The 72,089-nt window shown below is 39.1% G+C and overlaps 1 protein-coding gene across 4 annotated transcripts; it reads left to right on the top strand.

The window, feature by feature from the left end:
- The first annotated feature begins 33,952 nt into the window (after window positions 1-33,952).
- MYSM1 (Myb like, SWIRM and MPN domains 1) lies at window positions 33,953-70,461 on the top strand. 4 transcript variants are annotated; one of them, XM_024571047.3, is made up of 20 exons: window positions 33,953-34,037; window positions 39,376-39,451; window positions 41,217-41,287; window positions 43,185-43,262; window positions 43,352-43,375; window positions 45,020-45,098; window positions 48,248-48,346; window positions 48,861-49,633; window positions 53,000-53,130; window positions 54,267-54,370; window positions 55,818-55,895; window positions 56,753-56,841; window positions 59,403-59,457; window positions 59,801-59,851; window positions 60,532-60,606; window positions 61,217-61,405; window positions 62,119-62,251; window positions 64,070-64,175; window positions 64,356-64,410; window positions 65,433-70,461. In XM_024571047.3, the coding sequence occupies exons 1-20, from the start codon at window positions 33,973-33,975 to the stop codon at window positions 65,598-65,600; spliced, it is 2,499 nt and encodes an 832-aa protein (XP_024426815.2). In that variant the 5' UTR covers window positions 33,953-33,972; the 3' UTR covers window positions 65,601-70,461. The 4 variants fall into 4 exon arrangements, with proteins under 4 accessions (XP_024426815.2, XP_045060157.2, XP_024426814.2 ...); XM_045204222.2 differs by having other exon boundaries at window positions 64,353-64,410; window positions 65,528-70,461; XM_024571046.3 differs by having other exon boundaries at window positions 64,353-64,410.
- The last annotated feature ends 1,628 nt before the right edge of the window (window positions 70,462-72,089 follow it).

The following is a 72,089-nucleotide window of genomic DNA, read 5'->3' as shown; positions in this document are numbered from 1 at the left end:
TGGCACCTGAGCTGGATCTTGACAGATGAATGGGAATTTGTTAGGTAAGGAAGGGAGTAAAAAAATCTCCAGGCATAAAAAAACATAGAGCAAAAGCAAAAAATAAAAGGGGAGGTGGACTGAAAACAGATTCTGAGGAACTTTTATGTTATGGGTAGGAGTTTGTTTTTTTGTATCCAAGGCATCGGGGAGCCATGGAATAATTTTAAACCATGTTAATAGCATGATCATATTCGCACTTATAAAAAATCCTGATGGCTGTAGCATGGAAAAATGGACTGGAGAGGGGTGGATATTTGAGAAGAGACAAGCTAATGCAGTAAGCAAGCATCAGATAAAGGATGAGAGCCTGGACCAGGACCGTAGTCATGGAGATGGAGAGAAGGAAATGGTTTTGAAATAAACGCAGAAAGTGGAAAGGATGGCTGATCGAATGGGGGAAGGGTGTGCAGGAAAGGCCAATTCTCAGTATTCTGGCTAGAATGTCACTGGGTCATCTGCTTGTTGGGGTTGGAAATAAGAGAGTCAGAATAGGTTTGAGGAAGGACAGAGATGGCTTTGGGACATCTAGGTGGAGATGCCCTGTGTGACTTGGCTGTAATTCTCAAGTTCAGGGAAGCGGGAGAAAGAGACATAGAACAGAAGACCTGTGGTGATTGGGCCATGGCAGTATACAAGAAGAGCCAGGAAGACCATGGAGATAGAGAAAGGAGAGGGCTCACCAGCTAAGTGACTGTCATCCCCTTGTCCACAGGAAGAAAATGAGAGTGCCCCCTTCACTGGGTTGCTAGGAGCATTCAGAGAGGAGATGTACACGGAAGTGTCTTGTGCACAGCAGACACTAAAAATATTTGCAGAAGCAGAGAAAAGGGATAGATGCTAAGAAACCTGATCTTATACAAAGTTCAGAGAACAAATCAGCAGCTGCTTTGCACTTCATGAACATCACAATAGTATCTCTGTGCTTGTGTTCTTAGATATCTGTCTGTCCTTGCTGCTTGGACTATAAGGAGATGGGACCTAGATCTCAGGGATGTTTGTATTTCCTATTTCCCTAAGTGCTCATAAACAACTCACACATTACAGGTACCCACTAAATATATAAATGTGGCTGATTGATTGTCTGATGGGGGCAGGAGGATGAGAAGGACTCCAAGCTGGATATAGTCCCAATCATCCCAGCACTTTTCTCTAACTGGCAAACCCCTCACTCTCTCTGGGTCCTGTCCTTCCCCCACCACACAGACGTGATGGATGTCCTGTCTCTTTTTGAGAGTGGTGGTCCAAAGATTAATGAAGTCAAAATCCCTTGGAGATACTTGAGTAAGAAATGGGCCGTATTGTTGTCTTGTTTTAATTAATTTGAAAATTCTCCTATATTGTTCAAATGGCAACTGACTCATCAAAAGTGGGTGTTTGGAAGTGATAAATGGAAAGTCTGAGGATTTTCTCATTAATTAATTTGGCTGTAAAAATAAGCACTGGCCCACATTCACACTGAAATAAAAACAGACCAAAAGGTAACCAAGAAGCCAGGCTCGTGTGCTATGGTAAGAAATTCTGCCCTGAGGCACAGAAACGCTTTTGGCAGTCAAGCAATAATGTCACGTGTGTAATATATGATTTTCCGTATTCTTCAGATTTTCTGCAGTGTGCACGTGCTATTTCATAATACAAACTTAATTTTAGAAAAACAATAAAATAAAATAGTTATTCTATATAACACATAGAAAAATGATAGCACATGCAATAAGTATAAGAAGAGTAAAATAAATTCTATATTTATTTTTCTTCTTATTTATATTTTGAGACTTTTTAATTAATACTCCATAGTCTTTCCTGTCCCTTTATTCTGTTCCCAAGTAAACAAGGGATCTTTACCTGTAAGCACAGAAACGGCATCTGGTTAATATATACTAGACAGGAATTTTGGGGGAGAGTATGGGGATTGCAATTCCCAGAAGGAAAGCCAGGAACCAGGCTTAGAAGGACCGGGAGCGGAATCAAGCTGCACAGGGGATTGCAGGGGCCCCTGTGACAGCCAGGGGCTCCAGGGGCTCACATGACCAATGAGGAAAGGAGGGTCTGGTTGGCCCGTGAGCGCTGTGTTTCTGTCCGGGTGAGAGGAGCATGGGGGCCTGCTAGCTGTCCTAGTCAGACTGCTGCCAAAGGGTCTTAGTCATCACCCCCGAGAGTTTTAATCCTGGTCCCACAGGAGATAGAATGGATGTGGGACAAACGAAAACAACAGAGGGCCGCTACCTTAGGTAATAGATTTCCTCCCCGCAATTTGCTTTAGGTACCATTTACATACAAGCAATAGTGTTTGAGGCTGACCGCAGTTCCTTTGCTGAACAGCTCTGGTTGTTAGAGAATCTTTCTGTAGTGTTGATTCTACTTTTGGTTCCCTATGTTGAAAAAAGGATCAGCATGGTGGTGGAACTGGAAGCTGTACAGTTTGAGGATCAACTGAGAAAGTTGGGGGAGGGAGTAGATTGGAGATGAGAAGAAAAAGACCCAGTGGTGACATGAGGTGCTGTTACCATACTTCCAGAGCATTGTCTGCCATGTAACAAAAGAATGAGAGTCATTCTCCCTTTCACTGGATATTACCTTTAGAACCAGTGGGTACAAGTTCAAGGGAGGCAAATGTCATCTCAACAAATGGTGGGACTTTTTAAGAATTAGATCTGCCCCATGGTGGAAAGTAAGAAGCCCCCTCTCTCAAGAGGTAGGCAAGAAGGAATTCCAGCCTACCTCTCTGGAATTGGGTTTTAAGACCTCCAAAGATTCTTTGAACCCCAAGCATCGATGATCCCCTGATCCTTTGTTACTTGCAAACCTGATAAATGTCCTGCTGAGAGGTTCCTCACCTTTCACAGCTACTCTGTCATGTCTACGCCTGAGGCTCAGCTTCTCCTTTTCACTTGGTTTGCTTGCAAACCTGTGTTTGTAGAAGAATCCCACATGCAGGGTAATGTTGGGATTTCCTCAGCTGAACACGGAGAGCAGGGAAGGGGAGAAAAGGCACAAGCAGTAGATTAGGAGTAAAAATTCTTGGGTTTAAACCCCAGCTGTGGCCCTGGCTGGTGTGGCTCCATTGAGTGCTGGACTTGAACCAAAGGGTTGCTCGTTCAATTCCCAGTCAGGGCACATGCCTGGGTTGCTGGCCAGGCCCCCAGTAGGGGGAGGGCAAAAGGCACCCATACATTGATGTTTCTGTCCCTCTATTTCTTTCTCCCTTCCTCTCTCTCTATAAATAAATAAATTAAACTACATTAACATAAAATAAACACTAGCTGTGCCAATTTTCCATTGTGGGTTCTTAGTTGCGTCCATGGATTTTGTGATTCTCATTGTATTCATATGTAAGAAGTGGATAATGATAACAACAGTAATAACCTGCTATACAGAGCTAATTAAAAAACATGTAACTCCTAGTTTTTACAGAGTTCTAACATTGGGCTAGATTATTTACATGCGTTATTTAATTTAATCTTCCCAACCATCCCATGGTATAGATTCAATTACTCCCATTTCACGGATGAGAAAACTGAGGGTAGCAAGTTTAAAGCATTTGCCTAAACATTGGAGCTAAGGTTGAAACCAACAGGTCTAGTTCCACGGGCTGAGCACTTCACAATGCCAGACCACAGTCGTCAGAATTACATGAGCTACCACATATCACTGTACTTAGCAGAGGGTCCAGAGCACGATAGGGACTCAGTAAAGGGAAGTTTTCTACTGGTCACCCTTGCGACTTAATATTCTGAAAACTCCAGTTAGCCAAAACTTATCTTTAAGTGTTGTGCCCTGCGCTGCCCCATCTTTAGGCCACGAGATAGTGGCAGCAATTCCAAGCGTCACGTGAACAAGCTGCCGTAGAATGTCCATCTTCTTCTTTTTTTGACTTTGCAATATTTTAATGATAACTTCCTTATTTTAAAAGAAAAATGTTAACAGAAAATACCTAATAACGTCTCCCATCCAGAGGTAACTAAAAGTTTTGAAGCAAACCCTCCAGCATTTCTACATCCATTGGCCCATCCCTTTGAGGTCTCTTCTTCAAGTCACCCTCCCCCTGCTGGACATAACATTGTCTCTCTTTTCTTTTTGAGGGTTTTTTAAATATTTTTTTCAATTGCAGTTAATATACAATGTATTAGTTTAAGGTGTACAACAAAGTGATTAGACACTTACATAGCTGATGAGTGATCACCCCGGTAAGTCTCGTACCCACCTGCACCACACAGAGCTACTACGACGTCGTTGACTGGATTCCCTCCCATCCTGTGACACATGGCACCACTCTTCATGCTCTTTCCCAGGAGCAAGAAAACTTCCTAGAAGCCTCCTCTCACATCTTATTTAACCAAGTTGGGGCCGCAGCCACCTTCCTAAACCAATTAAAAGGAGGCTGAATAATCCTTGGGCTAAGTGGGCCCGCCCCTGGAGCTGCTCAGCTTCCAAAATCAGCCTTTTGTGTGGAAAAAAAATAGGAGGTAATAGATGCTGGTAGGCTACCAACTGTCTCCCCTACACCCTGTAATCCCGGTAAGAAAACTAAGGCTTCTAGGGGACTGAGCACTTGGTCCAGAATCCAAGGACAGGGGTGGGCTATAGGAAGGGAAGTGCACAGGGAGGGTGGCTCTCAGGTAAGGAAGAAGCTCAGGACTGTGGCAAGGCAGGGAGAAAACTTGGGACAGTGTTTCTCACCTGCGCTGTGCACTGGAGTGACACGGGTCACTTTAAACTGCACTGATGACTGGATCCTACCCCTAGAGATTCCGATTCACTTGGTCTGGGAGGCAGCCTGGGCATCCAGATTTATAAAACCACCCCAGGACACTTCAATGTGCAGCCAAGGTGGAACTGGTGATTGAGGGACAGAGCTATTGGAACACGGAGGCGTTGAGGGCAGAGGCACAGAGTGTGCACTGGCTGACCAAGGCCCTGCCTCTTTGCTTTCTGCTCCGTACGGTCCAGCCTGTCCTGAGGGCTGCCCACCACCCAGGCTTGGCTGTGCCCTCAGCGTCTAGTGGCAGCCAGTATCAGTCAGTCACAGATGCCTTACTCAGAATTTTCATGGATAATGTTCACACAACCCCCACGAAGGAATAGTGATTCCTTTTCACAGATTAGGAAATGAAGCCCCAGCAGTTTTAAGGAGCTAAGTCTCTCTGACTCCATGATCTCTAAGCCCTGTCCATCTGCAGAAGGAATCAGGAGTCTGAGGAGGACCAGGACTCTCATCTCCGTGTCTGCCCTCCTGGCATCTTACTCTGTCTGGGACCTCCTCCCAGCCCCTTGCACCTGCTGGGGAACATCAGCCTCCTGAGAGAGGGGAGGAAAGGGCGGAAACTTCGTGACTAAGTCATATGGCAGAAGTCAGGACCAATTTTCATTTTTGAGAAACCCTATAACCCTGTGAGTCGAGAGGTCTGGAATCCAGCCTGGTCTCTGAGCCCCACTTGGGGTGTGACCTTGCGCAAGCCCCTTCCTACTTCCTGGGCTCTGTTTTCCTCATCGGTAACATGAAGAAGTTGAACCCAAATCTGCAGGTCACTAACTCAAGTACTTTGGGGTCTAGATAGACGACAGACACCAGTTGGGCAGGCTGGATGGGGACTGTGAGGAAGCAGCCAGCACACACCCCATCCAAAAGGGCCGGAATGTATTGAACTCCAGCCACCTGTCACCGTGGACCCCTGTGGGTTTAGCGCTGTGAGATATTCTTATTTGTTTTTAAAGAAATGCTAAGAAAGCTTTATTCTGTGTGCAGCTTCCTGTCTAGTCTAATGTTAGTCTCATAGTAACAATAACAATTATTCAAGGAAAAAAACATAAATGTGGACTAAATTTGGCCTACAGGCTGATCCTTCGTGACCTGTGGGTTAAGGTCTATAAGGCTCTAACTGTCCCATTCTGTGATTTCTAAATGAGGGGACCCGACCCAATACTGCGGAACACATAAACCGGCATTTCTGCACTAACTGAAAATCCTCTTTGGGAAGTAAATACAAGCCGCACATTTCCTATTATTAATTCCTAGTTCTGTGGTATGTATTTACTTCTGGGATCCTTGGGAAATTGTAACCCCTCCAAAATCTGACGACCCTAAAGGAAAGAGGACCGCCTGCTTTATAGAGAAACAGTGCCCTCTGCTGGAAGAGTAAGGTAGAACGATGCCTTTGGCGCTGAGATCGTTTAATACTCAGAAAAAGTGGATTTGTTTGTTTTCACTGGAAATAGATTTAATGAAGAATAATAAATAAAATCTAAATGCATACTTATGGATGATTTGATGTATATGAGGCATAAACTGGGCTTTCAAGTATCCATTTGGGAGTAATTACTCTTAATCTACAAAAAAAAACCCCTCCAGGATTAAAGAAAGGAAGAAAACATTTGTTACATCAACTGACAGCAATCTGGAATGCACAGACAAGGAAAGGAAATTGAAGTCTAGGTCTCCAGACTGTGTTCTGGAAAATCAGAGCTTTTATAATAATGTATTGCAAATTTATAGGTTTTAATAGTTACTTTCACTGCACCCTTTTCATAAGTCCTCTCACTAACTCTGCAGGGCAGGCATTATTATTACCTCCATTTAATACAGAAAGAAAATGAAGCACAGAGAGTCTGAGTGACCAGCTTGAGACTCCTTGGCAATCAACTGATAGAGACAAGATTAGGCAAGTTTCTTAGTCTCTCTAAGCCTCAGTTTCTCTATTTGTAAAACATGGATAAAGATAATATCCATGTTTGCAACGAGGATTAAATGCAAATATATGTGTGAGGTGCATAACACAACGGTTGGTCTGGAGCGAGGGTGGTACCCACCATTAGCTACTACCTCTGCAATGACCAGAGCCCAGGTCTTGTAACTCCTAGGCCTGTACCTTTTCCACTACATTGTACGGTATCTTGAAGGGTCAAAATGGGGGCTGTGGTGCTGCTGGAATATACAACCGTGGCTCCAAGCCCTAAAAATGTGGCCCAGATCTTCTTTTAACATAAGTGGCTTTGTCAACAGCTATTAAGATCTTGAGTTACATCGTAAAGACTGATTACTCTAAATGAAGGAAATTACGGTTGCTGTGGATTGTGCACCACTCATGCCATCTTAGGCTGTTGGATAGATAGATTCCCGAGCTCTGTGTTTGAATAGGAACACTTCCATGTTGGATGGTATCCAAAAGAAGGTGTTGAGGGGTCCAGGAACCACATCAGAGAGGACTTGTTGAAGGAACTGGGGATATCTGGTCTGGAGAAGATAGGACTCAAAGAGCACATTCATTCATTGGCTCATTCACTTCTTCATTCATTCTATAGCACTTACTGACTGCTTGATCTGTGTCATGTGCTGAAGATACCGCCAGGAGCAAAACAGATGTAATCTCTGGTCTCATGAACTCAAACCTAGAGAGGATGCATATGGTCAAAGAGCAGTGGAGAGTATCATGTGGAGAACTAGCCTTGTTCTGGGTGAATCCATACAGCAGTCCAAGGCTAACTAATAGGTTTGGGCAGAACTCTTCAACTGGCTGCAGAGGGTTATGCTGGCTCAAATGTGTAAACTTCTTACTGTTAGGCTCATATGAGTCTAGAAGGCTATTGAAAGGTTTTAGAATGGATTCGAGATGGGGTTGGGTTGGGGCAGGGTTTGGCCTGAGTTCCCTTCGAACCTCTGGCCCCATGGACTTACTGACATTGCCCAGGCTGCTCTGGGAGGGCCCTCGGAAACTGCCACTTCTCCTGCCCTCTGCAGTTGGTTGAAAAACAAGTGCTTATAGTCCCTCGGTCTTTGGCTTCCTTTCCTGATCCTCTGCCTTCTTGATGTTTCAGTGATACTGTGGTCCTTCCTCTCCGGGTCAGAGAATTCTTCTCAACAGTGGGGATCAGTAGCAAAAATCTTTAGTACAGGACATATTTTAAAAAAACTCATTACAAAACAAATTCATTTTCATTGTAGCTAATTCTGAAGCAAAATATGAGCAATAAGAGTGAAGGAAAAAATAATCACCCAAAGCTAAATGTATTTGTTTCCATTTTTCCTTCTGTTTTGGATCTTATTTTATTTTTTTTAAGTATATATGATCACATCAAATCCTGCTTTTTCATTTAAGATTATTCTAAAGAAATCTTTATTTTAAATTATTATAAACTCTTCATTACAATCATGTATTGAATATCGTAAATTATTATTATGATATCATGCTAAGTAAATACACCAACACTTACTTATCATTCTCCTATGATTGGCCATTTCCAATTCTTGATCCTGTTTTGGTGCTGTGGTGGAAGTCCATACAGGATGCGGCTTTGGGGAAATACAGTAGAGTGCTCTGTGGGCAGAAGTGAGGTTGGCACTGGATGGAGAGTAGGAGAGCCCATGAGAAGGAAGAGAGGAAATGACATAAAGACCAATAGCTGTTCCCTGGGTGGACCAGTGGGGAAAGCGCATATGCAGCCAGACAATATAGTGACTGAGAGTTCCTCCTAAGAGGTCAGACCCAGGCTCCTGCTGCTAGTGACCAGGTAAGAGACCTTGGGGAAGCAACTTCTCCAAGCTCCTTATTCCTACTAATATCACAACATGGCTGTGAAAATTACATTAAATTAGTAGATATAATAAGCCTTACATTGAATAACACGTGGTTATTGCCACACCTGGTTCTCAGCATGCACCCAGCAGAAGCCTCTTGACAATTTAGCTCCATTTCACCCTTAAGAGTTCTCCCTGATAATCTGTGGTTTGGAAGCCTCCCAACTATGTCATGTAAAATTCCTCGTCCCAAAGTGTGTCAGTTTGCTAGGGCTGCCATAACAAAGTACCATAGACTGGGTGGCTTTAAAAAGATACATCCATTTTTTTTTTTATAATCCTGGAGGCTGGAAGTCCAAGATCAAGGCATCAGCAGAATTGATATCTTCTGAGGCCTCTCTCCTGGGCTCACGAAGGGTCACTTTTGCCCTGTCTTCACATGGTCTCCCTCTGTGTGTGTCTGTGTCCTAATCTCTTCTTATACAAGGACACTAGCCATATTGGATTAATTCACACCCAAATAATCTCATTTTACCTTAATTACCTCTTTAAAGGCTCCGTCTTCAAACACAATCACATTTTAAGGTCCTGGGGGTGGGACTTCAACATTAAATATAGAGGGAGGCAAGGTTCACGGTCCAGTACAAACACAGAGTTGGGGTTGGGCATCCATGCAGTATTTGAAAGGCAGAAGAGGAGCAAAAGCCATTGTCTTGGTCTTTGGCAGGTGGTAGACAGAGGGTTTTTTCAGGGTCTGCGACTCCCAGGCACCTCCTTAAATCAGCCGCTTTTGCTGCTGCAGACAGCCTAGGTTATAGCATAGTTTCCTGCAATTCCTCCACTTCCTGCTTGTCTGAACCTTTGTTCTCCCACACCTTCCAACAGCTTTGTAAGCATCTAATTTCCTGGATAAAATTGATTCCTACACTGGTTTTTGTTTTCTCACTGAGTCCTGAAGGCTGCAGTAGCTATTATCTGAAATGGTGTGGGATGGATGGTGAGTAGTTTCAAGGGAACTGTTAATGAAAAGAGGGTGGCAAGTCAGGCATGAATAGATCCTGCAGAAATCAAGAGGGGGATATTCGGAACTTATCCTATGGTCTAGAACATTATAGACTTTTCCCACTGAAACATCCCTAGCAATAGAAAAGAATAAACTTGTACTCCCACGGGTTCTGACTCACCACTACAAGCAAGATACTTCTTTGAAATCTTTTTAAACACACTCCAATGTTTTATCTTAATCTATACTCTGTCCATTTGTTTTCATGTAAAATAATAATTTTAATTATTAGCCATCAAGTAAAATGAGCATCCCTGAGTGATACTACGTTTACCTTATGGTTTTGAGTGCTATTAGGACCCAATCTCAAACCAGGTTGAATGGCACAGACTGGGGCAATCTGGAAACATGAAAACAAGGCATTTGTGTTTTGAGCGATCTCTGTGCTGCGGTGTGGAGGCACATGTGGAGGCAGGGAGCTCTGTCAGGAGAAGGCTATTGCAATAATCCAGGTGAAAAAGAATGAGACGCTGAGGTAAGACCCTGGCATTGAGTATGAAAAGAAAGGAGCCAACACAGGTCATCAAGAGAGTTTGTGCAGGTCACTTTCATCTCTGGACTTCAGCAGAATAAACAGGTTGAACCACATGACAGCTAAGATCCTTCCAAGCCCAAAGATACTGTGATTTCTCTCTGCTTATCTTTACTTTACCTTGTGCTTACTTCCTTATCTAGTCTAAATATTCATAGTTTATTTTACTCAAAGGCCAGCTAAGGGGACTTTTGCTGCTAGTTTGCAAATGATCCAAAATTTTTTAGGTTCATTTGCTTTCATGGAGAAGAGAAAGTTCTGGATATCAAAAGCAGCAATATTTTGACAAACGTTTCTACTAATTTCCAATTCTAATTTGCCAATGTTATCTGGCATATAGGAAGCACTCAATAAACATCAGTTGAATTACCAAATGAGAATTAACAACACGTTACATATTTCAATGCATGCAAATTTCTTACAGCGCCTTCCTTATGTTATCTGTGTAAACGTACATTATCTCGGCACTTGAGCCCGAAATTCAGGGCCTTGTTCGTGTACGTGTTGTTCCTTCTGTTTACAGTGCCCTTTGCTTCTTAATCCATCTGGAAAATAGCTACGCACTTGTCACAATTCAGCTTAAACGTCACATTGTCAGAGAAGAGCGTGGCTATGTAAGATGTACACAGACACTTAGAGTCACACAGACCTGGATTCAAATCCAGGCTCTCACACATACCGTAGGAGGGTGTCCCAAGAAATCTTTTCTCATAAATTCTTGGTTTATTAGATGATAAGTGAAACAAGAAAGGAAAAGTATTTCACCGAATCTAGCCATCATTTTTCCGTGGCTGTGACCCATATTTCTACAGGCAGTCCAAACTGGTAACAGCACCAAGCCTCGCATTTGGCTTTGCTGAATGTCTCAAACTGCTGCCCACATGAAAACATAGTCACAGGCTGGAGAGCACACAAATCCAATGGCGCAAAATCTCATCTATACACTAGAGCACCAGAACTTTAACGCCACTAATTTCAGAGTTTTGTCTTAACCAAACATGTTCACTATGCTTGTGCATCACTGTGCTCAGGGGTTCCGTATTTTGGGTTAACCAAAGCTGGGCAATGAGACTCAGAAAACTTGAAAACTCTCATTGTTCATGCTCTGGTATTCAGAGGTCAGTGAGGAATTCGTGGCAAGGCTGTGGGAAACCAACTGACAGGGCGAAAGGGTCGAACCCCTCATCCTTCCACCAAAATCTCACCTTCAGCTCTGTGTGATGCCCTGCTCATTGCCTCACTGTGTAGAGTAACCAAGGTCAAAACAGGTGTTCAGTCGGTATTGAAGAATGCTCCTGTGGGCGATGAAGCCCCTGCCCCAACCCTAAGGCTCAGCACTTGAGCGGAATCTCCCTGGAGCCAAATCGCCTTGGTTCTTCCACTTTCCAGCTCTGAGTTTCAACACTCTGTGCCTCAGTTTAAATCAATTGCAAAATAGAAATATTAATGTCATCTTCTTCATTTTATTGTTTTGAGAATAAAATGAAATAGTTATACATAGATTATTTTTGTATAGTGCCTGGCACATAATAAGTGCTCGATAAACACCTCTCCTAAATAGTTAGTTGTCAGACCATGTGAACTGCACTCCTGGAAAGACTCAGGAAGCTGTCTGTGAACTGGGGTAGGTCTGGGCCTCTGGAGCCACAGAAAATTGGAAGCTGCTGATGATGGGTAGCCCATTTCCAGCTGCAACAGCCTCTGTGTTGACAAAAGGATGGTGTTCATTTCCTTCAAAAGTTGTTTTGCTCTTTTTCCAAGGCTTTAGGGCAACTGCAGTTTTAATAGGAAGCTCTCCGAAGCCGTGAGTCAACAATAGTCACTCGTTCTAGGAGGTGATTCACACACCAGAGTGTGTGGTCCACAAATGGTGTGGGGGTGGTACCTCTTGGGGAGAGATTGGCATGCCCCTGAATGAGTTGTTTGTGATCACAGCCTGCTCACGAGCAGACAGGAGAACAGATGCACCAATTAATTTCTCATCGTGTCCCCTCCACACTCCTTCAGAAGGGGCACAAATGTTGCTCAAAAAGATGTTGAACTTGGGAATGAGAAGTGCCATTTCTCTTGTTCCCCAGGCCTTTCCCAAATGAGAGCTGGTTATGGTCAGCATGAAGAACTGAATATTTGGGTAGTTCCAAGATTTGTGCAATCTACATGGAGGAAGAATGATGAAAAGCTGATGAGAGAGGGGTTTGGGAGCCAAAGGCAATTTACAAGGGTGATAGTCTTGCCATAAAGTTTTACTCGGTGGTAAAAATTTTATCAAGATAAAAAAATAATGAACCTTTTTTTGTTTTGTTTTTGTTTTGGCTTGATTGTCACTTTTTAAAAGATATTTTATTGATTATGCTATTACAGTTGCCCCAATTTTTCCCCCTTTGCTCTCCTCCTCCCGGTACCCCACTTCTCTCCAGCAATCACACCCCTCAGTTCATGTCCATGGATCGTGCATATAAGTTCTTTGGCTTCTCCATTTCCCATACTATTCTTAACATCTGCTTGTCTATTTGGTACCTACCAGTTAGGCTTCTTAATCACTGCAGTTTTTCTGCCATTTCAGGGTTTTTAAAGAGGTATTTAAATTGCTTATTAAAAGGGTGTCATAGAGTTAAGAACCACTGATGAGGAACTTTATTAAAACATAAGGACTTGGGATTTGATTCTAGGGTGGAGTGAGAGACTTGGGGTTCTAAGTGGGAGACCTGGGAGTTTGATGAAGGAGGGGCTTCTATGAATCTCCATTCTCCAGCAACATGGTGGTACATGTGACCTCTCCTCCCTGGTTCTGCTGTTGGAAAAGTACTCCAGCATGCTCTTGGTTGATAGGAGTCTTTCTCACCTTACAGCTCTACCATAAGGTAGAGCATGGGTTTTGTTCAATATCAACTCATTAAATATTGTACAAGAGCAAATTTGGGGCCAGTGAAACTGCCATAAAGTGACTATTTTAAAATCACAGGCACTTACTGTAGCTTGAGTTGTCTCCTCCATAAATGAAAGATTCATTATAGGTGAATAATATTGTCGTGTAGCAGAAAAAACAAAAGCTTGGGATTCAGGCATAACTGGGTTTTATTTTTAACTCTGCCACCTAGTGACCAACAAGTCACTCAATCTCTAGGTTTCAGCTTCCTCTCTAGTAAAATGGGGATGATAAGCCTTACCTTATCATTGTGAGAATCAGCGGTGGTATTTGCAGTGGGCTCCTGGCATATAGTATTTCGGTAATTGTTATCCACTATCTCCCTGTCCTCATGTTTCCATAAAGGAACTTCTATGAAGTAAATTGAAGATGGCTACAAAGCTTTTGTTGTTCCTCTCCCCTAGAGGTGGAGCCTAACTCCCCTCCCCTTGAATCTGAGCTGCACTTAGTCTCTTGCTTGACCACAGAACATAAAAGAAGTCATGTTGTAGGAGTTGCAAAGCTAAATCATAAGATACCTTGCAGTTTTCACCTGGGATCCTTGGAAAGCTTCCAGTGTAGAAGGTTATCTGCCAAGTAAGTATTTGGTGACTTTATGTCCTCCATGGTATAAGGAAACCCAAGCCACAGAAGTAAAGAGGACAGTGGAGAAGAGATGTTCAACCAGTCCCCAGCTGGGCCAGTCACCCCAGCCTGTGTCAGACATGATTGAAGAAGTCTTCAGATGACTCTAGTGGCAGCTGCCAGCTCTGATGATAACCATGTGAAAGGCCCTGAGCAAGAACCCCCGAGCTAAGCCTGTCAACAGGCAGAACTATAAGAGAAAATACTAAATTTTTGCCTTAGCTACTCCATTTTGGGGTAGTTTGTTAAGCAGTAGTAGAGAGCCAGACATTCTTCTAGAGTAAAATTTCAGGTCTTTTTGTCCTCACTATATGATTAGTGATTGGTGGATTGCCAATAGATTAACCTCCATCAGTTGATAATCCTGTACTGACCAAGATTAAGATATTCAAGGTTGCCCTTCCCACATGGTTGGTCCTAGCTTCCCATCCTCTGAGCTGTGTTCACTCTCCTAGTCCTCCTCTGTGAGGCGAGTGGCTGTTCCTCGGTAGGGGTAGGGCTGCTTACTTCACTGGTCTTGCCTGGGATGGGGTGGGTAAGAAAGAGGAAGCCAATTTGGCTTTAGGTTGAAGCTACTTTCTGCAATCCAGATATGATATTTTGAGCTCCTTCTCTTTAACTCAACTGGTTCAGAACCAACAGTGGGGAGCTTTGGGCCTGGCACCTGGGAGAAACTTCAGGCTCCCTTACAGCTCTGCCTTTCAGTAGAGTAAATGGTTAGGTATTAAGCAGTTTCCTCACTTGCCATGTACCCTTGCTGATACGGAACTCTTGCCCATATTGCTAACAATGTGTTTAATTTCCTCAAACTTACAAACAAGCTAAAGCAATTACTATTATGGTTGGTAAGTTACTGGTTTTCTCTTGACACTTTTGATGCTTTGCTTACGTTACTTCTCACAGAGATCAAGACAAAAACTTCATACCAAATCCAAGCTGGTAGACAAAGCCCTGGAGACTGCCATCATATCCTGTACATGACTCCAACATGACTTCTAATTTCCTCAGCCCCCGGGAAGCCAACAGTGTACATCTGCTTTATTGAATTTTGTTGGGCTTCTATTATTATTTTAGTTATGGTTGTCTTGCCTCCAATCATTGTTGCTGCTCAGGACATAGAAGGAAAATGGAAATTCTGTTAAAATGACAGATAATGGCATTCTTCTGCCTCTTCTCTAGGGTGGTTTTAATTCATTCGCTCCTTCATCCATCTAGTCATCTATTCAGCATGTCTTTACTGGGGGTCTTCTCTGAACCAGGACCAGTGCTAGGTTCCTGGACATAAAACTATAAATGAAATACTGTCAGGCCCTTTCCTTGTAGAGAATACATCGAATGGGGAGCAACTGAGCAAGCTGTTGCAATGCTATGTGAGGAGTGTTCCCACAAGGGAACACACAGGGTTCTGCAGGAAGAAGGCAGAGGCACTGAGGACATCATCTTCTGATATTCATCTCCTTTGGGCATTCAAGTTTAAGCACAAAATTGGGAAAATTTTGTGACTCAGCTCATAGGTGAATTTCACCATTACATTTGGTGTCCCTCAATCACCTTATTTACAAAATCTTGGGCAACAGAATTGCTGAAGATGGAAAGTCAGTCTCTAATAAAATGTATTAACATTGTGATTGCATATACATTATCTTAGGTAGGCCCAACCAAAGCCCTGTGGAGGGACCTATCACCTATGTTTTACAGAGGAAGAGGCTGAGGCCTCTACATCTTAAGTAACTTGTCTAAGGTCACACAGCCAATAAATGGAAATAGATCAATATGAGTTCAATTCCATCCTCTCTCTACCATGTTGCAAAATAAGAAGAAATCTACAGGAAGACTGCACATGGAAAAACATACACAGAAAGAGCAACTCAACCCCTAACATTTTCCTGCTCGTTGTGGGCATGGTCACTTGGCATTTGACCGGAATGCTGCTGAGAAATAGGGCTGCTATCAACACTTAAGTTAGAAGACAAGATTCTGTGTAGAAATCCTACCTGACATAGATTAAACCCAAAAGCTTAGGGAAGGGATTGTTGGCTGCACCAAAGGATATAATTTATATGTAGAATCTGAAAAAGCCAGACTTAGAGGAACGGAGTAGAGCGGTGGCTACCAGGGGCTGGGGGTGGAGGAAGTGGGGAGACACTGGTCAAAGGGCACAAACTTCCAGTTATAAGATGAATAAATTCTGAGGCTCTGATGTACAGGATGATGATTGTAGCTAATAATGCTGTATCATATAGGTGATAGTTGCTAAGAGAGTAGATCTTAAATGCTCTTATCACAAAAAGTAGTGGAAATTATGTAAAGTGATAGAGGTGTTAGCTAACTCTATGGTGATAATTATTTCACAACATACAAGCATATCACATCTTCACATTATACAACTTAAACGTACACAATGTTATATATCAATTATATTTTAATAAATCTGAAAACATAAGGCATAAAAAATAAAGAATCTCTACTAGATCTTAAAGCTTAATGAGTAAATAAATAAAATTAGATAGCAGTGATGGCTATACAACTTTGTGATTATGATAAAGAAACACCTTGAAGAGTGAGTTTTATGGCATATGAATTATGTCTCAAAGTTAAAAAATAATAAAACCCTTATTGGAGAAAGAACATCAAAATAATAGGGAGAATGTTAATGGTCTAATAATATTGAGACAAAAAGCTTATGTTATGGACTAAAAGTCTGTGTCCCCCCCAAATTCTTATGTTGAAGCCCTAGCCCCGAATTCGATGGTACTTGAGGTAGAGTCTTTGGCAGGTGATTCGGTTTAATTAGGTCGTAAGAGTGAGACCTGTAACATGGAATTGGGTCCTTTACAAGAAGAGGAAGAGAAAGAAATGGATTGATCTCTCTCTCCCTCCAAGAATGTGCATCAAGGAAAGAACGGCCATGTGAGTGAGAAAGTAGCTGTCTACCAGGCAGGAAGTGCCTTTCACCGGGCACCAAATCTGCCAGCACCTTGATCTTGGACTTCCCAGCCTCCAGAACTGTAAGAAATAAATAACTATTGTTTAATACAGCAGACAAAATTCAATACAGTCACAGCTCTCTAACACAAATGTACAAAACAAAACAAAACAAAAAACATAGAAAGGAGGTTTGAAATGTTAATTCTGTTCTCTCTAAGTGATGAAAATATTTTTTCAGACTTTTCTATATTTTCTAAAATGTTCATAGAACAGCTCATGTGAGTCCCATGTGCTCATAGGCTAACACTTACTGATTACTTACTCTATGCTAGGATTCAGGATTTCACAGAGCAGGACAATCCTTTGGAGCAAGAACTATACATTCCTCTATTTTACAAAGGGAAAAATGAGGCCCAGAGAGGTTAAGTTATTTGTTAAAGATCACACAGCTGGCACACGACTACAAACTGAAGGTATTAAAATTCAGTTTGTCTAGCTCTACAACTCCCACTTTAAGTTCCAACTTTATATTCTTCCTTGCTCTCGCCCTAAATTTAGACTCCAAAAACATGATCCCACTGCAAAACTTTATCCTTCATTTGTGAATTCACATTTTGATACTGGGAATAAGACAATAAGCCTACAAAGGTGCCTCAAAATTCAATCTCTCCTAAAGGAATAAATCCCTTACTTTGAGGTCTTGAATGAATTCTTAGAGATCACTTAATAACTTGCTTCATTCCTGGAGCCTCCTTAATCCTTTTAGCTTTAGCTTTCTGTTTTTCTTCTCATTGGCTGACCCACTGAACCACAGAACCCCAAGTTTGGAATGACCACAACGACCATGTAGTCCAGGTTCCTGGGTGAGGCTGGAGGCCCTGTTCAACTTCCCCAGCAAGTGGTACCCTACCTATTACTTAAGTACACCTCCATGGGCAATTGCGGCCCTCAACTCCATGATCCCACGTGGCACAGCTCACTGTTGGCTGGGACCATGTTCTCGCTTTGTGGGAATTTACTACAACCACATTGTCTGCAGCGAAAAATAGAGCAAAATCAATGCCTTCCTTACTTTTCCCCCATAAAAAAGGAATTTTAATGTGCTGCAATATATTGCTTGCCCAACATATTTGAGATATATCAGTGCTGGACTATGGTAGAAAATGTCAGCAATACTCTGCCAAGAAGCATCTTGGAGCAGGCCAAGCTGACTCTGACCATGGCCTCTTCCTCAGTCTGCTCCTGCACCAGTCTCCCACACCTCCGCAAACAGCACCTGCATCCCTTGCGTTGCTCAAACCAAACACTTAGGGATTATTCTTGTTGCCTCCCTCTGTCTCACCCCCACAGCAAATCTGTCACCAAGTTCTGTTGATTACTCCTCCAAAATAGATCTCAATTTCATCTACTCCTCTGTATTGCCACTATTCATGTCTAAACAACTATCACTTCCCATCTGGATCTCTGATCTCCCCCACTTTCACAATACTCCCTCCAACACATACACACACACACACACACACACACAGACACCACAATCCATTAACCACCCAATACCCAAACGGGTCTTTTAGAAAAATATGCTAGATCATGTCACTTTCCTGCTTACAACCCATGCGTAGTTTTCCATTGCCATCAGAATATCATTAAAAATCTCCCCTTATCCTTCCAAGGCCCCCCATGATCTGGCCTAAGCATACCTCTTGGCTTCCTCTCACACCCTTGTCCACTTCGTTCATCATATTTCAGTCTCAAAAGACAGTTTTAATTCCTGCCTGCCTCAGGGCTCCCATTACCTACCATCCTGGAATACTCTCCCTGCACTACCCATCCCCTTCCCTGATCTTTGTTTGGCCAGTTCCTATTCATCCTTCATAGTGTCAGCTTAAAAATCACTGCCTCAGAGAGGTCTTCCATGGCTTCCCAATCTATAATAGTTCCCTTGGAGGCCAGGGCTCTTGCATGTTACAAATACCAAATAACAAAAACCCAATTCTAACTGATTTAGTTAAATGAAGTTTGTCTTAATTAAAAAATAAACAAAAAATAATTTATTTTGACCTATAGAACTGAAGAGTGTAGAATTGGTCTTGCCTTAGACACGAGATATCCAGCACTCAAACAATGTTGTCAGAACTAGGGTTGACTCCATCTCTTCATTTAATCTTATATTCAACAAATATTTATTGAGTATCCATTAGGTACCAGGCACTAGTCTAGTTGCTGGGATGTATTGTTAAGAAAAAAAGATAAAAATCTTTGCCTTCATGGAGCTGCCATGGTAGCAAAGGAAACTACACAGGGAATAGTAAAGATAGTAAATACTGAGTTGGCCAAAAAGTTTTTTCCCCATGGGATGACTCTAGTAGAGCTTAGTTGTCTTTAACTTCACTTGAAACAATTTTGTTAGTGTTGTGACAGCTAACATAACAGCATGTACTTTTTTAAAAAACATCAAAATTGGTGAATTTTTGTGTAGCCATTTTAATTTTGAAGATGGAAGAAAATATGCAACATTTTTGGCATGTTATGATTTATTATTTCAAGGAAGGTAAAAACAAATTAAATGAAGAAAAGAGATTTGTGCAGTGTATGGAGAAGGTGCTGTGACTGATCGAATGTGTCAAAAATGGTTTGTGAAGTTTCGTGCTGGAGATTTCTTGCAGGACGATGTTCCACAGTCCGGTAGGCCAGTTGAAGTTGATAGTGATCAAATCAAGACATTACCTGAGAACCATCAGTGTTATACCATGTGGGAAATAGCCAACATACTTAAATATCCACATCAATAAAGTTATTGGTGAAAATGAAAAATGTATCTTTTATTTTACAGAAAAAACTAAATGGACTTTTTGGCCAACCCAATATGTCTACCATTAGATGAATGTACCTAATATGAAAAACACAGAGCAAGATCATGCAGATTGCAGAGGAAGGGACTGGGTAGTCACGGTAGACCTTTATGAGAAGGTGACATTCCAGCAAAGATGTGAAAAAGTGAGGGAGTAAGCTGTGTGAATATCTGAGCTGGGGACCTTCCAAACTGAGCAACTGGCCAGTAAAAAATCCCCACACAATAATGTGTCTGCCACCCTGAGGACCAGTAAGGGAGGAAGTGTGGCTGGAGCGGGTGAGGGTGAAGCGGGGGAGATCCCAGATAACAGGAGTTCCACCCTGGAGAGTCTCATGAGCCATTGCAGGGCATTGAGTAGAGGAGTTAAAAATCTGACTTCTAAAAGGATCATTCTGTGTTGAGTGATTTCAGGGGAGGACAAGAATAGAAGCAGGGAAGCCAGTTAGGCAGCCATCGACATCATCCAAAGGATAGCGGGGGTGGTTTGGGCACTCGTGAAAGCAGGGAAACAGAAGGGGCCCAATTCTGGACACATGTGACAGATTGGACACGGGATGTGACAGGTGCCCAGCCTCCCTTGAAGGTGGGTGGAGCCACCTAATTCTAAATTTTGGCTCATGGGACATAAGCAGAAGGAGGTGGGCAACTTCTCAAAGGAAAGGGGTGTGCCCTCCACTTGGCCTTTTCCCTCTGCCTTGCTGGCTGAGATTCACCTGCTACACTGGTAGTCACCTTGGATGTCACCATTTGCTCACCCCAAGGAGGGTGACAACTTAGGGAGCCACAGCTGCTGAGTGAACTAGAGAGGTGCTGCCACATCAGCCCTGTCTGCCAGTGCGAGGCTAGTTACGTGAGAGAGAGAGAGACACTTCTGCCATATTCAAGCCCCTCAGGTCGCTGCAGAAGTCAGATGTCTTGTCACAGCGAAGGTAATGGCCTTGTGGAGATTTCCATCTCATGAGTTCCAGCAAGACTTCATCTTGCAATCTGAGAGTCTAGTCAACCCAACGGAGATATTTTGATGGCAAAAATTAAGCCTTCTAACCCTGGCTGGTGTGGCTCAGTTGGTTGGAGCATCTTCCTGTAACTGAAAGATTGTGGGTTCAATTCCCAGCCAGGGCACATACCTAGGTAGCGGTTTTGATCCCCAGTTTAGGAGCATATGATCCCTGGTCTGGGGCACGTGAGTTGAGTGTTACTCTCTCCTCTACTGTGATCCCTCAGCAGATAGGAACTACACTTTTTGCTCATCTCTGTATCCACATCCTGGGTATCTTCAGCCCAGGGGCTAGCATTTAGTAGAGATCTAATTAATAAATACTATAAATTTACAATTGCTTTGGTAAGTGAAAAATGTTTCCCCGTTTTTGTAGGTGTAAAAAAATACAGAAGATTCAAAATTGTTAAGGGACTCGCTCCAGGCCACACAGCTCAGAAGAGATGAAGACAGAACGCTGTGTGGTCCGAACTGACGCTGCTTCAGATTCTGCCCAAGGAGGGGAGGTGGGGGCTGGGGGAAAGATGGAAAACGGGTCAAAGAGAAAGCTGAGGGAAATTTTAAGAAGAGAGAAGACAAGAGATAATCAGCACAGACACCACCCTACTACGGGGATAACATTGTCAGGAGGGAGGGAACAAATGTACAGAGCTGATCTCTTCACTTCCAAGTCCTCAGGTGGAGCGTGGCCCACATAGAAAGGGCACCGCAAAAGCCTGGGCCTGTCTCCCGAGGCCAGCACACCCCAGAGCAGGCGCAGGAGCTCCCAGCTGTCTGAACTCCAGAGCTCCTGCGAGTTGCTTTCCCACCGCAGGTTGCTGACACAGATGTTCTCTCTGGGTAATGGGTCCTTCTGCAAGGGAAGAACATTTAAGAAAACCGGACCAGCAAAGCATTGCTTGTGCTTTCTGGGAACAGAAAGGAGTGTGTTTTTTTCTCTTAAATGATTCTTGTGTGATTTTAAATCGTCCTGCTTACACAATCAGAAGGGGAATTGTTAGCCTCCAGATTTTTATTTTAAATCATTCTGCAGCTTTAGAGTCTGTCTGCCCTACTCATTTAGTGGAGAGGATGTGGGCCAGGGCACATGATCTCGGATATAAAGTGAGCAGCAAGACCGTGGCATTCATCTAGGGCTGCAACTGACCACAAAAGAGCCACAGTGACCAAAAGTCACAGAGCTCTCGCCTCCCTGGGTGGTAGTAAAGGCCTGGTTCCCCGTGGTCTTAGCCACACCTCACAGGGCTTGTGCCCATTTGGAGGAGGGGCTGTTCTGAACAAAAACCTATAGCAGATGTTATGGTCAAAACCAGAGATGGTGTGTATCGTGTGCAGCCACAGCCAAGAACAGCTGCTGCCCAAGGGAGAAATAGTTGTTAGGTACATACCATATACCAGATGCTGGGCTAGGTCTCTCCACTCACATTACCTTTATTTGATTTTGTTTCACATCCTTTCATCCTTCCCACTGAGGCAGGGACCCCTGCCCACCATTACAGATGGTGAAACTGAGACTCAGTGAGGATATATCACAGATACCCTGCTACTTAACGCAAAGCCAGAATTCCCTCCTATTCCTGTTTTACTCCACCCTTCACTCAAGCAAACCCCACCTTTTCCATTCATAGACTCCACCTAAGCTCTTAATTTAGAATGTGCCCTGAGCAGATACAATACAAATAAAGATAATATTCCTGCAGCAGGCGTAGAGGGTGTGTGTGTGTCAGTCTCTGCTCTCCTGGGAAGCCCCTCCAAGTCCCTCTGTGTTGCCGTCCAAAAGCCCAGGCAGTCTAGGCCCCAGGCCAGGGTAGAAAGATGTGGACCCCAAAGGCAAGGGGGGAAGGGAGCCCTGCTCTGGAGCTAATGAGGTATAACCACTGCACCCCAGGCATCAGAGCCTTCCAAGGTCTCCGGCTCCTTTCATGCCAGGTCCAGACTGAGGCTGAAAACCCTAGTGGCCATAGTATATTTTTAAAGGCTTAGTCAGATCTGTAAGAAGAATGCCCTGGAATCTTCACTAACGCAGTGAGGTCTGTTTCCAAGACATGGGGCTTAGAGGCCAAGAATCTAACTGAATATCATCTGGGCTGCTGAACAGAGGAAAATCACAGCAAGTTCAAGGTGTCGGTGACTGTGATGGAAATGGGCTCCAGTGAGCATGAAATTAAATCAAATAAAAGCGTGGAAAACCTTGAAAAAATCCCTTCCTGCCTTAAATAAAACCACAGAAAATGTATATGAATAATTCCTTGATGTCCACTTTTTTTTCTTTCAAAGTAAATTCTTTCAAAGGGTTAGAAGAGTTAGGGACAGCATGTGGCCTTGCAAACACACCCTCACATGTAAGTAATTAACACAAAAGCTGTGTTTTCAGAATTATCTGTGCTATATCACGTTTACCTAAACAATGATTTATTTAAAAGTGGTCCTTGGTTTTCTTACAGAGGTGATAGAATATGATCCGTGGCATGGAGACAAAAATACACAAAACACATTGTGGAAAGTCTTCACACATTTAAAGTTTTTAAGTCAGTATAAACAAGGAATTGGTAATACCATATTTTTGTTGATGCCAAATAGTAGCAGGTCTGTTTCATTATACTATGCAGGGTTCTGAGATGGATGGTGAAATTCTCATCTTATGAAATGTTCTGTTGAATATGTCTGAGGCTTTTATTTTATCTTATTTTATTTAAGTTTAGTTGGTATACAATATTATATTAGTTACATTCATTTCCTGTGTATAATACAGTGATTCAATATTTTTATACCTTACAATGTGATTGCCCTACTAATTCTAGCAATTATCTGTCACCGTGCAAACTTATCGCAATATTCCCCTTCACCTTCCTCACCCCTCTCTCTCCCCTCTAACAACCATCCCTTTGGTCTCTGAGATAGGCTTTTAAAAGCTGTGTCAAAGCAGGTAAAGATAGAGATCTGCTCTGTTTACTTCAACAAACATTTGTTAAACCCGTACCAACCACACACGTACCAAGAATTACACCAAGTATTGGAAAGAGTCAGAGTTGAGCAAGTCAAATTCCTCCCCCCGCCTCCATGGCTTATAATCAGATGGGGAAAATGGAAGTGCAGGTATCAATATCAAGTTGCAGATTTTTGCAAACCTCCAGAATCAGGATGCATCTTACAATTGACACTTTGTCAAAATGTAATGGGCAGTGCTTTTTCTTTCTAAATGGCACACAAAAATAATTGAGTAACTTTATAGCCATTACAATGAAATTCAGATTTGACAAAAATATGGCAAGTGATACATTAAGACGGAACACAGACAATGCTAAAATAAGGAGGTCCAAAACCCCCTTCAAACCTCCTTGGAAGAGTATTTGTTGCTGAAGAACTTAAGTCATAATTGGTAAATAAGGTAGAAGTGATTATACAAAAGCATTTATAATATTGTTTGTTCATTCATAATACTAAAACAATGTCAATGCACTCCTATTTTATGTGACTTTAACAATAATGGGTATTATACAATTTATTTTAATTTACTTTTCTCTATTTCCTTGACACTTTTCAGGATCCTCCCATTCCCATCATAAGGAGACAGCGTAAGTTTGTTTTACACGCCTACCGTAATGTGCACATGAAGAGCAGCTTTGTTTTCCAGAATTTGGTCTTTCACCCGAACGGTCAAGTCTGTCTTGATTGCATTTTCTAAAGTTGTGCTCCGGTCGATGGGCCATTGATTTCCCAGAGACGAAGAACAATGTGGACACTGATGATGAAAAACAAACAATGCTTTGGGGAGACATTTTTTCAATATTCTCAGCTTAGTCTATCTGATAGGTATTTCTCAATCAACTTCCCACCAGTAACTTTTGTCTCCTCACAGCCTCCATACATCCTGTGTACGGTGCTGTCAGCTCACACCTCTGTGAGGTCAGTTGCCATGGCAATAGCTGGAATAAAAGGTGGGTTGAGAAGATGAGAGGCAGTCTACAAGATGTGGCTTTCCTCACATGCACAGAGTTAGCCTTGCCCCATCACGTGTCCATGGTGCCAGGCACAGACATCTGCCTAACGGCATTTGCTTTGCCAAATCCTGCTGGTTTGTAATGATACATTTCCATATTGAGTATGAACTTCTTTTTGGTGGTGACAAGGTCTTGTTCACCTTGGTGCCTACTGACGCCATCACAGGAACCAACATGTAGATCAAGGACCCTTCGATGGAGTAAAAACACACATTTTTAATTAATGGGAAATGTTATGGCAACCAGTCTATTTCTCCAACATTTGATATTACAGTTCAAAAAAGACCTTGTAATGCAGTGCAAAAAAAGGAGAAATAAGTTAGATGGACTAAAAATGAGCCAGCATAGGCAAAGATGTGATTGTCCATGATCCTGGAGAAAAGGAATTATTTTAACAAAAAACACCAGTTATATTTGGCAGGATTTTTTTCTTAAGAAACCTGACCAAAAAAAGAAACATCACATTTATCATATGCTCAACCACTCAGTATATAATCCTCAGTAGACTTAAGTGAACTCATATTGCTAAAATCTATCTTTAATCCCACTAGATCCCTGCAATGACTCCTGGATTCATTCTGAAAAAACAAAACAAAACAAGCAAAAATAACAACTAATGTCTTCACAATGGCACTTAACGCTCTACAAAATGTATCCTGATACCTGTCTGGCCTCTTCTACCACTGCTCTGCCTTTTGCTCACTCCTCTGCACCATGCTGGCCTCCACCAGGCACAGTCCTGCCTGGGGCCTTCGCATTGGCTGTTTCTTCCACCCGAACACTTTCTCCTGCCATCAACTTGGGATCTCCCTGAGCTTTGCAAGACTGTACTCAAATGCCACCTTTCCAATAAGGCCTACTCTGAGCCCCTATTTAAAACTGTAGCCTTGGCTGGTGTGGCTCAGTAGACTGAGCGCTGGCCTGTGAACTAAAGGGTTGCAGGTTCAATCCCCAGTCTAGGGCACATGCCTGGGTTTCAGGCCAGGTCCCTAGTAGGGGCTGCACAAGAGGCAACCACACATTGAGGTTTCTCTCCCTCTTTCTCCCTCCCTTCCCCTCTCTCTAAAAATAAATAAAATCTTAAAAAAAAAAAACACCCAAACCTCTAGCCCTTCACTGCTATGAACTCTTGGGTTCCTTATCCTGGCTCTACTTTTTTCTTTTTCCATAACACTCAATCATCTCTGGCAGATATAAAATTAATTTATTATGTCTATTGTTTATGTTTCCTTCCCCTCTGCTAAGATGTGAGTTCCACCAGGGCAGGAAATTTTGTCCTCTTATTCATTGGTGTATCCCCCAAACAGTGTCTGGTACATGGTAGGTGTTCAATAAACACTTACTGAATTGAAATAACTATCTACCTTGAAGCTCAGGAGCAACAGTATTCTTCATAATGTAAAGGACTTGCCATTCATCCATTCTCCAAACATTAGTAGATTGTTTGGATTGGGCACCTACTAAGTACTGGGCATGGATAACTTAGACACAGTTCCTTCCTCAGGAGGTCCAGGCTGGTGTGGACCCAGGCAGGCCATCGCAGGCCAGAGCGATGGGCACTCGGACACATGCCTGCACAGGGGCTGTAGGATCACAAAGGAAGAAGTGCATGTGGATGGTCAGGGAAATGTTAAGCAAGGAGACAACACTAAAGTTGAGTTTTCATGTAGAAAAGGAGCTTTTAGACAACGAGAGGAGGGGTACTGGATTGGATTTTGTGCACAGGTGTTCTATCATGTGTGAGCACATCAGTGAGAGTCGTCAGTACAGGTTTACCTCTGACCTTAAACAGTCCTCCAGCATCAGTACAGAACGAACTGTCCTCAACTCAGTTATTTGGCTTCTGCCTCCCCTTATTTCCCCCGGAAGTGTAACTTGACATGAAGAGGCAGGCAGTAGAACCTCACGTGTCTGTCCTTCAGTAATGGAAGGGACTTTGGGAATTTATTCTTTCCCTTTATATTCTACATTGAGTTATGTACTTTTTCATCAGGATAGTAATTTAATTGCTCTTTAAATCTCATATATGTATATATATACACATATATGCATATATATTCATTTAAAATACCTATTGATTATGTTTATAACATATATTTTCGGTTTTAAAAAATATTTTGAATTTATACTTCCTGGTTGACTTGTTCATTCATTCAACTAGTTAAGTGCTTACTATGTAGCAGGCATTGTGCTAGATGCTGTGGATATAAAGAACAGAAGTATGTTCCCTGCCCTTAGGAAGCTTTTAACAGTGGGATAGAAAGACGTGTGAAAAAATAGGAACACTGAAGCATTCCACGTGGTCTGAGAGAAGGACTTAGGGCAATAGTCACAAACTGTGGGTCAGGTGGAGCTCACGTAAGTCTTTGGTTCAATAGTGTTTTTTAAAAGTTTGAACTGGTTTTCACAAATTAAATCTTGATTTCTTACTTCTCTTAAAAGAAAAATTAGATCTGGCAACTCAGAGCCAGAGTTCTAAAATGGCAACAGTATGTTAGAGCTGAATCAGAACCAATCCTTTCAGAGGGAGGCCTGAGGGATGGAGGGAGGAAGGGAGAGAGGGAGGGAGGGAGGAAGGCAGAGTGCTCCTGACAGTGTGGATGGGCTGAGAATGGGAGATGGGAATACAGATTCCAGGCAGAGGGAATACTTTGTTTGTGGTTTATGCTTAACTAACCAGCTAAACATTTACAAGCCCATGCAAATTCCAACACTCTTATCCCCCTCTTTTGCCTGTAACAATGTTCAATAAATGTCTGTGAGATGAATAAGAACCTAATCAACAAATTTTACCCCTGGGAAATATTATTTGGTAGGCCATTTTGAAAATGAAGAAGCAGGAGTCTAGAGAGGTTGAGTTCATTTGCCCGATGCAATGCTAGCGTGAGCCTGTAGTGGTTAACAGATTATACTGAGGGCTTGAGGGAACAGGGAAATTACAACATAGAACAGTACAGTGGGCATCTGCTGTTGTGCCTACTTAGCATCCACTTCTCCTCTGGAAAGAATACCCTTATTTTGCTTGGAGAGCCACTACCTTCCCTATTTCATGTAGTCCTGGTGAATCTGAGTCCACACCGCTTCTGGGATGGCATGTCACCCAACCCTGCCCATCCACACCTACCCTCCCACAGCTATTGAGAAAGAGCCATAATAATTCCACTGGGAGTTGCTAAGAAGAAAAGATGCAATTCTGAATGATGCTATCTGTACCCAACCTAAGACAGCATGCTGTAATGAAAAGATGATAAGCTACATTTCCTTGGGTAAATTGTTTAAGTATTCTGGGCCTCGGTTACTACATCTGTAAATGAAAATCACAATTCCTTACCTCAAAGCGCTGCAAAGAAATAATGTATGTAAAATGCCTGGCACACAGTAGGAGCTCATTAATGTTGGCATCTTTTCTTCCCCTTCCAAATACTGTCAGATGGATGTAGCATTACTGTAATTAAAATGTAAGAAGTATATTGGCAGGCTTTCCTTACAACATATTGAGAACAGCTTTTTCAGTAGCTACCTTATGTGATTTCAGGGAATTGGGGAGGGAAAATAAAATAAAATGCAGCTTGCTTTCCTGGAACAATTCAAGCCATGTCCAATGCCTGCCAAGTGTAGCCTATAAGGCTATTCTGCATTCATCTATTATCTCACCTTTCTGTAGATCAAGTAGTTTTCCTCCCTGCTCACTGGCCATTTTATTTTTAAAATGGGAGCTCTTTTGAATCCCTGACAATCATTTAGCTGACAGTTTGAATCATAATGGAGTAATAACATTAGCGAGCAGTTGTATGACACTTCCTGCTTTTAAATCACTTTGCAAATCTGAGCTAATTAACATGAATGCTAACATGCCAGCTTTTTATGGATTAATATTGCAACTATACTTTGCTTTTTCAATAAAAATGCAATAATTTTTTTTTACCAGAAATGGGAGAAAACAAAATGAATAAGCTGCCTCTCCAATGGATTCAAATACAATGTAGTGGAAATATGAGACAGATGCCTTATTGACTGAATGTTCCTCCAACAACCTTCATGAGGATTTACAGGTATAGCACCTCCTGCTAATTCTGTTTTAGGGTCGACAGAGGAAATAAAGTATGTTCATGGGGGGAAAGGAATTTGTAAACCCAAAACAAATTTCCAACCTTCAAACTACACTTTCTACTCATTTCTAGATTTAAGCACCTCAAAGAAATGAGAAAATTAATTTTTGTGTGTCATTTACTGTGACTGTGATTTACTCTTAAGCCAAATGAAAAAATACCAGTTCACGTAGTATTGATAAATAGCTATTCTTTGTGTTGTAATATTTTCATAATAGACTGAGTAACGAGTGAGAAAGACGGGTTGGAATCCCAGGTCTGGTGCTCAGTTGTGTGACTACAACTCTCTGACTCTTGGTTTTCTCACCTTTAAAATGGGGGTGATAATACTTACTCTGTAGGATTCCTGGGAGGCGTTCCCTGTGCTCTTCCTTCTTTTATGCAAATCCAGGTTTCCATCTGATATTATCTTCTTCCTCCTGATGAAAATTCTTTGACATTTCTTGTAGTAAATACAGGTTGATCCAAAAGAGATTCTGCCTTACACAATATCTGGTATATGACAGGTCCACCCTCTCTGTCTTTCGCACATCTTCCTCCCCTGTCCATCTAAAATTACTAAGACATTCATTCAGTTTACAGGAAAAAATAGCACCATAATAAATTAAAATGTTCTTCCCTATGTCTGTGTTATGTATTTTTAAATACATAATTAAATTTTAAGGGGGACTAGGAATAAATATAAAAGTTCATTTTGATGGGAAAAAATATGCTCACCTGAAATGAAATTGTAGAGATATCTCAGTTAAATTTGGTTATTTTGTACAAAATTATCAAAAAGGGATGTGAGGATGTATGTTACTGGGAAGACTGCCTGGGACAGTACAAGACTGCCTGGTGCACACTTACATGTCGAAAAACTGGCTTGCCTTCTCGATGGGCAAGAGTGGTCAGACCCCAAGAAGTTGACTCACACTACCTGAAAGAAAGGCTTGCAGACGGAGGTGGCCACCAGTCTGTCAAATTGTTCCTTGCATTGAAAACCTTGATTGCCATGTGTCTATAAAACTCACATCAGTACGATCGGTCCAGTTTCTTATTTCTGTGGGAATATAATTCACAAACTCTGAAGGATGCTTTCTGAGTGTGGAATCAGAACAAGGAGAGTTAAATATGTTTCTAATGTAATGGCTTCGTGCTATTAGTCATGGCCTTTTGTGACCATTAATTCAACAATATTTATTGAGTGCCCGCTATGCAGCCAGTACTGTTATGGGCCGTAGTAGGAATAAAGCAATGAAAAAAACAAAGTCCCTCCTCTCATGGCACTTAACTTCTCATATAGATGGTCTGGCTAATAGGTGTAAAATACTAGCATCTTTTTTCTGTACACACTAAAACTGGAAACCTGAAAGACTCCAGCTTCCTTCTTCTTGGACATTGCTTGGACAGGTACTGACGGCATGTGCTACTGTGAATTTAGATGTGTAGATGTGTGAATTCATTTGGGCCCGAATGTCCTTCTGTTTCTTTAAGGTTCCTTGGCTACCTCTGCCCTGATGAGGTGAATTCACCACTTCACTCCAAAGACAGTCTGATGTTCTTTATTTATAATCTTGGAGGTTCAATTATCTGTTGCCCCAAGGACTGAAAACATTCATATTTGATACATATATAAGCTGGAGGTACAGTCTGGTGTGAGGAAGGCGACATGAGCTTTGAAGCCAGCTTCTGTTTGGATTCTTGCTCCAACAACTCCTAGTTCTACATCCTTTGGCAAGTTAGCAACCCTCTCTTTATTGCTTTCTTTAAAAAAACAATACAAATAATATATAAATACATTTTCATTGTTAATATTCAAACTTCGTTGTGTTGTTTTAGTGATTACTTTAGGGTTTATGTTATACACATTTAATACATCACAGTGATAACATATTGAAATACTATTTCATGTATGTATAATAATTAACAATAATATACTTGCATTTCCCCATTTCTGGACTTTATATTATTGTTGTCATACATTTAGCTTATACACATGTTATAAAGTTCACACAACATTATTATAATTTTTGTTTAAACAGTTGATTCTCATATAAAGAAATTTAATACTAAGGAAAAATCTTACATTTTTACAATGCAGTTACCATTCCATGTGCTCTTTCTTTTATGCATATCCAGATTCACACCTGACATTCCCCTGTGCTTGAAGGGTATCCTTTAACATTTCTTATAGTAAAAAATAGGTCAATGATGAGTTCCTTCAGGTTTTGTGTCTTAAAAATACATAATTTGGCCTTCATTTTTGAAAGATATTTTTACTAGGCATACAATGATCTAACTTGACTGATTTTTTTCCCTTTCAGTCATTTAAAGATGTTGATTTAATATCTTGCCTCTGTTGTTTCCAACAAGAAGTTTGTTGTCATTCCTATCTTTTCCCTCTGTAGGTAACATGCCTTCATTCTTGAAGAGTTTCCCCCTTTATCACTGTGGTTTTTGAGCAATTATAATGGGCCTCAGTGATGTTTTCTTTATGTTTCATCTGTCTGGGGTTCCTTGATTTTCTTGGATCTATAAGTGTACAGTTTATTTTTTTTCAATTATTATTTCTTCAAATGTTTTTCCCACTTCTCAGAACTCCACTTGCACATATATTATGAAGCTTGGAGTTGAACAGCTCATTGATGTTTTGTTTATATATTAAATTTTTGAATTTCTCCTTGTGTTTTATTTTGAATAGTTCTTTTATGTGTTTAAGTTCACAAATCCTTTCTTCTGCAATGTCTAATTTTCCATTAATCCAACCCAATGTATTTTTAATTGTAAAACATTCAGTTTCATTCTTTTTATATTCTCCATGTCTCAACTTTCTGAACACAGAGAATACAGTTGTAATAACTGTTTTAGTGTGCTAATTTTAACATCCGTGTCAGTACTAGATCGGTTTCAACTGATTTATTTCTTTTCCTTATCATGGGTCATATTTTCCTACTTCTTTACATGCCTAGTAATTGGATGTCAAACATTGTGAATCTTGTCGTGTTGGGTGCTGGATATTTTTGTATGCCTACAAATATTCTTAAGCTTTTTTGGGGAGGAGAGGGAAGTGGAGATGCAATTAACCTGCCGTTTATTCTTTCAGATCTTGTCTTTAAGATTTGTTGGGCAATACCAGAGCAGTGCTCCACCTAGAGGTAATTATTCTAATCTACTTAGACAATACCCTTCTGAGTTATCACAGGAGGACCCCATGAATCATCAGGTTTTCCCAGTCTGGCCTGTGGGAATACTCTGCCTGGCTTTTTGTGAGTACTGAGCATTGCACTACTCCTTCCAATGTTTTCCCCTGGTTCTTCCTCCAATTTAGGGAAGAGGAATTTCTACTTAGTATTCCCCAGAGTCTATCTAGAGCAATGCTCTCAAAATTTGACTGATCAATATCATCCTCAAAAATGTGGTACAGAAGAGGATTCATTCTGGAATAACTGCCCCTCCTTCAGGATCCCACAACACCCTGTATCAAATATACAATTTCATCTTGAAATTGTATATTTGATAGACTTTATTAGGGCAGAGACTGAGTCTGTCTTGTTCAATGTCATTTCCCCAGTATTGAGCACAATAGAAGTATAAGTAATTGTGAAATATGAACTCTGAATTCCTCATTCCACTTCCAAACTGCTTGGTGAGGAAATGGATCTTTAAGCAAGTTGCAGAGTTGCAGACCTCTAGAACAGGAAATTTTAAATAGATCAGGCGTCAGGAGTTCACCTGATTGTGAGGTTATAGTCCTATCCTGGCAGGTCGGATCGAGCCTAGACATTTATGTGCCTGTTTCACATAAAGCCAACTAACTGGGCGCATCACGTGGGCTATGTATGGGGAGGCATCGGACTACTCTAAAGGTCTTGGGGCATATTTGAATTCTGTGCAGGCTTTTCCTTTCTTCTACAGATATTGAGTGCTACTGATCCTTATCACCAAGCCAGAAAGCTCAGTGCAGTGTTGCAAGAGCTACTGTTCACATAGTATTTTGTGTTATGGTCTAGGAAGTATTTGATATCATGTATTTCTAGACAGTACTACCAGTGTTCCCGTCCCAGTCTGGCCAGTGGGAATCTGCCAGATCAAATGAAAGGCATTTCTATTCTACAGCCTCTTTTGACTATCTGGCCATGTACATCTTTCTAAACTTGGCTTTTAACTAAATTCAACAAACCTTTTAGAATATGTACTCTGTGGTAGGCATTCCAGTTGCCATTGGGACTGGTCATTGGATATGCCCTTTAACAACAGAAAGAGCATCCCCATGTTGGCCTAAGGATGAAATAATATTTAGTTTCTGAGCACTGCATCTCCCTTCTTACAAATCTTTCCCTCCATCTTCTGCCATCACATTCATAGTGCAGGCAATCTTACGCCCTGAGCACAAACAACAGTGAGATGGAACAAATTGAGAGTAGTATGGGAAGTGCATTCATTCCATTAATTGATTCATTCATCAGCTTAATATTTATTGAGCACATACTATGTGTCAGACACCATGCTGAATGTTAGTAGTATAAAGACTAGCAGATTCAGTCTTTGTCCTTAAAGAATCCAGTTTTGTGGCGGAGGCAGAGAAGTGAACAGTTACAATACTGTGAGTGAGGGATGCTAAGGTACAAGAATACAGAGGACCAGTATCTAATTTCCTCAGAGGACATAAAATCTTTGAGAGAAATGGTGTTTATTTTTCACAGCTCCTGACGCATAATTTGTAGGTGAGCACTCCATAGTGCCAAAAACACCTGGATTCCGGTCGCATTTTATTTTATTTTTGTTGACTAGCTGTGTATCCTTTGACAGTCCTTTCAGCTTTCTGAGTCTCACTTTCCCATCTGTGAAGTATAACTGATGACACCAGTCCGGCCGACCTCACCGGGTTATTGTGAAGATCAACGGTCATGAGAGTGACTTTTTAATTAATTGTAAAGATCTCTAGAAAATAAAATATGGAATCATAAGTTACATTCTTAAATGTTTTTAATTTTTAAATAGTTGTTCGGAAGGAAGGAAGGAGAAAAGAAGGGAAAGGAAAGGAAAGGGGGGGGAAGGAAAGAATCCAGCAGGTAAGGGTCCCTCACTGCAGCCACCTTCACAGTTCAAAGCACACTCCAGAGAGCTATTTACTATTACCTTCATTTTACAAATGACAGGCTTGAGGGGCCAAAGTATTTGTCCACAATCTTTTCAAAGCCCAAGCCTGGACAACTTCCCAAGTTTTTAAACGGCAACAAAAGTCAAAAGACCCAGCCCCAAGCCGCTGGGGAGCCCTCCGCTCTGGAATCCTGCGTTCCGGAGGAACTGGACCAGGCTTAACTCCGCCCCGTGACGCGTACACTCCCGCCCGCTGGCTTTCCACCTCTCGCGGGATCTCTCGGGAGAACGCGGGGTCAGGTCCCATCATGGCGGCTGAGGAGGCGGATGTGGATATCGAAGGGGACGTGGTGGCTGCGGCGGCACAGCCAGGGTGAGGCACAGAGACCTGGGCGCGCAGGGGCGCGTATTTTCGGGGAGTAACTTAGAAAGGCCGCGGGCGTGTCAACGGACAGGGAAGCGGAAGAACATCTGTTGGGTCACGGGATCCTGGCAGCGGGTGGAGGGCCGCGCCCATCCCGCCAGCCCGCTACTCCTGAGCCCTGCAGCGGGGTACCCCAGGCTAGGGTCGGAAGGCCCTTTCACCTTTTACCGGGATGTTGTGAGGGCCCCGACTTAGCCTAGCACTTTGCACTCTCTCCAACAATTAGATTCCTTCTTCCATTACCTCCACGTCAAAATCCACCCCTCGCCCTTGCCTGACAATAACTGGAACCAGGGAGGCCCCTGGACGGGACCTGAGCTCAGGGATCTTTGTTCCAATATTTGTAAGCCGTGTGACCTTGGGCGTGTCGTTTCATTCCTATTGGCCACCGGTTTCCTCCTCCACTTAGGGGATAATTGTGGAAAACTTCCTGAGAGGCAGCTTGACTTTAAGGATCAGGGTAGGACTTTAGTTGGATAGCTCTGGCTTCCCCTGCATTGGCTGGCCCTGCCGGTTAATAGCGGTGAGGCCTTGGGCCAGACCTTTAACTTGTCTCAGCCTCTGACAGCTCATGTGTAAACTGACAGTCATGGTATGTACCTCATACGGTTATTGTGAAGAACAAACGAAATAATTAGGGATGCATTTTTGCACATGGAAAACGTTCTGTAAATGTGTTCTTTAGCATCCCGTTATCCTCAGGGATGCTATGGTAGGACCCGGTGAGGACTCATCCGATTCCTGCATAACAGGCCTACGTGGTTTCTAAACGGCACCATCCAGCTTGAGCGATTTAGCTCTTTGACCCCTTGCTTTCCCAGTAAGACATTGATGCATACCAGCTTTAAAATGTGCTTCCAGAGTCTTCTTTTAGTAATGGAAGAGACCTAGACTGATGAGTCAAAACTTTGGTTCCAACTCAGCCAGTTATGTTGCTTGTAACTGGAAAAACTTCAGTAGAACTTGAGTAGGTTGAACCATGAGAAATTTCCAATCTTAGACCATTTTTGCCCTATAAAGCGTCAATTTCATATGGTCCGACCTAATATTAGGGCCTCTGGAAATGGTGAGAAAGAATACTAACCCTGCCCATGAGGGACAAAGAGGGCTTAAAGCACTCAAGAACTCTAAAACATTGTAAAAATGTGTGGAGTAATTGTCCTCGGCTGGTATGGCTCAGTTGGTTGGAGCCTCGTCCTGTAGCTGATGGGTTGCAGGTTCAATTCCTGGTTGAGGGACATACTGTATTTTGCCATGTATAATGTGCACCCACATTTTTGGTCCAAACTTTCAGGAAGAAAATCTTTTGTTTTAATTTTTAAATTCAATTTTTTATTTATATATAAAATTGATGATCGTATTCCAGGGTATTATTTTGCATATGGTTATCGTTTTTGCTTTCTAGAGTTACACTTTTAATGCATAAGCATAAATAAAATAATTAAAAATATTTATATAGATACGGGATTAGTAGTACCCATGTATAATGCGCATCCTTATTTTTCCCTCAAAAATTTGGGCAAAAATGTGCATGTTATACGTGGCAAAATACGGTACCTGGGTTGCAGGTTTGATCCCTGGTTCCCATCCCAGGTAGGGGCCAGGGGAGGCAACCAGTTGATGCTTCTCTCTCACATCACTGTTTCTCAGTCTCCTTGTCTCTCTAAAAACCAATGAAAAAAAAGTGTGTCGAGTAATTAAATATATGGTCATTTTCCCTAAAAATCTTTAGGCAGAGCAGTCCAAAGCTATACAAAATGAGTAGAGAGCCTTAATAACAATCATTGCCCCCATTTCTGTAGGTCAGGTTAATCTTGACTAAGCGCTTTTGCATGCATGATTTAATTTACTTTTTGTAAGAAATCTGTGAGATAAGTGGGCAAGGACACTTACCTACAGGCCAGAAATAAGTTAACCTCGGAAACGGTAAAGATCATCTGAGAACATTGGCTCTAACTCTTTTCTGTAGGTTCTTCATTATTTTTCTGATTGTATATAATTTTTCTCCCTTTTCTCTTTTTCCTTCCTTTCTCTTTTTTCTTGCTCTGTGTGAGCCTTAGGTCTACTGGTGGCACCTATTGGCATCTTAGTTTTATGCAGGGAAGATAACAGGTTCCTGTTGGTCAGAGTCATTGCCTTTCCAACTCCGAGGAGTATCAGCAACATTATATTCTGGGGGATAGTGCCCCCTGACATGATTTTTAACTTTACAGTGGTGCAAAAACAATACACACTCAATAGAAATCATACTTCAAATTTTGAATTTTGACTTTTTCCCAGGCTAGTGATATGCAGGTATAGTACTCTCTTAGGATGCTGGGTGTTGGCAGCAAGCCACAAATCCTAGTTAGGCACTGGATCACAAGGGTAAACAACAGATACTCTACAGTGAACTGTCTTGTTAGTGTTTTTTGGCTATTTTGTTCTGAGCACATTTAAAGCTAAGCTGTGATGTTTATTAGGTTAGGTATAGTCAATGCATTTTTTTTGACTTAGGGGATTTTCAGCTTTGTTGAGTTTATCAGGACATACCAGTGTCTGTTTAGAAAAAGGAGGAAAGTCCTTATAACGTGGAGGATTTACTAGACTTAATAATATTAGAACATGAATTAAAAGTTTATCATATAACCTAAAATCTAAGAGTATACTGAGTTAATTATTTTATCCACTTTTAGTGTTATGCTAATTTTAGATGAACTGCTACTTAAACAATTGTGTGTTTCAGGTTACGCTAACTCCCTTTTAAATGGTTTGACCCCCTCAGGGAAACCGGCTCCCCTGCAGCACCAGTAGAACTCCACCATAAGTCAAGGAGAGTTTGCACTTACTAAATCTCAGTACCAAAGCTAGAAGGTGGCGTTGAAACTTTTTGATTTCCCTTCTTCTCCTACCATTTTTTCCTCATCCTTCGGATCTTCACTTGTTCTTAAAATCGTAATGTTCCCAGGGGTCTTGTCATAAGACTCCTACTCAGTAAGCACACAATCCCTGGTGATATCATAACTCAAGACTTAAATTTCTATCTGTTGGGTTGGACAATAGGAAATTTTGTCAATGTTGGACCACTTTTGTAGTTTCATAAGTTAACCTAATACGTGCACATTGTTTCCCACATCTGCTGCCAACCCAAGTCTCTCCTGAGCTTCCGATCCATTTATCCAGCTTTCTGAATCTGTTTGCCCTTGGGTGTTCCACAAGCATTTCAGTCTCAGCTTATAAACTTCTTCCACCAAACCTGCCTCTCCAGGTTCCCTAGTTCAATAAATGGCACCATGCAACCAGTCACCCAAGGAACAGACCTGCATGTACCCTTTTCTTTACCCCTTCCTTCCACTGCTTCCATCAGTTATAAAGGGTCTGTCCTTCTAAGCAGTCTTTCAAATGTGTTCACTTCTTCCTGTTCACACTGCTTGTGCCCGACAATCTGAGTTACTGTCACCTTTTTCTAGCATTTATGTTATCACTCCCTCTTAACTGCTCCTTGTCTGTTTGGATTCTTCTACTCTTCCCTGAAGTTAGAGCATTCTTTCTTACATCCAGATCAGAACGTGTTATTTTCTTCAATCCCCAGTTGGCTTTGTGATAAAGTTTTCTGCATTCCTTAACTCCTAGAGACCTGTGTGACCCGTACCTCACCTACCTTGTTCATTCATTCAAGAAATACTGGTTGAGCACCTTTTGTATGTAAAGCTCTGGGTATATCAGTTACCAAAACTAAGTCCTTGCTCTCATAGAACCAACATTCTTACTAGATGAAGTGGACAATAAACCTCTATATGTCAGATGGAGATAAGTGGAAAAGGTAAAGGTAGAAGCTGGATGACTTGTCAACTTTATCCTTTGCAGTTAACCAGGGAAAATTATACGGTCTGAAATTGCAGGAAAGGTTTCAGACTTAAGGTCAGTGTGGATATAGTGTAAGAACTGGATTCGGAAAAGGGAGAAGCAAAAGAATTGGCAACAAATTGAATGTATTAATACATTGTGAGGAAATAAAGGCAGGCACAGGTTTCAACCCAAATCTCTCCTGAGCTTCAGATTCATTTATCCAGCTTTCTGAATCTGTTTGGCCCTCCAGGGCAGGGGTGTCAAATTCATTTTCGCCTGGGGCCACATCAGCCTCACAGTTGCCTTCAAAGGGCTGAAATAATTTTAGGGCTGTATAAATGTAACTTCTCCATAACTGTTGAGGAGTTGAAATTACATTTGGGCCTTTGAAGGCAACTGTGAGGCTGATGTGGCCCCCAGTGAAAATGAGTTTGACACCTCTGCTCTAGGAGGATGGAGATGCCAAAGACTGAGATAGGTAATGATGGGAGAGTAGCATATTTGAGAGGAAAGTGAACTCAGGTTTACACATGTTGATTTGTGGTACCTATGGAGATTCAGGTAGGTGTCCAGATATACACACAAGAGTTGTGGATGTTGCTAATCCTTATTGAGGGATACTATGTCAAAAGATTTCTAAAGTAAACTTGAAGTGATACCAGTCTCACCTCCTGCACTCTGGGCAGACCTAGGTAGTCAAGTAAAGGTTTCCTTCTGCTGATACAAGTCTCAGAACCCTTTATTTCACATTTCTGGTAGACCCTACCAAGTCAGGGTGGACACTTGAGTTAAACCTTTTTGCCACCAACAATTGAGAGACATTATGGCTTTTATTTTATTGTGGATAGTCTGTTAGCTCCACAATTCATTATAAACACTGTGGGACTAATTGAAGATTAGAATTAATTTGTTAAATTATATGAATTGTTACTAAAACATCACACTTTCTTATATCTTCATTGTACCATCCCTCTTGAAGTATATTCTATTTTGGTTCTTCCACTCTTGGGTTTGTTTGTTTTCTTTTCCATTGTAAGGGTGGTGCTATTTATTGGCGGTGGCTTTTATGTTTTAGATAGAACTAAAAGAATTAATTGTGAGGTTAATTGTCTACATACACATGGATATTCCTCAAAAGAAATCTGAAGTGTTGGTTCATGGCCATAGAGCATGTGTGGTTGCTGCTTTGGGGTATTTTTTCTTCATGAAGTTGTTTATTCTTGGGAAACAAAAGAAGTGAACAGACTTGATGTTTAGCAATTAAAATATATAGCCACTATATATATATTCACAGGCCGAAGAGGTAGAGCAGGCATTTCTGCAACGTTAAATCTGTTTGTTAAGGGGAGGAGGGAACTAAATATTTGGTTAAATCTCAACCTGCCAGTCACTGCTGTGTAAATTGTATATGTTAACTGGTATAATATCACTTTTATACCTATTTCCTTAATTATTACAGAAGCAATGAAAATACAGCATCTGTTTTACAAGATCACTATCTTGATTCATCATGGAGAACTGAGAATAGTCTTATTGTAAGTATTTTATGAAAATATCAAGTATGTTAAACTATTACTCATTATCCAGAGTACCCCCCCTTTTTTTTTTTCAATTTGGTGCTAGTTCTTTGCACTCACAGAGGTAATATATTGAAACATTTTTCTTAACTATAAAAATAGCAGGAACTTATTTCTTTTGATTTGAAAAATTTCCTGTTGAAAAACAACTATGGATCCTGCTGGATTTAGATACAGATCCTTGCTCTATCACTTACCAGATTTGTGAACCTCAGTTTTAGCAGCTGAACTGTGGGGAACATTGCAGGGTTCATTTCCTCATCTAACAGTTATTTATTGAGTACTTACTATGTGTCAGACACTAAGGCAGATTTGGGGGTTACAACTGTAATCAAGACAGACAGGGTTCTGTTCTCAAGGAGCTTATAGTCTAAAGGAGAGTCAGGTGATAAACCAGTAGACAGATTATATGAATCATAAAGGACATTAGATGCTGACTGGGAGTAACAGGATGGGGAACCTACTTGAGATAAAGTTGTCAGTGAAGGAAACTGAGGAGGTGGCATTTAAGTTGAAAAGTAATGGAAAGAGAGGAGCAGGTAAGTGAAGAGTTGAGGAAAGGATTCTAGGCAGAAAGAATAGCAGCACAAAGGCTCTGGTTGGAAGCCAGTGTCTGAAATATGATAAGGGGGGATGACAGTTATGACAAGGTTCGAGAGGCAGATGAGAGTTCCATCATATTTGCAGGAAGCAAGAATGGAATCAAGATACCAGTTGGGAAACATTTGAGTAATCTAAGCAAGATTTGGTGGTAACTTTGCCTGAGTTTGTGGCAGAAGAGATAGAAATGGACAAATTTAATTAAATTACACTTTGAGCCCTGACCTGTGTGCCTCAGCTGGTTGGGCGTTGTCCCTCAAACCAAAAGGTCATGGTTCAATTCCCAGTCAGGGCACATACCTAGGTTGTGGTTCCATCCCCAGTTGGGGTGCTTATGAGAGGCAACCTATTGATGTTTCTCTCCCTGTCTTTGTCCCTCCCTTCCCCTCTCTCTAATAAATAAATAAATATTTTTTTTTTAAAAAAAAATCTATTTTGAAGGTAGAGCTGCTTGGTAGATTGGATATGGGACTGAGAGAAAAGGAAAGAATCCAGGATGAATCTTGGGTTTCTAGATGAAATAACTTGGTGACAAGTAGTGCTGTTTACAAAACTGGGAAGGCTGGGGAAGAATCAGGTGAAGGAAGGTATGGATGGTTAGTTATATTTTAAATGTTTCATTCAAGAAGCCTACTAGATACCTAGTGGAAATTTTGAGGGGGTAGTTGGCAATAATAGTCTAGATAGAGCCTTGCAGAAGAGATCTATGCTGAAAATTTTTTAAGTTTTGAGAGTTGAAAATGAGTGTGATCATTCAAGGAAGGAAAAAAGAATTGTGAGTTTTGGAAATAGGTGAAGTATTTAGCAAAATGCTGATCACAACTAGTGTTTCATACACGATAGCCATTATTACTTTATCATAGATAGGAGCTTGAGCCTTGGAATCTGACAGACCTGTTTGTCAAGTTTCCGCTCTTCCACTTGAAACGCCAGCAGTGCTATGGGTATAATAGTGCCTATCTCGTAGAGCTACAGAGGGGGTCAAAGGGACGTCGTCGTGCTCTGTAAATGAGAGCTGTTACTATTGCTAATCATATCATTGTGTATCTTCATTTAGCAAAATATAGAAGATAATGTCAAGAAGTAGTGAATAAAAAGAAAAATATATTCTCTTTTTTAATAGCCTTGGACTCTGGATAACACCATCAGTGAAGAGAACAGAGCTGTCATTGAGAAAATGTTGTTGGAAGAAGAGTATCCTTTAATGATTATGAAGAAAAGATTTCAGGGATAAAAACCTCTAAATGCAAAACTTACAAAAGAGACCACTAGTAATTATTAGATGGATGATTTTTGGCCCCATACTGCTACTATATAATATGTTACCTATCTATGCAACAAGGTGCATTTTATTCTTCTGGTTCTATTTCATTGCTAAGTGTGAAATATGACTCAATATTTTTTAGTTTCTGTTGTCAGCTAACTCTAATTTATACTGTCTGAATATTGATTTGAAATTAAAGAACGTTTTAAGTTAGCTAGAACATTTAGTCCAAAGTCATGTAGTCCAGTTCTCCATTTTCAGTTATAATCTGAAATTCAGAGATGCTGATTTGTTCAAGGACATAGAACTAGAATATGTAAAATTTCTCACTTTTTACTCTACCAACTTACAGGTGTTACGTGAGAGGAATCTAAGGAAAAAACACAAAACAAATCCAAAAGGATAAAGATTTTTTCCTCCCAGCAATTGTGGCTTCTTATCCATGGTTCAGCCACTAGCTTCTTGTCCAAATTTCTTTCATGTGTATATGATGTTGGCACTTTAACTCCTTTGCAACTCAGTTTTCTTATATGTAGACTGAGAGGATTTGAACAAAATTATTTCTGATTTTATGATTTATAGAGATTATTAATAATAGTCTAATGAGTAGCATTTTAGTTTTAATTCTTTCATCTATATTTCACAGATTTCTACCTCCTTTTAAGCCAAAATTTATCTATTCCTCTTATTCCTAATTATTGCTATGTTCGTTTCAGAGTGTCTCCATACCTGTGATCATCATAGGTTAACCCTCTTTAGGCTTTCTTACCCTCTAGACCTCCCCAGACATTATAGCCTGTATCATTGCTTTTAATAGAAAAATAGTGTGAGTGGCATATTTAAATTTTTCAGTAGCCTCATTTAAAACAGATGAAATTAATTTTAACAATATACTTTATTTAACCCAGTATATTGAAAATGTTATTTCAACATTTAATCAACATAAAAACATAATTGAGATGTCTTACATTCTTTGTTTCATACTCTTTGAAATTCAGTGTGTATCTTATACTGACAGTACATATCAGTTCGTGCTAGCCGCATTTTAAGTATTAAGTAGTGATACATGTGGCTATGGGCTAATGTATCGAATAAGGTAATTCTAGATTAATCAGTTCTTAAGTAGTCACTGGTTCACTTCCAAATCTGAAAAAGAAATGAGAGTAAAAGCTATGTCAGCTCTTAGAGGACAGAGATAATGCTTTCTTGTTTCTTTGTCTTTGGTACCTAGAACCTCGAGTAGTGCCTGACATAACACGATATACAGTCAGTAATTGTTAGTGAAGAATATCTCTGATTAAAAGTATTGCAGAGGCCAGTTTTAAGAAGTTTGAGAGGGAGGCTTTCTGGTAGATTTGACCTGTTATTTTTATTAAGGTAGAGAATAACCCTGAATTCTTCTCTTACCTTGAGAAATATGAAAACAATTGGTTGTCCTAAATTACCCTGGACAACCAATCAAACTCATCTATTACATTCACTGTATGTTTTAGGAAAAAAGAACCAAACAGAACATTGAAGATGTTTCTTCTCTTAGCCACTTGTAAGAGGGAAGGTAAGAGAGACTAGCCTCTATGTAGCACGCATTTTATGCAGGCACCATGTTTTAAGATTTTACATGTAATATTTAATCCATATAACAACCCTGTGAGGTACAAATAATTTTATCAAAATTTGTACAGACCTGAAAAGAGCTTGGAGAGGACTTGGTGTAGCTAGGATTCGAGTGTGACTTTCATGAGTATATAATACGAGTCCCTACTTTACATGCCACATAGAAGGTACGACTTTGTTATTGTTTTAAAGGTTTCCTTAATAATTACACAGGTATTATTTATCTAAAAAATCACTTCCAGAAAAATTCTGGCTGGATCAAAAGGAAGATGATAAAAAATACACAAAGAGGTAAAAGTCAGTATATGATACTTTTAAAAGTCTGAATAATATTTTTAAAAACTTCACACACTTCTTATTTCTTTTTTCATGTGGTGCAGTCCGCAGAAAACAGCAAAAATCATGTATGTACTTATATTTTATACTTTAAGATCTTTTTAATTAAAAATTGTGGGAAAATTAAACAAAAATTATAGTTGGCCTGTGAAAAAGCCCTCTTGATCTTGAGTTATACAAAAATAAAAAATCAAAATTTCTTGTAGACCTATTGAAATGCCCCAGGGTAATTTTATAATGTTATTTGCCAGAATTTTCTTTTGGTTCCTTCATATTATGGAAAAGATAATGTCCTAGGGATTTGAGGGGAAACTTTTAAAATCTGCTATGTAATACATAAGGAATTAATTTGATTTCTATTGCCCTGGCATTTAATTTTCAATCATGCCAAACAAAAATTTAACTTGAATTTGTAGCTTTCAAAAATTAAAGAAAGTAACAGATTGGCCTAAAAGTCTGTTACATTTTTGCTGTAAAATAAAAGGTACGTTTTTCATTTTCACCAGTACCTTTATTGATTTGGATATTTGGAGTATGTCGGCTGTCTCCCATTATTGGCTTCTAGTGGGTAGAGGCCAGGGGTGCTGCTAAACACCTCCCATTGCATGAGACAGCCCTACAGCAAAGAATTATTTGGCCAAAATGTCAATATTACCAAGATATTTGCAAACCACTTTGACACCTTCTCCATACACTGCACAAATCATTTTTGTGTTTCAGTTGTATTTTTACCTTTCTTGAAATAATAAAACATAACATACTGAAAATGTTGTGTATTTTCTTCCACTTCAGAATTAAAATAACTGCACAAAAACCACCAATTTTGATGTTTTTTTTTAAATGCACGCTGATTTGAAAGCTGCCACAATACAATCTAACAAAATTGTTTCGAATGAAGTTAAAGACAACGGGACACTACTAGAGCCATTGCACAGAGAAAACGTAACAGACATTTTGGCCAACCCAGTGTTAACTTTTATTTAGTGTTTATAAACTTGAATGTTTATGGTCCCTTAAAGGGTAAGGGTTACAGATTTGCGTCTGTCAAGAGTTTGAGCACTGAACAGACTTTGGCTTTTACATTTTGGTGAATAAACAACAAAAAGTGAAGTTAATGAAAAGATTAATGGTTTCCTTTGAATTAAATTAGTGAGCCTCATGACTTTTTTGATGGCTTCAGATACTGCAGTTTCAAAAACTGCAGTTTCAAAGACAATAAACGTAATGCCATGGTTCTTTTACTTTTCTGGCTTAATGTTCACATTCACCCCCCAGCCAGGGACGTGAAGGAATCAGAGAGATATTTATGGAGTCAATTTAAACTTTTGCATGCCTTTTAGGATTTGGAAATGTATTAATGTCTGCTCCTTCGTGTCCAATAAGAGGAACCCTATTTATTTGTTTTCACATCAACTTCCTTTGATGTCTTTTAGTGTTATCTTCCCTCAGACCCAAGGATTATGTCTTTTGGGGCTTCTAATCATCCTGAGCTAGAAAAGTGTATGAGACAGGGTAAATCTACCCCCTTGTGTGGCTGCAGCCTTCTTCTTTCTCTCTTTCTTATTTATTTATTTATTTATTTATTTATTTATTTATTTAAATTGTTGGACTGAGTATTAAATTCAGTTCATGGGTATCTGTAACCTTTAGGTGCATAAATATGGACCGTTCCATTTCAGAAATTTTTTTGCAATTCCCTTTTTTCCCCTCAGGGTACAATCTCCTACAAAACCAGCTAGTTTCTCAGTAAAGTGGACAATAGAAGAAAAAGAGCTGTTTGAACAAGGGCTGGTAAATAAAACAATTTTTGATTTATAGTAAAATAATTGTAGAAGCAAATACTGATAGAATTATAAGGTTATAAGGTTAATTTGTAGAGACCAGAAATTTCTTTTTAATTACAGTGATCACATCTATAGTTTTTCTATAGTTAGAATGATGATGTTTGTAGCATCGTACAAGAGAATTTAACTCATTTACATTACTAAAATATTAAAATAGATTTAGATTAATATTTTGGATAGTTTTTATACTAATAAGATCCACAAATTGAGCTGTCTCTGTATACATGACACCAACTACATGAATTAAAAGGCAAAATTATTTAGGTATCTGATATTTTCTTTTGAAAAAACAAACTTGTGTATTTGGAACTGTGTGGGTTGAGTTCTTTTCTATTCAGATATTTGGCATTGTGCATACAATCTAAATATTTTAGTGGCTGTAATTGAAGACAAAACATTTCCTTCATGTGAATGTTTCACTGAGGTCTATATAAATGTCTACAAGTTACATAATGGAAAAGTATGCACCTCAGTTTCTAATTATGAAAATACTCCTTAACATGAAGAAACTTAATAAAATACTCAGAATTTTTTTAACTATTGGGAATAAGTTATATCTTTTTTTTTAAAGATACATATTACCTAATGTTATGCTAAATTAATTTTGAATTTATATATTACATATATAGAATATTTCTGTAATTATGTAGGATCCATAAATGCTAATTGAAATATTAATAATGTTTCTACAGATGATAGGAAATAAAATGTGTGTGTATTTTTATATTTAGTCATTACCGTGGCATTTATATGTTCCGTGATTTTTTTTTAAAGATTTTTTAAAATTTATTTTTAGAGAGGGGAAGGGAGGGAGAGAAACATGGGTGTGTGGTTGCCTCTTGTGCACCCCCCAACCAGGGACCTGATCGGCAACCCAGGCATGTGCCCTAAACTGGGAATCCAACCAGCAACTATGGTTTGCAGCTGGCACTCAATCCACTGAGTCACACCAGCCAGGACCGTGATGTTTTTATATAAATACCAAAACTATCTGAGAGTTTTACGTCTTACTGAGATTTTTCTCCTGTGCTATTAGGCAGTCTGTTGCATGATTATCATTTACATAATATAACAAACTAACCAGCCATTTATTTAAGATTTCTGACAACTTTGGTGTTTTGCCCCTTACTGAAGACCATATCTATATGCACCAATGCAAGTGTGTTGTGCATTTTTAGGTTATTATTGTTGACATTGGTAGTGGTTACAGGAGATACATCTGCATGATTCAGAATTCAAAAGGAACCTGAAGTCATAGGGTGTTAAGTCTAACTTGTTTCTCAACCTTTAGTTCTCTATGCCTGAGGCAACCATTTTCATCTGTTTTTTGTGTATCCTTCCAGAGATATTTATCCCTGTATAAGCAAATGGGTATTTATTTGTATACGTGTGTAGATATCTATTTATATACATAAACAAATATTTTAAACTTAGAATGTTTTCCCATAAACATACATGGAACTATTGGTTGTATTTTACCCTTTTCGACCTTTTGATGTAATGTGCTAATAGACTGATTTTCTCAGGTTTGAGAGAAGATAATTACGTGGTACTGAATGATGAAGGAAGAGTTTTCCTTCCCTTTTTGGGGCATAGGGCTTTCCCTTTGCTCTGTTTTAAAATTGATGAATGTTTTCTTTGCTCCTCTTGTTAGTGTCCCCTTCCTAAGTTTCATAGTGGCCGAGCCTTTGCAATCCCTGCTGGTCATACTTTATCAGGATCTTTCCTGTCTCCAAAAGTGTTCGATACTGTCAAGTTGCCTATTTGATTTTTTCCCAAAGTAAAGATAACTAATTCTTCAATAAGTTGATCTCTACTAGGTGTTAGTTAAGAGAGATATAAATAATTAATTTATACTTGCTATAACTTTCCCAGAAGCACTTTCAGTTTTAAGAAATTTTCCATATATCACATTTTCTAAGGAATACCAGAAGTAATTGTATAAATGAAGGTTTATCATTTGGATCAGATCTTTGAAGATGATTTGCTACAACAGATTGTAACTGCCTGGCCTGTAAATTTGCTCTGAGATCAACTTCGCTGAGTTGTAGCAGGGTTTTTTTGTTTGTTTTTCACAGCTTTAAGAATTCTAAAAAATTAGAATTTTTGAGCAACTTTGGGAAGTAGAGCATATCTTGTGTTAGAGATGTTATAAAGGAGGTTTATGTATGTATCAACTGATAAACTGGATACCTAAAAATCCCTTTTCACTATAAAATTATATGTATTCCTTTCTGTATTTCACAAGAGCTCCCTCAGGTTCTTAGTTGTTTCTCATCGAAGCTTCAGTGTTGGCAGGTGGACAGCCTTCAGCAGTAGAGGTGTGTGGGGAGGTGTTGGTTGCAGGTCACTTCATTTGTGATTCACTCTTTTTTTTTCATTTATCCTCACATGAGGACATGCTTATTGATTTTACAGAGAGGGGGAAAAAAGTCAATCAGATGTCTCTCAGACATGCCTAGACAGGGGACCGGGCCTGTAACCTAGGCATGTGCCCTGACCCAACAGGGAATAGAACACGTAACCTTTTGGTTTATGAGATGACGCCCCAACCAACTGAGCCACACTGGCCAGGGCAATGTGATTCACTCTTCTGTCAGTTCACTGTTATATCTGTGTAATTATAGTATCTGCTGTGGTACCCATAATGGATATTGTAACAAATGGAATCTGGGTAAAAAGGTGTTTTTAAGTGAGTCTCAGAACATACTCAGTTGATGGTATAAATGGAAAGTGCAACCTGCCTCCCTTTCAAACATTCTTTTAAATTATCTTAAGATAATATTAAGATTTAGAACATCATAATATGAATACATATGGTTAGGAATACAAAAAGTGATGTATCTTTATTTAGCTATGAAAAGAAAACTAATTTCAAAACCATTTTGGTCAGTGTCCATAAGTCCAGATTCCAAAGGAGGAATGTAGGCTTTGATTTTTAAGAGTCTTAGCTGTGTATGAGGCTTCACTGTGTGCTTTAGAAAATAAAGATGAGGTATTCCTTTAGTTTGCTTTTATTTTTTTAATGTGGCAGTTGCTTAGAATATTAACAACTAAGTTCAACAGAAACAGAATGTATTTTCCATTTTGATACAGGCTAAATTTGGCCGAAGGTGGACAAAAATTGCAAAGCTAATTGGAAGTCGCACTGTTTTACAAGTGAAGAGCTATGCCAGACAGTACTTTAAAAATAAGGTGAGCAGAATATAACTATCCTTAATAATAATATTTTAAGTAAATAAAATTAGTAAGACAAAGTAGTTTTTAATTCAGGCATTAAAGTCTTAATGTTAAAGTTTTTATGTTTAAAGTAAGTAAATAAAATTAGTAAGACAAAGTAGTTTTTAATTCAGGCATTAAAGTCTTAATGTTAAAGTTTTTATGTTTAAAGTATTTTATACCCATAAAGCACTTTACAGATATTTATCTTCAAAACTCTCAAAGCATATCTTTAGTGTTGTGAGTATTCCAATGAAACAGGTATTATGTTATTCTACCTAATTTCATACAGTTAAATAGAAGAACAAAATAGTAACTGCCCTTTTAAAATGTAGTAGTAAATACTTTAAAGAAAAATACCGTAAAGGTACAATGTACCAAGGACATTTACTCAGTTTAATAACATTGTATTTATCTTACTTTTTCTGCCAATGATTAAATTTTAAAATTTTAATATTATGTATGGGGTTTTATCTTGATTTTTAATAAGGTAAAATTAGATGGTCCAGAGAAGAAAACACCAAATCAGAAGAACAGCGGTGATCTTCAGACTCAAAGTGAAGATGAAAGCACACTGCCATGGGCACCGTCAGGTTTAAGGGGCCGTGCTGATCCCAACTTGAATGCTGTAAAAATTGAGAAGTTGTCTGATGATGAAGAAGTAGACATCACAGATGAAGCAGATGAGATGACTTCTCAAGCACCCCAGGAGAACCCTAGCAGTGATCTCTTATTCGACATCCCTAATAGTAAAAGTCATAAAGCCTGCCAAGGAGAATTTATCACCTCTGCCACTCAGGACGATTCCATTTCTAAATCTTCCAAAGAGTATCTTCAGAATTTAAAGCATGGTGAGGTGGAAACACTTTCAAACTCAGGAATTACAGTTTGCACTGAAAAACAAAGCACCAGTGACAAGAAATCAGTGGAATTAAATGATCAGAAATCTAATAAACAGGTAAAAAGCTGTGATAAGCACGATGGAAATGGAACAGTAGATGATACCGGGCTGTTGCCTTCTCCAGAGCCTTGTGAAGTTCACAGAGATTTGAGTGATAATGAAGTGCTTTTTCAGTCCTACTGCCAAGTGGAGGAGGAGCACCATGAGGAAGAAGAGCTTAAGCCACCAGAGCAAGAAGTAGAAATAGATAGAAATATTATTCAAGAAGAAGAAAAACAAGCAATTCCTGAGTTTTTTGAGGGGCGCCAAGCTAAAACACCAGAACGCTATTTGAAAATTAGGAATTACATTTTGGATCAGTGGTAAGGAAAAACTATATTATAGATGCCGTTTTAAAACCTGTGGTACACTAGAATATTTAAATTAGGCTTATGCAGAATTTAGTATTTTACAATGCTAATGATCCAGAGAGCTTTAACATAATATATTTCAATGGGCAAGACTTAAAATTTCTCGTAGTGGAACTTTTGTGGAAAGCTTCGGTGAACACTGTCATCTATAGCTATCTTAGTCCATCTCCTTGTTCACTATGAGTGTTTGGGCCTGGAAGGGAAAGGGATAGATGATTGTCTTAAAGAGCACTTTCTTAGGACAAAGAGTTAGGAAGACACAGAAAGCACTACTGTTTGGGAAAGAGGGCCAACATGTTTTCTAGTTTATCCCATACTTTGAAGTACAAAGAAAGAAAACTGAAGGAAGGATGGTGTCATTAAATGTGGCTAGATTGCAAAAACCATTCTCCTAAGTAGTTCCCTTAAATGCTCTCAACTTTGAACCTCTGGCGTAATCTGTTCATTCCTTCGTCCAGCTTCATCAGGAAACAGGAATTTTCTGATATGTGAACTTCACCCTCTAAATTGTCAGTACTAACTTAAATTGTCTAGTGAGGGATGGGGAACAAACCAAAAAACTTTCCACCTTGTTAGCCTAAGTGCTCTGAAAACAATTTGAATTTTTCATAATAGTTTAAAGCATCATTAAACATTCATAATCGTTACTGCTTCAGAATTGTGTAGGGCCATCCTACAGAGGGCTTCTGCCGTAACCTAGGAAGATTACCAAAGAAAAACAAGGTTTGGTAATTCGGTAACCTTCATTTTGCCCACACAATATTAAGTGATTTGGCTTTTAAGGGTAGCTGTACTCTAAAAGAAAGATTTTTATTCTTGATCTTGCAGACGGTTGAGGTTGCTAAAAGAACAAGTTCTGGGTACGGGCAGTGTCAAAGTAAAGAATACTTGCAGAGAACAACTGACATTGGCATAGTGCTTTACAGTTTACAGAAAGCTTTTCTATATCATCATATTCCTAAAATAAAACAGGCAGGTGGTGTTTTCTGTCTTTGATTCTGAGGTCAGGAGTGGCTTAGGGACTGCCTTTGAATAAACAACCAGCCACTGACAGGCTTCAGTGCAAGTCATGACTCTACAAATCACTCCATTATTCCATATTACCTAATTCACACTGTTAAAACAGATAAATTAAATTAGTCCTATAGTGGTATCTAACTTTGATTTTGGAAATAGAAGGATGAATGGCCAAATGCAGGACCCTTCAGGTGAAAGGGATTTCCAGAGTCTATATAATCTTGATCCATTATTTTCACACTTCCCTGTCAGGGCCTTGACCTAGACTTTTCTTTCTGCCTTGGATGTTTTCCCCTCCAGATCTTGGTGAATCTTGCTTCCTCTGCTCAAGGGGAATTAGAGGCCTTCTCTGACCACCCTATCTAAAATAGCTCACATATCTCCTTTCTCTCATTCCTTTACCCTGCTTTTAATTTATCTTAATAGAACTTATTACCACTGAAAATATTACATTTTTATTTGTGTATTGTCTTTCCCTTGATTCCCCAATGATAATGCAGGCTCCTCGAAAGTAGATTGTTTTTGTCTTTATCGTTAAGACCCTAATGCTTAGAACAATGCTTGGATACAGAAGGCACTCTGTTTGTTAGGGAGAAAAGATTGAATGAATGAGTCATCATTATGTCATGAATAGATATTTTGAGAGGCCTTACCATTTGTTCAGCTCTATACTAGATTACTAGGTACTGCTTAAAACTTTTTGATTTGGATAATCGTTAATGACTTCCGTTTTTAGACTCCTACGGTTTTTTGGTAGTCAGTTATACCATGCTCATTTCTACTTTCTTACCTTCATTTGTGAAGTTTGTTTTGTTTGCTTTCAAAACATTCAAAATCTCATCTTTTCATTGGAATTTTTGAAACTCTCCCACATCACAAGCTACTTTTTACTTTCCCTAAAGTTCTATAGAATTTATGATTTCAAATTTGGATTCTGCTTAGAGAAGCCTTCCCTAAATACCCTATTTAAAATAGTTTCTGCTTATTTGTCTCACTGTATCAACTAATCCTTTTTTCTTCCTAGCATTTATTTCTACCTGACAATACAATAGATACTATTCATTAATTTCTTGACTGTCTCCCCCATTAGAATGTAAGGTCAGGAACCTTATACTATTCATCTCTGTATCCTTAGTGCCTAGAACAATGCCTGATGCAGAGGATGCAAAATAAATATTTGTAAGATAAAATAAAGATTGAATAACAAATACCTATATTATATGATTTATCTGAATACTTGGTTTGTAATCCTATCACTTCCTTTTTATTTTATTTTTTTAAGGCTTTGTTTATTTTTAGATGAAGGGAGGGAGAAAAAGACAGAAGCATCAGTGCGTTCTTGCCTCTCCTGCACCCCCTCCTGGGGACTTGGCCTGCAACCCAGGCATGTGCCCTAGACTGGGAATTGAACTGGTGATGACCCTTTGGTTTGCAGGCCGGCAATCTACTGAGCTACACCAACCAGGGCTCACTTCCTTAAGTGCCTTAATGTCTCTGACCTTTTTGTTTCTTATTACTAAAATGAGACTAGTAAAACCTGTTTTGTAGGGTTGTTGTAAGGATTAAGGATGTGTAACTCTTGGTACAGCATCTGGCATAAGCACTTAGTAATTAAGTTTTGTATTACTTTTAAATTATATTGTACCATCTAGCAGGGTACATTAAATAATATACAGTAAATATGTGTTTTATATAAACCTCTTATTTCATAACTTTTGGGTATTTCTTGATTCCTTTGGAATCTCCTATAATATCTAGTTCTATTTTCTACTGAGAGTTAGCACTTAATATTTATTGACGTAATGATTAAAAACTAATATAAAACTTTCAAGGATTTATAAGGTATTTTACAATGAAAACATAGTGTCCAACAAAGTAAAAGTCTTTCATTCTGCCTATGAACCTAAGTGATATATTAAAAATTTGAAAGGTCTAATACCAAATGCTTTCAATATATTATCATAGTGCCTTTTTTATTCAAATATTGAGGCTTGAATTTGGATCTGTAGATAAATAAGCTTCTAACTCCTGGGATAACTGGAATTTATTGAATTTAATATTGGGGAAGAAATAATACTTGTAAAATTGCACTGTTCTTGTAAGTTATTGTATCATTTAAAGATTTTATTTCAGGAAAAATGTACACTTGGGTATTATGTATTAGTATTGTATTTACTACACATTTACAGATTGCGAGGGGGTGAATTTTTAAGATATTTCAAATATTGAAAGTTTTTCCCAGAAATCTTTTTTTCATGTTTTAATTTATCCAAAATAATTGTACTTCCATCTCTTAATTAGGGAGATATGCAAACCGAAATACTTAAATAAGACCTCAGTACGTCCTGGCCTGAAGAACTGTGGGGATGTTAATTGTATTGGACGGATTCATACATACCTCGAATTGATAGGAGCAATCAATTTTGGATGTGGTAAAAATAAAAACCCAACAACATCTTTTACTTGACATTTTTATCCTTACAGCACCCATGAATTTCTTGATGTTAGAATTCAGGTAGACTTAGGTATATAGAGAGAGTTTCAGAGAGATTCTATAACATTTTGGAATAAATGTATTAAGGTTTTGCTGTAAAACATTTTATTGATTAAACTATATTTCCCTTTGACTTACATACAGTGAAAATTGGTGGTATAATTTTAAAGGAAATATATGCAGTCTTAAGAAGTAGGAATAATTTAAGAATGCAGTTCTTTATCAAGTAAAAATAAAACTATCTTATGAAAACTAATGATAGCCCATTTAATTTGCAAATATTGTATTCATACTAGAAATGCTGTCTAGCAGTGCTTAAATAAAGGAAATAATTTATGAGCCTCTACGTTTAAATGTAATAAAAATGCCAAAACATTTTTCATGGAAGAAAGTTTTTTCACCCTAGTTTTTCTCAAATATAAAAGGTGATGAATATGTATATTTTTAAATGTATTGTACCCTTTTATTAGCATGACACAAACCTTTTGAAGAAAGATAATGCCATAGTTGCAAAGTGATAAGGTAATTAGAACCTTGCAACCCATGGTTTGAGAAGAGTATTCTGTAGTCTGTGTCTATGCAAAGACAACGAACCAGAAAACTTCCTGTCGGAGATGACTTGATTTTATGTAGAGGTAGATAAAATTTACAGTTTGCCCTGAGGTCTTTGTTTTAGTGTCTTTGTTTGCCCAAAGCATTTTATATTGGTGCTGGCTTTTCAGGAAAACTAAGGTGTTATAACTTCATCAGCCACCAAAAGAAAAATGAAATCATATTTTCTGTGTTAGACTTCCAAAGTTAGCAAAGTGGAGTTAATCAAAAATTAAACAAATTACCCACTTCCTAATCACATCTTATTGAGATTTCTTTATAATAAATAATAGGATTACTTTTATGTGAGAACTAAGTGGCATATAAAATGTGTGATTGTGGAACAGGATAGAATCATAGACGCTCTGGTATAAAGAAACTTAGAAATTGGCTCACAATGTATAGTCAGTGTAGATGTGTCTTCCTATTTAACAAATGAATTCTTAAAAATTAGATTGTTTTGTTTTTTCTGAATTCCAACAGAACAGGCTATATATAACAGGCCACATCCAGTTGACAAAGTACGAGTCAGAGACAGAAAAGATACAGTGGAAGCATACCAACTTGCCCAGCGTCTGCAGTCCATGGTAAGCAGTCACCTCTCGCCCGAAATGATTTCTCCACATTACTCCTTACCCTGCTCAGTAAGATGTATCTACTTCTCTTCATCTGTTTGACAAATGGCCATTTAGTGGAAGAACATACTGTCTCTTGTATTTTACTTTGCCATTCACTTTTCTGGTTTCCGTTCAACTTCACATAGGTTTATAAGGCAAACAAACCAAAAATGTCCTCAAAATTCACTGGCAACCCTTACAGAGAAGTGTAATATTTAGCTAAAATGGCCTGAGGCTGCTTGATTTTGATTTCTAAATGTAACATTTTTTTAACTATACAGTTAGGTTCTTTTTTTTTCTCTTTTTAGTTATTTTTTAAAATTTTTAAGATAAGGTTCAGCTTTTTGGAATAGCCAAAATATTTTAGCTTTTATTGTTTTAATTCTTGAGGTTAGTGAGTTTTATAATAATTTAAATTTCATGAATCTTATTTTTTAAAAGTGATCCAACAAGTCTCCTAAAAGGCAGAGTCATGTTGTGAACCAGTGAATAAAATAGGTTAAATCGGTAATAGGTGGGATGAAGTATAGATGATAGAATGGATATCTTTCTCGGAGTGTTAGGGCTGTAAGCCATTTCTCCCTAGATAAGCTTTTTAAAAATTATATCTTATTGATTGTGCTATTACAGTTGTCCTGACTTTTCCCCTTTGCCCCCTTCCACCCAGCAGCCCCACTCCCTCAGGCAGTCCCCCCACCTTTGTTCATGTGCACGTGTCATGGGTGTAAGTTCCTCGGCTGCTCCCTTTCCTGTGCTGTACTGTACGTCCCCATGGCTATTCTGGAACTGCCTGTTTGTACTTCTTACTAGCTACGCTTTAAGAAAGGGTGTTTTCAAATACAGTTGGTGGAGATGGTGCTAGTCAGACAGTGCCCTCTGACAGCTAGTCCATTTAAGGGCTTAGAACTGAGGTTTGCAAAACTGGATGTTAGTAATGCTGTTATCCAGCTATGTAATTTTTTACTGTTTGTGCTAACTAAGCAATCTTTTCCTTTCTAAGGCTGAGATGTAACTATTTTGCTTCTAGTTGTCGATAGTTTACCTCTTGCTGTATATCTTTCAAGTTTTCTACTACAAGTTAATGAATAGGAAGTCATCTTCTTGGTGGTTCTTTCTGGTCTTAAAAATGTTTTTTGTCTGAGTGTTTTATCTCCTAAATGGTGAAAAGAAATGAAAATTAAAGATATCCAAGTAGAATACTGAAAATAATCACTGATTTTTTTCTGAGCAGAGTGCTAGTTATTGAACATAAATTAATGAAATAAAATTTAGTCCGGCACTGCTGATCAGGGATTAACATTATTTAAAGGGAGATATTGTTTTTTAGAAAATTATCATTTTGATTTTGTGTATTAATGTGTTGTGATTTCTCCGAGTTAATCTCATTACGTTTTGCTTTATTTTAATCTCATCATAGCGCACAAGGAGACGTAGGGTCCGAGACCCATGGGGAAATTGGTGTGATGCAAAAGACTTAGAAGGACAAACGTTTGAGGTAAGTTTGACCTTTTTAAATGGCTCATGAATGAAAGTTGTTTTGTCAATATATATTTGTATAACCTAATGTCACAAAGATTACACTTTTTGAACATGAATACATATATATTTCTCATTTCCATATGAATTGTCTTATCCAGAAGTCATTAATAAACAGCAAAGTAGAAGGCATTGGTGGTCAGTTAACTAGGAGTTTTCAGGACTCTTAGTTGACTCATTTTTAGAACTCTGATTATCTGTTTCTGCATTGTGTTCTCTAGCTCAAGAATATCGTCAAGGGTGCCAGGAAGTTGGTATACCCAGTTCATTTCAGTAAACATTGTTGAGTAACATTCTGATACACCCATTAAGATAATTGTTCCAAACATTAGACATAATACAAATATTGAAGTATTATTTCCACAAATAAACACTGTGGTCCTAAAAAGAAAATAGGTAGTGAATGTGTGTGTAACACATATACCCACATGCATTCTACATATATAATTTGTTTGTGAACCATTCGTATGGTAGATGGTGTCATGAGCAAGGGAGCATCCCCAAAAGGAGCTACTCATGCGTATTTGCGTCTTTACACAATTCTAGGTTTATTTTAGGGGAGACCTCCCCAATAAGCCAATAGAGGAGTCACACGCAAGTAAAACACAGAGAGGGGTTATACACATAGAGTCGAGCAGAGTGAGTGCCTATCACCAAGTCCTAGTCACCGACGGCGTCCGCAGGTGGAGACATACCTGTCAACTTCGTCTTGTTCTCACACGCCCTTAAATGTGGTTTTAAAGGAGTATTTTTATTAATTCTACTTATTAGTTTTTGGTTGATGGAGTTTTGATCAACTGGTGTTTTATATTTTAGCATCTTTCTGCTGAGGAGTTGGCAAGAAGAAGAGAAGAGGAAAAATGCAAACCTATTAAATCTTCAAAAGTGCAAAGACCAACAAAAAGGTATAATTAACATAATATAAATGTGATCATTTAACTTATCACAAATGATTAGAAAATGTATGGAAAAATATTTGAAAAAGCTTGCATTATAATCTTTACATTAAGTTTAAGAATACAGGTAAAGTTTTTTATTTCACCGATTATGAATTTGGGATATCTTGAGCACAAGTTTTAAATTTTTTCAGGTTCGGTGAATATAGGAGCTAAGCTGTGTTGCACAAGGGCCTCATTTATGACAGATGGTCATTTAGTATAACTCAGGCATTATGAACAGGTAGCCTCATGAAATGACTTGGTTCTCTCTTGGAGTGGTGCTGATTGTTAGCAAAGTGTTTTTTTGTTCTTTTATAATCCAAAATTTATAACTTGTAACATTAAGGGACACAGAGTAAGTTCCATGCTTTGATTTTCTAGACCCCTCACTTTGTACAGATGCCCCCTTAAATGAACTGTAGTTTTGTCAGTGCCCTAAAACAAGAAGTCCAAGAGTGCCGCTAGGTTATCTTCAAAGGAAAGAGCCTTAATACTTGTCAGTTATATCCACGGGTGAGTTACTTAAAGCCTATATAAGCCGTAGGTCCCCATTTATAAAATAACTATGACAGCTAACACTGTTAGCTGTGGTTTCAGCACTTCACATTATTGACTCATTCAATCCTCATACCAACTCTATGCAGCAGTTAGTAGTATCATTCCCATTGTATAGCTGAGGAAACAGAGGCATGGAGAGTTTGAGTGACTTGTGAGTGGTGGGGCTGTGATTTAAACCCAGCCATTAAGGCTTAAGCATTCATACTCCTAACCATTACACTACAGTACAATACTGTGCCTCCTTAAAATAAAAATTACAAGTTAGAGTTGTGGTAATAAATTAAATGAGATAAACTATGTAAAAAATATATTCATCCATACGCTAGGACTCCTCATCTAGTATCAAGACATTGGATTTTCTCCATCTAAATGTGAGTCTTACATTTATTGTGATTTTTCAAGTTATCGTTTCAGTTTGTCAGGATCTTTTTGAGTCCAGATCCACTTTTCTTACATAATATCTTCCATAGCTTTGAATCATCAATCAACATGTCAGTAAGTTCGCTTTCTCCACCAGTGAACACTAATTAAAATGTTTCGCTGAGATAAATGTAAACCTCAGACATTATTATTCAGTCAGCTGAGCACTATTACAATGTAAGCAGATATCTTGCTTTCATTTAGATAAAATGTATTCGAATCTTTGTGAGTCTACTAGTTTAGCATGTCCTTCCTATCAAAGATGAAATTTAGGTCTACTTATGACTTATATTTTCATTTTCATATACTTATATGAACCCATTATTATTCTGAGTAGTCACCTCTTCATTTGCTAAAGGCTTATTAATCAGCTATTTTAAAATCTTAATTAGAATTTTTCTAATATGCAACATCTGATTCCTCTGTTTCTAAAATCTGCTTACGTTGTGTGTTGAAACAAGCCCCATAGTTGCCTGTGCCAGGGCCTCCAGTAATCTTCCCATCGGGCAGCTCGGCATCGGCAGTGGGTTCACGTCACGGTTCGTCAGTGCTCTGGGGTGCGTGTGCTCTCTTACTATTCGCTCGTCTCTCCTGGCCTTTAGTTTCTTTTTATTCGTGTTGGTAAAGCACTTTCTAATTTGAATAATCTTCTTTAGTCAACAAATGTTTTTTTGAATGCCTACAATATGTCAGGCACTGTTCTAGGCCTTTGGAATGTAGTAGTCAACAAATAAGGTGTGTGTTCTTCCGGAGCTATCAGTCCCAGGTAGAACAGGAACTAAATTGTTCTGCTCTTTTTCAGTTGTGTTAACATAAGTATAATCCTTGTTTGTTTGTTTTCTCTGAACATAGCCTTAAAAAGCTTTTTATTCTTACTATATCCCTCAAACCTCCATTCTTTACTGGTCATAGCTTTTCTAACATTTCTTGTAGATGTATTTACATGTGCTTTGGTATCTAGACTTGCTTAGGTGGCCCTATTCCCATCTTTTATTTTTGTTTTTTTCATTTTAAAATATGACTTTATTATAGAACTTTCTGTATAGATTAATTTCTTTAGCAGAACCGTTTGTCATTTCTTCATTCAACAAATATTTATTGAGTCCCTACTCAATGCTGACCATATTATTGTACTGACAGAAATATTTTCAAGAAACTTCCATCTTTCTTGACATTTCTTTCAGGTCTTATGTCAGAGAATCAGTTGCATCTTCATTGAACTTTCTGAAATCTGCTTTCAGTGTAGGACACATATCTGACCATTTTAATGTTCTCCTCTTTGGGTATTAAAGGAAATTAAGACAACAGAATTGCTTTCTCCTCAAGGTTCTGTCTTTCCACTCCTCCCCCATTTTTAAAAAATCAAGTCCAAAAGGGCAGTGCTGCTTTCCGACGGCTGTATTGACTGTTTTAAGAAATTCTCCTCATTTAATATTTTTCTGTCTCAGCAGGTTTAGATTTTTGATACACATTTTCAAATTTGTGGATAAATGTTATTTTCCTAATCTTGTTGAGATTATATTAGAAATAAATGTTTTCTTCTTTTTCAGCTCATTCGATCCCTTCCAACTGATACCTTGTAATTTTTTCAGTGAAGAAAAGCAGGTACTACTTATGCAGCACTGAACGACCGTAAATAATGCCCTCCTGTCAGACATAAAATACTTCTTTTTCAGTATGTGCAAGGCATTTCTATGTGAAGTGCTGGGCAGGGCAGGGTGTATCAGGGGTCAGATGAGTAGTACAGATGGAAAAGGAGAGGGAACTGCTCTAGGCTAGGGGTTTAAATGGTATTTTTTTTAAGATTGATTCTCACTGAGCTTTGGGTGGTGGCGAGATAGGTATGATAGGTAACAGAGAAAGGGGTGGACGTTCCAGTTAGGGAAAGCAAAATCTCTATTTTTATGCTCCCCCATTTTTTGTGTGTTTTTGTTTTTTTATATTTCAGGAGCCATTTCAGGTGAAAGTGGCTTCAGAAGCACTTTTAATAATGGATTTGGTAAGGATAATCTATTGTGTTTACTTAGTTATTCTGATTTCTATTCTTGTGTATTTTTATTGCAGGCATAAGAGAGAGTATGGAAGACCCTGTATTTTGGATCTTAACTATCCTCTTTTACAAGGAATCTAAAAATAAGTCTTTTCTTTTGGAGAAAAGCCAAACAATTGCATGTTTCCATATTTTAGAGCAAATAAATTAATGTGAGTTTTTGCAGACTGTTTGTCATCATTAACCCTACTTTTATTTCCTAGTACCCTTTGTCTGCTGCCTTCTAGATAACGAAACACAACTCATAATTCGGAGTTTCCTGGTTTGCACTAAACTACTGAAAACTCCATAGTTGTGTTTGTTTTTTATGGTCTTTTCCTATAGGAGGTTCTAGAGTGATTTTTTTACTTTGTACCTTTATATCTTTCCTGAATAGGGAGAACAATGGTACCTTTATTTTGTAAGTGAAGAAGTGGCACCATTGTTTGAATGTTGGGTTCAAAGCTTCTCAGCCAGCAGTGAATATAGATCTGAAATCTTAAGACTGTGCCCTGAGTCTAGCATCTAGTTCCTCTAACATGCTACTTTATATTAAAAAAGCATAATTACCAGACTTGATAAGTGAGTTTTATTCTGATTGTTTGGTCAGGTGGTTTGTTTGGGCTAAGTCTATCTTGTATTTCTTTCAGCATGCTCATGTGTCTATGGCAGAAGTGATTGGTCTGTTAGGAGGAAGATACTCAGAAGTTGGTAAGATAGTTGAAGTAAGTTCTCAGTTTTAAAGGTTTTAAAAGTATTTTGTCCTGTTTCCAGACCAAATGTTTTTATAGATATCAGTGGGTATAATTAAAATATAGGTTTCACCTATGACATGAATGAGAACACACAAATGTGGAAGGTTGCATATTCCCAAAAGTGACTTAACATTCCATATATTGAACACCTGTTTCCTTTTACCACTGAGAAAGGGGGAACACTGCCAGGCCTCGGTTCCTCATTGCCTTCACCAGTAAAAAGCTGCAACTCCTACAAGGCCAGGAAGCATGTGCTAACCTTATAGCTGAAAGTTGGTTTGCATCATTCTGTTGAAATTATTATCATAAGTAATGGAGGCCATTGAAAGAGTATGTTTGTACAGGTATTATATGGGCTGACCTGGAAAATTAACAATTGCTACAACTTTGTTTAAGTACAAAGTGGATCCACACACTTTTGGAGTATAATTCATTTGCAAGTTAAAAGCTCCCTGTGATATAATCAAATAAAAGGCTTGGCTTAAAACGTTTCTATATGTTTATATGAAAGAACTAAAACACTAAAGTAATAGAATTAACAGAATTTCAGTGTAATCATACAAGGATCAACCCTTTATAGGTCTGTGCCGCAGAACCGTGTAACAGTCTGAGTACAGGGCTGCAGTGTGAGATGGACCCTGTCTCCCAAACACAGGCCTCGGAAACCTTGGCTGTAAGAGGCTACAGTGTCATTGGATGGTATCATTCTCATCCTGCCTTTGATCCTAATCCTTCCCTACGAGATATTGATACTCAAGCCAAATACCAGGTGTGTTTCTAGGTCTCACACGTATGTATTCTGTAAATGCTTGCATGTTCTCTCCCCCTCATTACTTTCTATTGCATAAAAGTACTTTGAACATTTCTATCAATGTGTTGTATTTCTGATAATCTTTACATCTGGAGTTTTGATTAACTTGGCATTTTTTCTGATTACAAGAGTAATACATGTTAATTTAAAAATTTGGAAATCAGCTTCCTGTTTAATACAGACAAGCCATCAAAGTAACAGTGATAATTGTTCCCAAAGCCTTTAAAAATTGATGGGAACAATTAGGACAAGGACTGGGAATAACTGAAATAATCAGAAATATAAGGTATATTTTGTATCCGTGAGAAATACAGTTTTGTTTTACTCTGCAATTTTATGTTTGATATGTGACTGTTTCTACTGTAGGCAGCTGTTTGTAAATTATTAACATATTGGGGAAGATTATAGTTGATGGATTGTAAATATAATTAGTAAATATATTCATAGCAAATACAGATTTTTTTTTAAAGTTTGAACACACTTGGCCTGAAAAATTTAGAACGTGGAATGAATATATAAGACATTTCATTTAGTTGCTGTTTGGATGTGAAGCTTTAACACACCTTTATGTTCCTTCTTTCCCCATTAGATGTTTAAAATGTTGGTATGGATAAACATTGACTTTTAAATTTATGTTGTTGAAACTAATTATACTATACTTTTCATTGTAGAGTTACTTCTCCAGAGGTGGTGCAAAGTTCATTGGAATGATTATTAGTCCCTATAATCGAAACAATCCTTTACCTTATTCCCAGATTACCTGCCTGGTTATAAGTGATGAAATTAGCCCAGATGGCTCTTATCGTAAGTTTCCAACAAAAACTTCACCCCATTTCGGTCATCATGGCTTGGAATCTTACAAATCAAAGAATTTATAACTTGACAAAACTATTCTATGGAAGAGTTTGTTCTTCGACTGGGGGATCACTATTTGCATGCCACGCAGTACAGGCCCCCGACCCCCTTCCCCATTCCCTTTTATGATATCCTTCAAGGTTCAAGTCCCTGCTGTGTCATCATGGCCACTGGACAAAGTGATGAGAGCGTGGAGAGGGGTTGTGGCCAAGCAGTGTGTGTGTGAGGACTGAAGACACTGCAGTAAGCAACATAAATGCAGGCTAGCTTTCTCTGAGAGGGCATACAAATGAAAAAAGAAAAAGAAAGACCACCCAGCTACCAGCTCTCCATGGCCTCTTAGTTTAGGCTTCACAAGGCCTGTTTTTTATCTCTTTGCTTCCATTCTGTTCCATGAAGAATTTTGTTGGTTTAGCCCAACATATAACTTGGCTCCTTTGGGATTTGTGTCTGTTTGTGGTCCAGTCAGCTCTGACCAGAATTCATGTAGCAGCCTAGGAACGGAAGAGTGGATGGAAGGGAAGTGATGGGAAGAAACAGTTGTCATCTCCAGGATGTTTGTTCTCTCTTTAGCCTTTCTACCACTGCTCTAGTTTACTGTCCTCTCTGGATAGTTACTCACTGCACATTGTACTCTTCCCCATTAGCTCGGGAGCTCCTTGACGACAGATAGGATTACACTATACTCATTTTTCTATCCCAGATTCTAGCACAAGCCTGGCATAAAGTAGGTGCCAAGTGAACCTTCATTAAATTAATTTCTCTTTCTTCTTAATGATGTCACTCAGGTGCCCTCTCTTTGATAAAGGTTTTCCAACACTACCTCCGTGTCATTTACTATTAGTTGCTCTGTTCTTTGTGTATCTGCTGCACTTACTACCTGTCTTCGTGGCCACTTTGTCCTGGTAATTTGTCTTGGTAAATGGCATTTATCAGTTTGGCATGTCTCAACTGTGCCTCCCCAAAGAGCAGGGACCGTCTTCTTTGTCAGTGTATCTCTAGAAGCACTTAATCGATTGCCTTCCACCTAGGAAAGGACCTGCACTCTGTAGAGTTTTGTTGAGCGAATACTACTGACATTAACTTTAGTTCAGAATGCCCATAGCACATCTATGCATCATTCTTTAGCAAGTATAATTTTACAGAAAAGTTACAAAAGAAGGAACTACAGTTCACTTGTTCCCAATTTAAATATAATTTCTTAATCTCAATCTGCTAGATTATGGGCATGAACTCTCATGCTGTTCAATACGGTAGCTACGAGCCACATATGACTGTTCTCAGTTTTCTTATCTGTTAAATAGGGATAATGCTACCTACCTTATAACATTGTTGTAAACCTTAATAACCCATGTTTTAAAAAATTGCTAGAATGGAATAAGTCTTGCTTTGATTGGATCAGTCTCAGTTTAAGCCTGTTTTCTGGCTCAATTATTAACAGTGTCCCCTTTTACTCAAAAAGTCTCTTAGTTTGGATAGTAAATTATGTGATCATTTTACCTCCCACAGCTTCTTGCATAGAATTGTCACACAAATGACACTTTCACTTTATTATTGTTATTATTAATTGCTTGGCATTAATATGCTCGGTGGACCAAGTTGAGTCAGGCAATAAATATTTAATTAACGCCCACCATGTTAAACTACTCTTCAGCTGGTCTGCCCAGTAGTGGTTATGAAAAGAGTGAAGGGAATTGTAAGTAATTAAAAGAAGATTAGAGATTTAAGAAATAGTTGATAACAGTATGTTTCTCTATGCTTTTCTAGGTTTACCTTACAAATTTGAAGTACAACAGATGTTGGAAGAGCCTCAGTGGGGATTAGTGTTTGAAAAGACAAGATGGATAATAGAAAAATACAGGCTCTCCCGTAGGTATGTGCTGTGGTTTGAGATGGTTGCACATCTGCAGTGCTTCTCATTAAATTATGTTTTAGAGAAAACCCAAGTTAAATATAAAATTGTGATGTATGGCATCGGGGTAGTTTATTGCAGAACTGATTAGTTTATAGTATTTGTTTCATCACTTTGTTTTCCTGTTCCCTCCAACAGCAGTGTCCCTATGGATAAAATCTTTCGCCGGGATTCTGACCTGACTTGTTTGCAGAAAGTAAGCTGCCTTCATTTTAATTGGTTCCTTTGTTCACAGATTCTAAAGCTATTCATCTCGATATGTTTTCCCATGATGCCTAATGCTTTGTGGATACATTTTCTGTTTATTTCCTTTATTGCTTTTTTTCTTTTTAAAATTAATTTCCAAGAGATAATTAGTAATCTGTTTTGTTGCCTACGCTTGCTTATAGAAATAATACTATTTTAGAATAAATTTGTCAGTATTGGCTGATAAATTTCTTAGCAGATTATTATTGTACACAATGGATAACATTTTTCTCATTTTATTAAACTCAGAAGCGCCATGTTTCTATTTAGCTTTAACAATTGATCATTTTTAAGATGGTATTTTAAGTCTAACAAATTTAAATGATCATCTTACTTTCTGGTAGGAAATAAGACTCCTCAATTCTTTTATTTCAGTTCTGGTTTTGTTTATGAGTGTATTGAGTTAAGACCACTAGGCTGCCACCATTTCTCTCTCTCTCTCTTTGTAGCAGTTTGGAAAGAGAAAGTATAAAAATACTGAGTTTCTTTTTAATATTTTTACCCCTTCTATTATAGCCACTTTATCTTTATTTGGTTGGAAGATTAATATGCACGTTTCCCAGGAGATAAATAGACTCTGGCGTCCTAATTTTGAAATGGTAGAGTCCTGTGTTTATATGTACATAGATTTTTTTTTTCCTACAAAATTTTTTGCTTTGTAAATGTAACTACTCAAAAAAAAGGAGCAGAGTCACAAATATGTCCCAAGTAGGAAGCATCACATGCGTATGCAATCTCAGATTTGTTTCCTTATATAAATCGTAAAGGGACTAATCTAAGCATTCAGCAGTGGCTTCCTATACTGCAGCTGTACAATTACTGCACACAAGCTTATCTTCAGCCATATTTAAGGAGAATGTTTCTCATTTGAGCACTAGAAAAATGTGAGATTTATCATTAAATAAGGATATAATAGAAGCCACCTTCTTGTACTTTTCATGTGTTCAATATAAAACTTTTCTTTTCATGTAGCTTTTGGAGTGTCTGAGGAAAACTCTAAGCAAAGTGACAAATCGCTTCATTGCTGAAGAATTCTTGACTCAAATAGAAAACTTATTTCTTTCCAGTTATAAAAGCAAGCAGGGGAATGGAGTAGCCGAAGAGAACTGTGCTGTGGATTCAAAGGAATTGTTGCTGTAATGATTTTAAAGTATGACATTTTAGTCTTGACACAGGAGATCCTACTGTCGGGTATAACCTTGAATTTATTGTACTTCAGTTAGTGGTAGCACAGCTTTGATGTTTTTCTCTTATTCACAAAATCTGAACTTTGCCACACAAACCATGTGACAAAAAAGAGGAAGGGGCTTGTTTGCACGTGGTGTTTACCAGGGTATGTGGGCGCTGGACTGCCACAGCGCCCCAGTCTTGATGAGCGAGATCTGTCTCTGATTTTTATTTCTCCCCCAACTAGTCATTCCGTTCTTTCTATCTCACAGCTCAATAGGAGCACTTCCATCCCTTCCATGTGTTTTGGTGAGATGTGTTTATTGCTGCAAATGAGAAATGGATGGGTGGTCACTGCGGTAATGAACATGGCTGAAAACTACCGATTTAGTAAATCTGACGACATGCTGTGTGAGGCCAGTGGAAGCATAAGGAAAAAAACCTAAAAACAGAAGAGACCCACGTAAGAGAATCAAATTGCCTGTATTTTAATCATAGGTACTTGCTTCCGTTTTATTTTCGAGCAGCAGTACTACAGGATATGCAATTTTCTCAGCTGTCTGGAACATTTTGTATGGATTTCAGATGCATAAAATAATTAGTCTCAGCTCTATCCCCTTCATATTAGTGTGCATGTGATGGAACCTCACTTAACTGCAACACAGATCATCAGCACCCTCAAACTAGGTTTTTCCCTACTACCTGCTATCAGTAGAAAGAGGCAAATTGCAGTAAAGCTTGAATAAATCGGGATTTAATTTTAAAAACAAAAAAGCCTTCCACAGCATACTACATATGCAGCCCAGTTTCATGCACTTTCTAAATCTAGAACAGCAGTCAGCAAACTTTGGGTAAAGGGGCAGTCAGTCGGTAATTTCAGCTTTGCAGGACACACACTGTGTCTGTCAGACGTGTTTCATATTTTTTTTACAACCCTTTAAAAACGTAAAATCATTCTTAACTCATAAGCCTCACAAAACACATTGCTGGCCATTATCCTCCAACCCCTGCTCTACAGAATTGTAAATAATTAGAATTTCTCTTCAGATGCATGAGCCTGAGACACTGAAAGATAGTTTACCATTTTCAAACAACAAAACTCAAATTTGTGTTTTATTACAGTTGTCAAATAAAACAATTATGCTGCCTGATTTATCCTAATAGATTGTAGTTTGTTAACCATTGAATTAATTTATACCCATTCTCCAAGCGTTCTTATTAATAACAGGTTTATTACATCTAATCTGGGTATTATTCTGTATTTTTACCTTTTTTGGTTAATCAATAGCCAAGGAAGAATATGGCAGTTTGGAAGGCGCAGTGAGCTAGTTTTAAATGACCTGGGTCTGGACTCAACCTTGTGACTTTGGGGAATAAGCTTACCTTCTTTGGAGCTAAATCTTGTGTCTCTGGGGTCTCAGTTATCTTTCTAGCATCCTTCTAGGTCTGAATTCTTGCACTTCATTCTAATTGTTGGACCACTCACCTGGAACTTTGTATTTTGAGATTGTACAGTTCCCAAATTAGCAAATGTTTTTAAAGAAAACAGGTAATATTTTCCATTTCTCTATATGAATTTAGGATAAAAAATGTAACATAACTTATAAAGCAATGACTTGTGGGACCAGGGGTATAAGAGCTCTAGACCAAAAATCAGGAAACCTGAGGGTTCTAACCCAGTTCTGTTACCAGCTTTGCTGTGTGACAGTGATGAAAAACCGCATGACCTGTCTGGACCTCAGGCTCTTCATCTGTAATTCAGTAGGATAAATTTTGTGTAAGGTAAAACCATTTACCTTTGAAGGTAAAACCTAAAACCTTTAGGTTTAAGTAGAAAAAAACCTAGAGGTAAATGGTACCTTTAAAGGTACTTCATTTCTTTGTACTCTTCCTTTTGACATATTTTCCTCATTATACATCGGGAACAGATCCTAGAAAATGTTATTAACTAACTTTTGTGATTGAAATTTCCCTACGAAATTGATAAATTGGAGTGATGGAAAATAATGGAAATTGTTAGAAGCTCTGTTCTTAACCCTGAGTCCCCTGCATGCCAGTGATTAACTATATTTACTAAGCCATACTCTGAGGAGCTCAAAGATGGCAGTCCTCAGTTTAAAGCTTTAAAAGCACAATTTTTTAAATAAAATTTTTTTAAAAAACAGAAGCATAAAAATATCTCAGTCCTGCTATCTAGAAAACCAGGGCTGGCATTTTAGTATAAATGCTTCCCCCATGTAAGTGTAGGACATTAAAAGCTGTGATATCTGCTCCCCTCCTTGTTCATTCTCTCTGCTTCTTTTTTTTCTCTCAGCATATTAAACTAGTTTGCAACTGCAGGCACCCACATGTCTGTCACTGCCAACCCTGGCCTATTGAGGGTAGTTGAAGCAGGCAGGTCCTAGGGGAAACACCGAGGAAGTCTAAAATGGGATGGCAGTGTGGTGCAGGAAGTGCAGGAGGCAGGGTCTCAAAGGGAAACCGACCTCTAATGGTGTTTGCAGTGTTGGAGATGGGGACATCTGACCCCAAGGTAGCATTCAAACAAGGAAAAATCATGGAGCGGGGCCAGCAGACTCAGGCTGTGCTTTCCTCTGCATTGTTCTGGCTTGGCCCTCGGCCCTGTGTTCACAGCTGCATTATGACGTTCAGGGCACTAGACACTTGTCCTCGTGGACCTCTTCTTCCATTAAAAATGAATACATTATCATTGCACTTGTATAAGGTGAATATAATATTATCTATAAATATATCCTTCAATCTAAAAGGGTTTTTTTTTTCCTGAATTTCAAGGAAATTAAAACATTTTCATGGGCCTGAGGCATGGTGCCTAATTAGATGAGTTGGCCCTGAAGGTTGTCCTTAGAAAAAATGTCAGTCGCTGTTCTTCCTCTGCAAAACCCACCTCATAAACCATAGTGTAGCTCAGCCACCCCAGCCGAAAACATGAGAGTTCCCTCAGCTTTCGATCTTTAGACGTGAGCATAGTTCTTAAACTCAGGAGTGTTGCCAGGACCATTCACCCTAAAAAAGATAGGCGGCAGCGGCTAGTTTTAATTTTCAGGGAGACATTTTTGTTCTGATCCTTAGTCTGTAGTTTCAAAACTCACCCACATATCCTGCCATTTTTTCTCCCTTCATTTCCCTCAGGCACTTTCTTCATCCCCACTCTCTACTTCTTACTTTGTACGCATGGGGTCATTCGTCCTGTCATTTGTTGAAAGTAGGACCTGAAGAAAAGAGATGAACACACCTATTCCTATTTCCCAGAAACTGAACAATGCTGCCCCAGCCTTTTCTCTGTAATTTTCCTTCCCACAGGAGTGGGGTGAGGTCTGTGATGTGCAGACTGTAAGTGGGATCAGAACCTCTGTAGCTCTCTGGGCAGCAGGAGAGACTGGCTTCAATGTGCCAACCTGAGCTGCTTCCTGTGTATCTTGCTGGCTCCTAACAAGGTGAGCTGTAGGACCTGAAGGAACTGCTTGAGAGTCAGGATGCCCAGGGATTGCTGCTGTGCCCTGCACCTACATAAGAGCCCAATGATACCTGAATACCTGAAATGTAGCTCCCTGTCCTCAGGTCATCGGCAGGTGTCCAGTTGATGGATTTCTCGGTAGGAATCAGTCAGGATACTCAAATTTTGTTTTTTTATTTTTTATTGACACTTTCTTCTACCAATGGCTAGAGACTCACTGTAGAGTCACACTAGGGCAGTGAGGAACACTTACTGCACTCAAGCACAAAGAAGAAAAAGCACATACGTTTTTGTCCCTTCCATTAGGGTTAATGTTGTACAAATTTAACAAATTTGATCTGCATCTCCAGTCTACCAGTAGTTTAATAATTTTCTTACAAATTAATACAGGTTTTGCAGTATTTCCAGAAAGTCACTGTGAAGAATAATGTAACATACTTAATTCCTTTTCTTAGGAATTTAAGAAAAGACAAACCTTTTCTTAAATGGTTTTATGTATGCTGTTTCCCCAAACCATTCTCTCTCTCCCACCGCCCTCTCCCCCTGCCCCTCTCTCTCTCCCTCCCCTCGCACCCCCCTCTCATTTAAACTGTAATTTGTGCTTTCTGATATTTTTCTAATCTTTTAAGTCACCTTAGATCCTTTCTGGAACAAGGCAGAGAAGTATACTTCTTCCCAGCCCCAATTAATTAACTCATGGTATCTTCTTGTTTTTATTTTCTTCCTTTGAATGTATTTATGAATACATTCATAAGGACTGTAATTTCAGGGGAAAATGCCTGATTTGCTATCTTTGAGGTTTCCTAAAGTAGTCTCTTAGGAATTAAGAAGGATGTTAAATATGATTTCATAGTTTGTACTCCAGTTTCATGGGGTACAGCAGAATATTTGTTTCAACCTATTAATTACAAAATAATATTGAGATTCTAGCATGATTTAAGTAGATTACTTGCATATATCTTTAAATTTATGAATTGACATGTAAATTGTATATTTTATATAAGTTTACTGTGATTATTGATAAACTTGTTGCTGGTTTCCCCAAATGTTATCAATGTACATTTCTTTTATTAGTTTGAATTTTGAATGTTCTGTAACAAAATATGATTTAAGCTATTTTGTACATTTAAATAGGATGCCATGTTGTCTATATCTGTATTAAGGAATATTGTGAATATTAATGTTCATACAATTATGAAAGCTTTTTCTCAAAATGATTGAACTCTCCTCCCTATACTTAACTATGACATATTATAAAATATCTGATTTTAAACTTTGGGATTTATCTTGTAAAAATTAAAGGGAAACATTCTGAAGATTCTACATAAAGTTTTGAAAATAAAGTGGTAAATAATTTTGTCTCTTTCTAACTGATTAGCAGCATACACATTGAGTGGCAAAAGTGTCCCATTACTTTGGCATACGGTGCCTGAGCATCTGTTCCGTGAGCATTGCAAGCGGGCGCAGGGAAGCATGAAGCTTGGTTTCTTCTCATGAGAAGCCTGTTACGTAATAAGTAGGAAACACATAAAACTTGACAAAGATAGCCCTGACTCTGTCTTTGACACAAACTGGAATTGATTGCAAATGCCTGTAAAAGACTTCAAGGATGATAGGTGTTTAGACCAGTGAGACGTGATTCTCTAAAATGGGAGCATTGATACTGATTTCTTGGAAGAGATCACCCTTAAATAGCCTGGCAGGGTTTGGGTAGATGACACGTCGGGGAAGGTATTCCAGAAAGAAGAGACCCGGCACTGGGGCTGTAGAGGTGAGGAATGAGAAATATTTGTAGTTTGGGGCCAGGGGGCAGATAGACTATGTGAAGATGTAATTGTGAAGATGATTCACATTTACTCAACTAAAGACACAGAAGGTACAAAGAAAAATCTCAGAATTAACTCATCAGTCTTTAAAGGGTTGTTACACACACACAAGGTCCGTCCATACAGTATCCAGCCACGTGCTTTGAAAAACACATTTATTGAAGATACAAGAAACACTGCACACGGGACAGTGATGCCTCAGCCCCCTTCAGAGCAGGCACCTCAGGACCTCACACCGCTCTCCCAGTCAACGTCAGCTGCCTCGTGTTTTCCTGAATCTCGTCAAAGTTCTGAAATCTCTTCCCTTTCAAGGTTATTTTAGTTTTGGGAAAAGCCAGAAGTTGCAGGGCACCAAGTCTGGGCTGTAGGGGGGCTGAGTCACCTGGGTGACTTGATGTTTTGCCAGAAAACTGCACGAGACATGATGCATGAGCAGGTGCGTTGTCATGATGAGGCTGCCACTCACCAGTTGTCAATATCTGTGGCCTTCTGAATCATTGAATAGTTTCCTTGCAGGAACGTTCAAGCTTAACACAAAGCTTGACGGAGATTTATTACTCTACTCGCTCAGCCATTTTGAATGTGAAGGCCACACAAGACACGTGCTCACTCAACAGTGCCTACTGCCCCCACTGACGAGTACAGTGAAGTCATCGTTGATGCATGTGCGTTCTGGTCCAATCTTCTTGGCCACCAGTTTACGTCAATACCATGCAAATTGTTCCCATATGTTAACAGTGGCTGGACTTTTTCCAGACAGACCGTGTGTGTGTGTGTGTGTGTGTGTGTGTACATATACATGTGTGTCTATCTTTAATACCTGTTTTTTCATTGAGGACTTCATAGCAGCATATAAACATCTATTCTTTGCAAGAGGTACCTAGCACATTCTGTAGTACAGATTTGCATAATTGATCAGTTTTTAATTGATGACCTCCAGGTTCTCATTTTTCTACGCAAAATCGACCCTTTTTTTGCACACTGCTGCTATTTCTCTGAATAGATTACTGGGAGCGTAGTTGCTAGATCAATATCTATGTACCCTTTTAATTTTGTTAATATCTGCAGAACATTTTTCAGTGTAAGTTAATTTTCCTCATAGTAATACAACCATGTACATCTTGTTTACAGAACCAATTTGAACTCAGGCTCCTAAATGAT

This window comes from Desmodus rotundus, chromosome 3 (assembly GCF_022682495.2).
Source record: "Desmodus rotundus isolate HL8 chromosome 3, HLdesRot8A.1, whole genome shotgun sequence".
NCBI classification, from domain to species: domain Eukaryota; kingdom Metazoa; phylum Chordata; class Mammalia; order Chiroptera; family Phyllostomidae; genus Desmodus; species Desmodus rotundus.
Note: the sequence above shows the minus strand (reverse complement) of the source record. Positions and strands in the feature narration are given on the sequence as shown.

Bases quoted from the DNA above. Each gene is read 5' to 3' on its own strand.
- MYSM1 (XM_024571046.3), top strand. From the start codon at position 33,973: ATGGCGGCTGAGGAGGCGGATGTGGATATCGAAGGGGACGTGGTGGCT. The intron at 53,131-54,266 runs GTAAAAATAAAA...GAATTCCAACAG, and splicing joins AGCAATCAATTTTGGATGTG to AACAGGCTATATATAACAGG. The intron at 56,842-59,402 runs GTATAATTAACA...CTTCTTTTTCAG, and splicing joins GTGCAAAGACCAACAAAAAG to CTCATTCGATCCCTTCCAAC.